This window comes from Euphorbia lathyris, chromosome 3 (genome assembly GCF_963576675.1).
Source record: "Euphorbia lathyris chromosome 3, ddEupLath1.1, whole genome shotgun sequence".
In the NCBI taxonomy this organism is placed as follows: domain Eukaryota; kingdom Viridiplantae; phylum Streptophyta; class Magnoliopsida; order Malpighiales; family Euphorbiaceae; genus Euphorbia; species Euphorbia lathyris.
Genome location: NC_088912.1, coordinates 75,652,333 through 75,717,187, shown reverse-complemented (window position 1 = coordinate 75,717,187; position 64,855 = coordinate 75,652,333). Strand labels below are relative to the sequence as shown.

The window sequence follows — 64,855 nt, the reverse complement described above, 5'->3', positions numbered from 1 at the left end:
GAGGATGTGGAGGCTCTTAGTTATTTGATGAGCCACTAAGAGACTGTTGGAGTTGATTTTTAACCCTCCCTCCTCAAATTTTAACTTAAGAGCCAATTTAAGAGGCTGTTGGAGATGCTCTTATGTCTTTAATGTTTTACTCGGACATATTAAATTTCTAATTTTTTTGTTACATTAAATCTTGCTAAATTAATTATTTGTAAATATATTTTTTTATCTTAATGGAGGGGACGAAACCCCGGAGCACAACAAAGAACAAGTTAAGTGATACTAGTCATTTTAGGAAGACAAATACCACAAATATCAGAAAATAAGATATACATGATGCCTGCAGGGAGCACCTCACACTCGTGAAAACCCAGGGGTAAAATTCTTGTGTAATTCGTCATCCAGTCCGCGGCACGGTTACCTTCGCGGAGAAGATGAATCAACCTAACCTCTTCCCAATCCTGTCTTAACAATCTTTAACACACATCAATCTGCCAAAAGAATTTATACCTATGATCCTTACCATTCTTCACCAAATATCTAATTCGCTTAAAATGATATTATTCATTTTATTTGTATTTGAAATTATATATTTTTTATTTTCTATAGTCATATTACACGTTAAACACTGATTTCAAATTAGGAAAACTACAAATTTCAAACTGTTAATTGAATTTTATGGTCAAAAACTCGCTTTTTATTATTCAATGACTTAATAAATTACAGGGATAAGGTGCCAAAATAGGCCTAAGGTTTTGGGGGAAGTGCCAATTTAGGCTCAACGTTCAAAATAGCACCAATATAGGCTTAACATTTACAACATAATATCAATTTAGGCTTAACGTTTACAATATAGCATCAATTTAGGCCTCACGTACAAAATAGCACAAATATAGGCTTAACGTTTACAAAATAATACGAATTTAAGCTTAACGTTTTACAAAATATATACAATTTAAGCTAAACGATAATTAAATTAATCATATTATATTCTTTCCCTATTAATTTTATATGTTATTTTTTTATTTAGTTTTATATTCTTATTTATTATAATACAATTAATTAGTATTCTTGCCCATTAAAATCTTATAGTTGTTTTTCATAAATGATTCCATTACTACTAAATTTCACTGCTCATGTAATATATGCAAACTAAAAGTAATTGAATATCCACAATATTTCGAACACTGACATGTATCAATCTAACAAATATAAGGTTTTAATGGACAAGAAAACTAATTAATGCCAATGAGGGTTGGTCCGAGTGGTAAGGTGTTGAACCTCTGCTAGATATGTTTGAGGTTCGATTCCCCACTTCGTCAAAATTTAGCCCTCATTGGTACTTCCCCAAAAACCTTAGACTTATTTTAGTACCTTATCCCTAAATTATATATTGGATACTCTTGTTATCTTTTAGGGGGGTCAAAGGGGCATTTGCCCCCTCCCCCCTATTAAAAAAAACAATTTTATCTCTAATGTCTAAAATGGTACAATTTTATCCCTAATGTTGGAAGCCAAGAGCAATTTTACCCCTAACGTTGATAAATTATGTCAATTTGAGAAATAATTCATCAAACTGTCTTCTCGGTCATGAATAATAGTATCTGAAATTGATCCAATTTATCAACGTTATGGGTAAAATTGGTGCAAAATAAAGAAAAAAATAATTGTATTTTATAATGGTGTCTGAAATTGATCCAATTTATCAACGTTAGGGATGAAATTTCTCTTGGCTACAAACATTAGGGGTAAAATTGCACCATTTTAGATGTTAGAGGTAAAATTGCACCTGACCCAAAACGTTAGGGATATTTGATGCGTAACAACCCGAGAATCCTGGAAATGGATGATTACGAGTCGAAAACATTATAATTTACGTTTTTTATCAAAAAAAATCATGAAAATAATGCATGACAATTGAACGATTTTGCATTTTTTGTCATAAAAAATTGAATAATTTTACATTTTTTGTCTAAAGTTTTTTTACGTAGAATTTTGCCCCCCTCCCTCGCTCAAATCTTGGATTTGCCACTGATTAGGTTAAGGTTAACATGTTAACTTAAAACTGATACGAAATAATATGAATATTTAAAATTATTATTATATTCACATGTCACATTTATTAGTAAATGTAATAAAATTACAATTATTACTTTCAAACACGGCTCGAACCTCCTATATAATTGCATGACCCTCCAACATAATATTAACGGACTTTTGAATAATTAGTGTAACATATTAATCCAAAAATGATATAAAATATTTAAAAAGAATATCATGCCATTTTATATTTTTAAAAGTCACCATTAATTTACATATATGATAAAATACATGTGACCTAAAAACACGACAGGAAACCGGCACTAATCAAATTTTTTATTTTTTATTTTAATAGAAATACCATATATCATTCCATTACATTAAAAAGTACAGATACAACATGAAAATTAATAAAACCTCCAGCTCAAACAGACAACATCCAGTACAAGATCCACAAAAGGGAACACAAGAGACTACAAAGAGCAATAAAAACAACTACAAAAAGCAATAATAACCATAAAAGGTATAAATACAACAAAAATAAAAATCATATCTTTCTTGTAAGTCGAATCCCGTTAAAAACCGTTGTAATCCACTCTACATCATTTAGCCTTTTATGGACATTCGGATATGAGTCCTTTTTTTTCTACCACGCACATATATAGATCTACGAACAAGATGAACATTTTCGCTCTTACTAAGACCAGAAAAAAGAATAAAAGAAAGAAGTATAGCTAACAGTTGTGGATTTGACGGGAAAATAAGTTCGATAAAGTGTATAGACTTCAAATCAATAAGAAAAAATAAATCCAAAACTAAAAACTAAAAATAAAACATAAATATAAGGAGGAAGAATGAATCTAGATAGATCTAATTAGAAAGCTAGAACGAAGAAAAATAAGGAAAAAGAAAAAGAAATAAGTAATAAACAACTGAATAGATCGGTAAATAAAAAGAAAAACTCAGAAAAAAAAAAGTAGAGAAGACCTTCTCGCATGGGGAATTATGAGTTAGCACGAATCCAATTAGATTAATACTAGCATGAACCCCGTGCAATGCACGAGATGTCTTATAATATTTTGGTGAAAAAAATCAAACGATGACTTAAAATTATAGTAATCAATAAATTTTAAATTTATAGAGAAAAATTTACATATTATAGTTCTGATTTTAAGTCATCGTTTGATTTTTTAAAATTTATTGATTACTATAATTTTAAGTCATCCTTTGATTTTTTTCACCAGAATATTATAAGGCATCCCGTGCATTGCATGGGGTTCATGCTAGTTATTCACTAAGAATGTGTTTGGTTACTCTTTTTCTTCTCATGTTTGCATTTTAACTTTAAAATTGAAAGTTTTAAATGTTTCAGTATGGAAGAATTCTTCTCAATGTCTTTTTAGATGTAAATTGTAATACAATAATTATTTTAATTCGAAACTTTCATTTTAAATTAATTTTTATTACTACCATTTACTCAAACTCACATCACAAATATGTAAAATTCACATAAAAACTATAGGCTTAATACATCATTAGCCCCTGAACTTGTCCAAAATGGTTGATTGGCCCCCTGAACTTTCAAAGTGTCTAGATAGCTCCCTGATCTTGCATAAAATGTTCGGTTAGCCCCCTAAACTTGCGTAAAACGCAATCAATTGATCACTCGGTTGCAAAAAAGTAAGTTAAATGCGGAAGATGTATTCCACGTGTCTTAGAATGTTATTACATAATTCAAGAATAGAGTAAAAATGAAGTTATTACTTGCTCAACTATAAACCTTGTATTCTCTAATATTACAACCGCAATACCCGATCTTGATTGTTTTGCTTTTTTTAAGACGCGTGTAATACATTTTCCGCATTTAACTTACTTTTTTGCAACCGAGTGATCAATTGATTACGTTTTACGCAAGTTCAGGGGGGCTAACTGAACATTTTATGTAAGCTTAAAGGGCTATCGAGACATTTTGAAAGTTCAGGGAGCCAATCAACCATTTTGGACAAGTTCAGGGGCTAATGATGTATTAAGCCAAAACTATAATATTTGAAATTTTGTCATTAATCTCTACTTCATAGTGAATTACTTAGAATTAGATTCAAACAAATTTTTTAAAAGAGTGGGCTTCATTCTACAATTTCACCTTTTAAAGATTGAGTTCTATATTTTCCTGGTCCTCCACTGCCCTTTTCTAACAACTGTTTGTTTTGCAATTTCTCAATAATACTTTCAAGATGTTTTATTTTTAAGTATGTATATTCCAACTTGATTTGCCGAAATTCAACAACAATAGAAGGTGTTATGATAATTATGAAATAAAATATCAGTTTACCAATAATTATTTAGATTTTAAATCACTCAAATTAAAATACTAAAATACGAAATTGAGACATGAAGAAAAAGTGATATACATATTTACATTACATTGAGGCTTTTAAGGCTATGAGAAAGTTATATACAGATTTACATTACATTGAGACATGCGAAGCTATGTGAAAAGAGTGATTCTTAAAAAAAGTTGAAGTACTAAAAAAAATTCAGCAATGTATAAAGTTCATTCCAATATCAATATGATATTGTCTTTTAAGTAGATCATTCTCCATTTACGTAGACCTCAAACCTCAAACCTCAAACTTGATTAAAACTGAAAGTATTCGGTATTAATTTTAGGAATGAGATACAAATATCTTTCATACATTAAATATTTGACATATAGCAAAAAGCACAAGGAAAAAGTCACTCTCAACTGCTCTTTCTAATATAGCAAAAGCCATAAGAGTAAACTTTGCAACAATGTAAAAACCAACTGCTCCAAGTGGTATGCTTCATGCCTAAACAAATGTGAAACCTAAGCTAAGAATTTATAATACGTTAGAAATTCTAAAATATAATCCATGATTAAGCATGGACATGTTTTCACCAAACAATTTTAGATGCATTTGTTGCTTCAATTCATTCTCCTTTACAAATGTTGATCATGTTTTAAACCACTGAAATCTGTAGCAACCTCTGTGTTGGTCCCGTGTGATTAGTTCCAAAGGGGGGTTAGGAACTAATATAACTTTTTCGTTTTAATTATGCTGACTTAATATAATTCTTTGAGTTTTACAACTCAGCTTTGGTCACCACGGCCGAGTGAGGCATAAGACAGTTTTAGTCAGATACTGACTAGAGCTGTTTTACTTGCGAGTTGGGAAATGACACTTTTGTGGTCAGCTTCCAACTCAGCACTCTGATTTACTCAGTGTCAGCTTTGAACAATTTATGTACTGAGTAAATATAACAAGCAACACATACAGATATTTGAGAGAGAGTTAGAAATTACTCAGCACGACTTATCCTGGTTCGGCCTCTCCGCCTACGTCCAGTCCCCAGAATCCCTCCGGGCTTTTTAAATCCAATACTGAGCTCTTTAAAGGTAGAGCACAAACCGTTTACAAGGCAGTTGAATATGCAAGAGTACCGTCCTCTATTCGTCTACTCAACTCCTACTAAGTGCTATAACCGAACACCTAGATTTCTCTACCACTGAGTACTTAAAACCGAGTACTCAGCACAACTCTCTCAAGTTTACAATTGATACAAAACTTGCTCTTTTTCAGACAAAGAACACCTTAGATGATTACAAAATCAATCTAGCTTTTACACAGAGATAGAAATTTGGTGTAAGATCTTTTCTTGTTTTGATGTGCTTTGTATGTATGCTCTTTTTCACTTGTATTTCGGCAAAAAATCCAAGAAGTGTACTTGTCCTTTTATAGTTGAGGTCTGAAGCAGAAATGATTTGAATCCGGAATTATCCGTTGGATTCAAACGGCTTTTTCTTGCGACATGTTCTGGTCAGCTTTAGATTTGCAGGCCAATCCTGTCGTCTGAATTCCGCAGGTGTCAGGCTTGTCTTTTTCTCACAGGTTTGTCGTCTTGTGCAGTTTTCGTCATTTAGCCAGCGGACATTTGACCCATGCATCTCGAAATTAACTTTTTGCGTAATTCCAAGGTTTCTATTATTGGTGCAGACAGTTGTCGGATCTTGTCTTTTAGTAAACGGATCATTGGTGCTGTCCTGAAATCATTCAGCATAACTTTGATAACCGTTGTCTTTGATTGTCGCCAATTCCGATACTGAGTTGCCTTTCATTCTGCAAGATATAGTTTCGAAGACTTTTCTTCTTTCATGCTGAGTCAGCTTCATTTGTAAGCTTCGGTTCTGAAGAAGACTTTCCTTCTTTCGTACTGAGTTATTCTTTACTCAGCCCGTGCTATGTTATCATGTTGACTGAATTCTGTCTTGCTTAATTCCTGTTCTTATAAATATTTTTATACTTAACATTGAACAAACGTATTAGTACAATTAAATCAAAGCACTTAAATTTAATTGTCTTAATCATGGATTAACTTAAATAATTTTGTCAAATCAAAATCATGTTGGAAAGATGTTTCAACACTCTGTTCCTCCATTAACCTTATTGTTTTCATTCATATCACTGTTAGTTTTACATTGCTGAAATTTGGAGGTGTGGAAGAAAAACGATCTGAAAACTAAAATGATTAATAGGAATCACTCTAAGAAGAAACACAAATTTGGAAACAAAAAGTTCTAGAAAAATTATTAATAGTCTATAAAAAAATTCAATTGTCTAAACCTGAAAATATAGTACCTTGCCACAATTCATTACTAATTTTGAACTAAGACTCTCTGCAGAAAGAAAACAAAGAACTAAAACCATTTGATAATGAAGAAAAGAAACAATAATGCAACAAACCACATGTCTAAGAAATTGAAAGAGAATGAACAATTAAATTAAAAAAAATGAGGAAAGGAATGGCATAAAACCTTGGAAATGGAGGTAAAAGCCACAAGCTTACAGTTTAGACTATATAAAAAAACCAGTTTCAAAATGAAGAAAAGGAAGAATAAGATCATCAGGAACCAAGGAGGTGAACATGATTTGTTCACATTTAGGAATATCAACTGAAATTAGGGCAGTTGATAGTGTCAATAAGCCTAATCCCTGGAATGCAATTCAAGTTCAAGTCAAGATGACAAGTAATTAACACTATTTACTTGAAATACTAAATTAGTACTTTCTTGTATTCTCGAAACTAATTGAAATCGTATTTATCACCCAATTTGTTAAAAGGAATTCTAATTCAACTAAAGATGAATGCAGATTAAGAAACATGCCAGTAATAGTATATATTAGACTATGCATTTAGTTATTATTTATCTGTAATTATTCTATTACCTATCTCTAGCCTAGAATATAGGTTCGGTTGTTGACTATAGTTGTTCACTACAGAGTGAAGAGTGAACTGTATTCTGTATAAATACTTCAATTGATATCAATAACAAACACAGAGAATTATACTCCTTCATAGTATCAGAGACCCTAACCCTAACCCTCCTCTTTCCTTCTTCCCTATCGTCGCCGCCGCCGCGACACCGTCTCTAACCACACGGCCACCGCCGCCGTCTTTCATTCCGGCCATCTTTCCCCTGCCGATACATCACCCAAATCGCAACCCCTTCCTTATTCTTCCTGTCGACAGTAATGAGCACCAACAGAGAAAAATCCTCTACCGGTACCCCGCCCAACACCAATTCGACCATGAACAACACAGACTCGAACCTAAATCACCATCCGTCCCTCACCGTCTCCAATATTTCTACCTTCATCAAAATAACCCTAGACGTCGAAAAAGGGCATTATCCTACTTGGGCTGCTCTGTTCAAGCTCCATGCCACAACATTTCATGTCCTGGACCATATATTTCCTCCATCACCTACAGACCCTTTCGCCAATACTCTTCAACAATCCAACCCCAATCTCTGGGCTCGTATCGATGCTGTTGTGCTTCAATGGATCTATAGCACCATCTCCCTCGACCTTCTCCATACTATTATTGAAGCTGATTCCACAGCCGCCAGGGCCTGGAATCGTCTACAGGAAATCTTTTCAGATAACAAGAATTCCCGGGCTCTCTTTCTTCAACAAGAGTTCTCCAAAACCAAACTTAGTGACTATTCTGACATTTCAACCTACTATCAGCATCTAAAATCCTTGTCTGATCAATTGTCAAATGTGGATTATCCGGTTACCAATGATCAAATGGTGTTACAGCTTATATCCGGCCTGACCGAGGCTTATGATACTGTTGGTACTCAAATTAGACATAGGGATCCACTTCCATCCTTTCAGAGAGCCAGATCCATGCTAATTCTGGAAGAAACAGCCCGTGCCCGTAAGAACCCTACTCCGTCTGAACCAGTTGCATTGACCGTGTCATCTGCTGAAGCTACGGCTGCACCGTCGCACTACTCACCGCGTCCTACGAATTATCGGGGCTCCTCCTCCTACCGCGGCGGCAGACACGGTGGTCGTTCAAATCGCGGCAGAGGCGGTCGACACCACTACCGATCGTCTCAGCCACCGTACTATCGACCTGCTGCCCTTCCTCCTTGGGGATATACCTACCCATGGGCACCACCGCAACAATGGGCGACTCCTCCATGCCCTTATCCCACTTCAGGCAGGCAGTCGTCACAATCTGGTATTTTGGCACCTCGTCCTCACATGCAGCAAGCACACCTTCATATGGAATCACCATCATATGTGCCTATAGATATTGCAGAAGCTATGCACACCATGACACTTGCTCCACCTCCTGATCAATGGCACATGGACACAGGAGCTACTTCACACATGACAGCTGACAAAGGTACACTCACTTCTTATTTCAATTCGAACCTCAATGAAAATATAATTGTTGGTAATGGTCATTGTATGCCTGTTTGTGGATCTGGTAATGCATATCTAGAGTGTAAGTGTCATCCTTTAAAGTTAACCAATGTCTTGCATGCACCTCATCTTATCAAAAATCTAATTTTTGTCCATCAATTTACTAAAGATAACCAAGTTTCTGTGGAATTTGATCCTTTGGGTTTTTCTGTGAAGGATTTACGGACGGGAAATATTATCATGAGATGTAAGAGTTCCGACGCCCTATATCCAGTCACCTCTAGCTCCCACAATTCCGCGTCATCTCATTCTGCCTTTACTGCTTTGTCTTCCGCCATTTGGCACAATAGATTAGGACATTCAGGGCTTCCTGTTCAATAAAAAGTTGATTTCTTGTAATAAAGTTAAGGATCCTTCTGTTTGTTCTTCATGTATTAATGGAAAACAGGTAAAATTACCTTTTCAGTCCTCCAACAATTTTGCTTGTATGCCTTTCGATTTAATTCACAGTGATATTTGGACTTCACCCGTTCTTAGCTCGGGTGGCCATCGATTCTATGTTCTATTTTTAGATTCATACACAAATTTTCTTTGGACTTTTCCGTTAGCCCACAAATCTCAAGTCTATTCCGCCTTTCTAATTTTTAGGTCATATGTTCGCACTCAATTTGAAAGAGAAATTAAAGTTTTTCAGTGTGACAATGGGGGTGAATTCAATAATAATTCCTTTAAACAATTTTGTCAAACAAACGGAATGCAAGTTTGGTTCTCTTGTCCGTATACTTCACCTCAAAATGGGAAATCGGAACGCATCATTCACACCATCAATAATCTGATTAGAACAGTAATGCATCATGCCTCTATCCCTCTTAAATTCTGGTAACATGCTCTCGAATTAGCAACATATCTTCTAAATATATATCCTCACAAAGTTCTAGGATACCAATCACCCACCAAAATTCTGTATAAACAGAAACCCACCTACTCCCACTTACGTGTCTTTGGATGCCTTTGCTTCCCTCTAATTCCATCCCAAACACGAAATAAGCTTGAATCTCGCTCTTCTCCATGTGTTTTCTTAGGGTATCCATCTAATCATAGAGGATATAAGTGTCTGGCCATGTCTAAAAATAAGATAATCATATCCCGTCATGTCATTTTTGACGAATCAACTCTTCCGTTCTCAAACGCGCCTTCTAATTGCGCGTCTCCCTCATAAATTTCTGCCGAGTCAGACAGTCCCTTCCTACCTGCTGTCCAATTTCGAACTCCTACTCCTCGTTCCAATTCCGTCGATCCTGAGTCTGTCGCGTCCCCCCTTTCTGTTGCGTCTGTATCGTAGTCCGCATCACCCGTCACTCCGTCCAGCCCAATCGAGTCGTCCGCGTCGTCTCACCTCCAATCCAGTCATGTCCACCAGTCCGTGTAATCTATTGTCTCGTCAAATACAAACAGGTCGTCCGATTCGTCTCCCGTCTCGTCCTCAAATAACAGTCCGTCCGCCTCCTCGTCTGCGCGCATAGTGCAAACGCAGTCCGATTCGTATGTTGTCTCGTCTTCGGTCTCCTCCCATAACACTTCACAAACTTCTTCTGATACTTCTATATCTTCCCCTCAATTACAAGTCATTAGCACTCACAAAATGGCCACGAGAGCTCAGCATGGCATCCACAAACCACGTCGAATGCTAAATTTATCTACCTTAACAAAACCTACCATATCTCCGCTTCCGAAAACACCTTCTCATGCATTAAGTGATCCAAACTGGATACAAGCCATGACTGATGAATTTGAGGCTCTTATTGCAAATAAGACGTGGGTACTTGTACCCCGTCCAAAATGTGCTAATATTATTCGTAGTTGGTGGATTTTCAGGCACAAAACAAAGTCAAATGGCTCCTTTGAGCGATATAAAGCAAGACTGGTTGGGAATGGTTCCGGACAGTTGGCAAGAGTTGATTGTGGTGAAACGTTTAGCCCTGTGGTTAAACCAGTCACTATTCATGCTGTTCTCAGCATAGCACTGTCTAAACATTGGAAAATTCGGCAATTAGATGGCAAAAATGCTTTCCTGCATGGTGATCTTATTGAAACCGTCTACATGCATCAGCCACTGGGGTTCCAGGATTCCAGGTATCCTGATCATGTTTATCTGCTACAGAAATCACTATACGGTCTCAAACAGGCACCTCGGGCCTGGTATCAGCGGTTTGCTAATTTTGTAATTCAAATCGGTTTCTCCAATAACATCTCTGACAGCTCTTTATTTATCTACAAACAAGGCTCTGGCACGGCATATATCCTTCTGTATGTCGACGATATAGTGCTAATCACCTCTTCTGACACACTTCAGGATTCAGTAATGTCAAAATTGAACTCTGAATTTGCAATGAAAGATTTGGGCCCTCTAAACTATTTTTTGGGCATATCAGTGACTCACTCTCTTGACTCTCTCTTCCTATCTCAGCGGAAATATGCTTCTGAAATAATTGCAAAGGCCGGACTCAGCTCGTGCAACCCGGCCACCACTCTTGTTGACACCAAACAAAAGCTCAGTATCTCTTCTGGTTCTGCTTATCATGACCCCACCAAATACAGAAGATTGGTTGGTGCTCTTCAATATCTCACTCTTACCCGACTCGATATCTCATACGCAGTTCAACAGATATGCTTGTTCATGCACAGCCCAAAAACTACACACATGGCTGCTCTTAAACGCATCCTCAGGTATGTTCAGGGCACTCTTGACTTTGGCCTCACACTTCTAGCATCCGCTCCCGCTCAATTGGTCTCCTACACGGATGCCGATTGGGCAGGCTGTCCCGACACTCGCCGATCAACATCAGGCTACTGTGTATTCCTAGGGGACAATCTAATCTCTTGGTCCGCCAAATGACAGCCAACACTGTCCCGATCCAGCGCAGAGGCCGAATATCGCGGCGTTGCAAACGTCGTGTCAGAAACATGCTGGATACGCAATCTGCTTTTAGAACTTGGCTGTCCGATTCAGAAATCTTCAATAGTGTACTGTGACAATATCAGCGCCGTGTATCTCACAGGCAACCCGGTTCAGCATCACCGCACTAAGCATGTAGAAATGGACATTCACTTTGTCTGAGAACGAGTTGCAAAAGGAGAAGTTCATGTCCTTCACGTGTCCTCTCGCTATCAAATCGCCGACATCTTCACCAAAGGTCTTCCGTCAACACTATTTGAAGATTTTCGCAATAGTCTCAATGTTCGCCCTCTGAACCCTTCGACTACGGGGGTGTATTAGACTATGTATTTAGTTATTATTTATCTGTAATTATTCTGTTACCTATCTCTAGCCTAGAATATAGGTTCAGTTGTTGACTATAGTTGTTCACTACAGAGTGAACTGTATTCTGTATAAATACTTCAATTGATATCAATAACAAACACAGAGAATTATACTCCTTCAGTATAATCCTGGTGATGAATTAAACATGAATCACAATGTGAAAGATGGAGAGATTGATAAGTAATTACCAGCTTGTAGATTAAAGAACAAACTATAACAGGTCGGAATCGGCCAAGAAATGAATCAACATCAACCCCTCCTGAAATACATAATCAAAGGAAAACCAAATCAGTGAAATACAGAGAGAGAGACATCAATCGGAAGCAAACTCACCAACAACGCCAGAAATCGTGAGTCCGAAATCAAAATCGAGTTAAATTGAAAGACAAACTCATCTGCTGCATGAATCGTGTATTCCCGAGAAGCATTTTCAAAACCTAAATTATCAATTAACAAGGCAGGAATAGAATAGAGGGTGGGAATCACAAAGAAATAGGAAAACCTGCATCAAACAAAAAAAATCATGGAAGAAAAACTCACCAGTGATAAATCAGTTCAAAAGGAAAATGATGAGTAGTTGTGGAAGATGGAACAGTTAAATGAATCATGAGAGTGGGAGTGAGTTTTTCCGTAAATATAGTTTGAGAGACTGGAAGCTAATCAAAGTGCGGACATTCAAAGAGTGGAGAGGGAACAGTTGAATAAATGAAATAGGTATTACGTGTAGATTGTAAAATGGTGAAGTGAAAATTAATATATATATTTTTTTTAAAAGTTACAAAATGACACATCAACCTTAAACTCTAAAATTTTGCCAAATCAGCAATCTTAGTATCCTACTTTTAATATATATATAGATAATTATGATATTAAAAATTTAAATTGAGTTAAGATTTTACTTATTATATACTAACTTAAAATTAATAGGACATGAATCCAATAATCGCAAAATACTACACGTGAACCATAATAGTAGTAAAAAGGGTTACGGTGCAAAAATGCCCCTAACGTTTTGGGTCAGGAGCAATTTTACCCCTAACGTCTAAAATGGTGCAATTTTACCCCTAACGTTGAAAGTCAAGAGCAATTTTACCCCTAACGTTCATAAATTGGGTCAATTTGAGAAATAATTCATCAAACTGTCTTCTCGGTCATAAATCTTGTTATCTACACTTCATACGTGTGTCATTTTATCAGTAACAAATCACAAACATTCGTTAGAATGTGAAAAAAAAAAAATAATAAAATAGATTGTCTTTTTGTACGGATTAGACAAAAAAATTCAAAAAATCTACCGAATTTATAAATATTAATCTCAAATTCTATTATTAAATTATAAAAAACATGAATTCTTTTTTTAGAACGAATTATTATGCAATTGCTGCAGAATAATGAACAAAAATATCTGTATTTATAATAGTGTTTGAAATCACCCAATTTATCAACGTTAGGGGTAAAATTGCTCTTGGCTTCCAACGTTAGGGGTAAAATTGCACCATTTTAGACGTTAAAGGTAAAATTATTCCTGATCCAAAACGTTAGGGGTATTTTTGCACCTTAACCTTAGTAAAAAAGAAACAGTTATGTCACTCTTTAGGTTGGATTTCAGCGGTTCTATTAAAAGTCCTCACAAATAGAATACGTAAATCTTTTGGTAATTTTTTTTTTTTTATCAAATTGGTAAATTCTTCTATTCTATTGCTTTCCGTCACCTTGAACTGAAAATACACCTTACTCCTAAATTTTTCATTAAAAAAAAAGAAAACAGAAAAATCGAAAGAAAAGACAAGAGGGACCAAAGCCAACAAACACGTGGAACCCAACTCTAAAACAACCACAAGATTTGCATAATTTAATTAATTAAGAATAAAAAGGACAAAATAGTCTTTAAAATTGGGATGAAGCGTGAATTTGGTCTAAAGCAATTTTTATCAAATTAGTCCTCAAATATAATATATTTTCAATACTTACATTTTATTATATTCACATTTTAATATCTGAAATTTATTTTTACAAAAAATTAATTTATACTAAATTGACTCTTTACATCAATTTTAAAAGCCAATTTAAATCATTCAATTAATCAAGGTGATCCTATATGAACAAAATAATATAATATTAACAAAATAATATAGCTTTACAACTTTTGATTATTTATTTATATACTAACTACACTTTTTGAAATTTATTATCATTTTCTCTTACATTCAGAAATTGCAGTCGTATTGTCTCAAAAAAAAAAAAAAAAAAGAAATTGCAGTCGTACTGTAGAGATTATATCAAAAACCTAATTAAGAGGAATAAGAAAAAAAGGGTAAATTTAAAAAAAAAAACCGTGGTTTTACTCTTTTTTTCAGAAAAAATGACTATAGTTTTATTCTTTTCAAATATAGGACTATGGTTTATTCCGTTACATTATTTATGGATTTGGTGAAAATATCGTTTATTTGTTGCCGTGGCTGAAAGACAAATATGGATTTTTAAAAAAATAAGGGTAAATTTAATAAAAAAACATGTGGTTTCACTTTTTTTCAAAAATAGGATTGTAGTTTTTTTCTTTTCAAATACAGGACTATGGTTTATTCTGTTACACTATTTACGGATTTGGTGAAAATGTTGTTTATTTGCTGGCGTGGCTGGAGGGCAAATATGGATTTTTAAAAAAATTGACCAATAAATTTTTTTATAACTATTTTGGATTTACAATATTGACCAATGGATTTTTTATAACTATTTTGTGGCTACAATATTGACTATAAAATCTCACATGAGCGCAAATCTCACATGGTTGTTCAAGGCATTTTATAGTCATGAATTGCGCTTTACTCGTGCTAAGCGGAACAATAACAAGCTAGTATACGAGTTTCTGAAATGGGGATCGACGCTCAACATTTTTCAAGTTCTACTAGAGTTCCTTTTTACCTTTTATTGTTATGGATGTTGTTGTTTAATGTTTTTTATTATTCTACTCATTGGTTATAAAAAAAATCTCTAATAATTTTACTTCTAACGTCATAACTGATAAATTTATTAATGTTGAAAAGTTTGTCAATTTACTCGTAACATTTAAAAATTAAGTCAAATTTCAGTTATTGTTAACAGAACATTACACAACCATGATCTAATTATATGCACTCTACTTATGCGTCATGTTATCAATTAGCATTACCACATAAAAAAAAATTCTGTATACACATGAAAAAAAGTAAAATAACATTATCTTGTGTTCTACGCCATATTAATGGCACATTTGCATTCAAGACATTTTTTTATGTTTGTGGTACTTATCTTTGATCTATTACTAATAAGTTATAAAATGACATACATGTGAACTCAGATTTGTATAAATGATAAAATTGGTTCAATTTTTAAACTTTAGGATATAATTATATCATTTATGACATTAGAAGTAAAATAACTTTTTTTTGAAGAGAAGAATAAAATAACTTTTAGTTATCTATATTAGATGTATTTTTAAACTTTATCACATTATACTTACGCACATTAATTCTGTAAATATCAAATTCAATTATAAGCACTTTATTTTTTCATATATTTAAAATTATATTTTATTGTAGTTAAAAAATTATTTCTACAGTCTTATTAGACATAAAATTATTTTTGAATTATTAAGGAATATTATTTTTAAATGCAACAATCTATTAATCAAGTTTTACATTCACGAGCCAATAAAATTTTTAACTTTTTCATTCAAATCCTGAGGTTTTCTTTCGTCTTTTAGCTGGAAGATAAGTCAGTACTTTTACATTGCTTTACTTTTTTTTATTGTTGAAATTTTTTTTTTATCAATCTACTATCTTGATAATTTATACTTTATTTAAAGTTTTTTTTTGTTATTTCTCTAATTTTCTCTATGTGTATGATTGTGATATATTGCTACAGTATATGAGTGTTATCGTATTTTTCTTTATAAAAAAGAAAAAAAGCTTTTTTTTTTGTATTATCACATAGGTCTAACTCATTGAAAGATCATAGATTATTTTTTAGAAGAAAAAAAATCTAAAATTGATTTTGGACGGAATGTGTTTTCCGTTGTTGTAAAAAAAAACAGTTTCAAACACTATCTACTATTACTGAATTATGATTTTTTAATTACTTATATTTCTTTTCTCAACTGAATAATTATATTCTTTTCAAAAAAATCATGTAATTTATTTAATATCTCAATAATACATATAACAATTACTCAACCCTTAAAATTAATAGGGATAAAGTGCAAAAATAGCACTTATATTTACACTTAGAAACAATTTTATCATAACGTCTAAAATGATGTAATTATAATATAATTTTAATCTTAATTTTGGCAGCCAGAGCAATTTTGCTCTTAATGTTGACAAATTAGATCAATTGGAGCGGTCACGAATCTTGATATTTACATTTCAATATGCGTCATTTTATAATTCGTTAGTAACATATCACAAATATATGATTAAACTTGAAATTTTTTAATTTTTTTTAAATATACTGTATTTTGTATGAGTTGGATAAAAAAATTCAAATATTTTACCGAATTTAAAAATATTAATCTCCAACTGTATTATTAAATCACAAAAAATATGAAATCTTTTTTTAGAATCAACTTACATGCAATTGTGCAGAATATGGAATAAAATATTTTTGCTTTGTAATAATGTCTGAAATTTACCAAACTTGTCAATGTTATGGGTAAAATTACTCTTGGCGGTCAATCGTAGGGGTTAAATTGCACCATTTTAGACAACAACAACAACTAAGCCTTAGTCCCGAAATGATTCGGGGTCGGCTAACATGAACCATCATATAAAACCGTAAAATCAAGTCGTGTCAGCGACACAAATTCTCTCCCTCCACTCTTTCCTATCCACTACCATTTTAGACATTGAAAGTAAAATTCCTCCTGTTTGTAAACGTTAGGACACTTTTACACCTTATCCCAAAGGGCTTAAAGCACTTTTTGGCCATTGATCTATCCAAAATTTATGCATTTGGCCCCTGACCTATTATTTGGTTATATTTGGCCCCTAACTTATCAAATTAGATAAAATCCAACCCCATATTGAATGAAAAATTAACTGTATTGGAAAATTAACAGCAGTAACTAATACAAAAATGACATATGACGCATACAACAACAACAACAACAAAGCCTTAGTCCCGAAATGATTCGGGGTCGGCTAACATGAACCATCATATAAAACCGTGAAAATCAAGTCGTGTCAGCGATACAGATTCGCTCCCTCCACTCCGTCCTATCCACTACCATATTTTCCTCAATTCCCAATAAACTCATATCACTCTCGATCACCCTCCTCCAAGTTTGCTTAGGTCTTCCCCTACCCCTCACCACTACATCCCTTTGCCACTCTTCGGTTCTCCTAACCGGCGGACATATGACGCATAAATAAAATTAATTTTTACTTTATCGGAACACTAGAAAAAGTTTTTAGGATTTTTTTACTGTGTAAAATAGTTACTGTTGCCATCTCTAGTTGAAAATTAATTTTATTTATGTGTCATGTGTGGTTTTTGTATTGGTGACTGCTGTTAATTTTCTAAGAAAGTTAATTTTTCATTCATTATGGGTTGAATTTTATCTAATTTGATAGGTCAGGGGCCTAATGTGACCAAATAATAGATCAGTGGCCAAATGCACAAATTTTAGATAGGTCAAGGGTCAAAAATTGCTTTAAGCCTATCCCAAAGTAATATATATCTTTTTTTTCCTTAAAAAAAGTAATATACATTTTTTTAATTTTCAGTGAAAATTAATTAAACACAATTGTGTAATTAAAAAAATTACGAGCCGAAATATATGAATGAATAAGTAAAAATTAAAGGAATCCAGAAACAGTCACAAACGAAATACAGAAAGAAAGAAGGAAGAAAGTGACAGATAAACTCATACAAAGAAAAGAGTGAGAAGAAGAAGAACGAAATGTAGTTTCTCACTTACACGCGCCCTGCTCAACAGCATAAACCTAACGGTCCTTGCGTTGAATTTCCTCTTCGATTCGTCAGTTATCCTTTTCCTATACGATTCTTCACGCTTTCTCTCAATCCAATACATTGATTCCCCTCCCATCACCTCCAATTTGCCCTAATTTTTTTTTAATTTCACATTCTTTGATTTTTTTATGAAGATGATTCAATTCCAATTTTGTTGTGAAGACAAAGAGAGAAATCTTCAGATTGGTATTATGATCTGTTGATTGTTTTCTGGTTTTTCTTTTTCGGAGAACCAGACATATTTTTTTTCTTCTTCTCGGTGAATGCCAAAATGAACTCGCTTAGGCAAGTCACTGTGCGCGACCTAGTGGAGGAAGGGAAGAAGAGGATTGTCATTTTGATTATTTGCGTTGTTGGATTGTCCTATATCATGTCGTGTAAGTATGTCAGTTTTAGTCGAATTTGTATAAAATCGTTATTATGAATTTATTTTGAAGCATTTGAGTTCAAATGAGTTCTTTCCAGCTTAAGATCTTTCTTTTCTCTATCATTGTTCTTTATGGATATTTCCGTCTGCTCATAATAAGTTCTTGATTCCTCTCGTTTGATCAAAATAAATAATAACCAAAGCCCGTTTCTCATAAGTTAGCGTTTCAGTGATCGTTTTACACTTCGGCTAAACTACAATACCTAATTAATTATGTCTTGGTTCTGATTTTTACTTGCTGTTTGAGGAATACAATTTATACATAGTTAATTGTATAGGGCAATAAGCGTGGTTACAGTTTTAGTCAGGGACATCAGGACATGACTTGCTATGTTTTGTTTTCTTAGCTATGAACTTCTTTTTAGTAATTAGTAATCGAGTTATATAGTTCATCCAGATTCAGAGTAACCTTTGTGTTTGGATGTTTGCTAGTCGCTGAGGTGTCTAGGCATAACAATTTTTTATTTATCTTATTTCAAAGTAATGTCAGTGGTTTGTAAGAGCTGCAGGTAAAGGGGCTTTGCTTGTCCACGCTTTTGCAGACTGCAGCTCCTCAATGGAAAACATATTCTGCTTGTCAGTTCTCTGAATGAACGTGGAAGTGAAATCCATTTAATCTACATAGGGCACATACTCTAGGAATTCATTTTATATAACTGTGTAATGTTGTCTCTTTCAATCATTGAGTTCTTTTGAGGCAAATGTTGTATGTGTTGGGATGTAATATCTTGGATGTGCAACTTGATTTAATGCTGCACCGACCAAGTTATTTCAGAGAACAGACATCATTAGAATCAGGGAATGTAAAAAGAGTTTTAGTGCTATGTTTATCTTTTACTTATTTTAAAAGAATATAAATTCAATCTTCCACTAAATAGCGTTTTGTGGTTAGTATTGTATCCTGTTGTTTATGAGAAGCACAAGGATCTAATATTTTAATAGTTCCACCGCATAAGCACTGCAGCTGATTTTCTTGTCTAGAAGGTTGATTTGCGAGTGCATTATTTCAGAAGTTATTATGACCTGCATTATACTTCATATATAGAGACTGAATTGAATTACATTGAGTCCTGCACCTACCTCAAATGCTTATAAATTGTGTTCTTATTTTAGCCAGTTGGCTGACTAGAAACATTTCTTCCATTGTTATCTGTGTTGTAAGTACTTCTTAGCTACTAACCCATTCTTCTATGGAAAGATGGAATAATAATTAGGTACCCTGAACAGGTGAGAGATCCTGGAAAAGGGAGAGAATCTCAACTGACCATTACTTTTCTCTTTTTTCAGTGACAAGCTCCTCAGTTTGGGTTAACTTGCCTGCTGCTGCATCCTTAATCATTCTCCTTCGCTACTTTTCCCTAGATTATGAGATGCGGAGAAAAGCTGCCACTTACAACAATAAACCTTCCTCGACAAACACAGTATCTCAAAACAACACTTCTGAAAATAATAGGGTTGTTGAAAAGTCTGACTGGAAAACGAAGGTCAATTCCCCTGTTGTTGAGGGTGCAATTGATCACTTCACTAGACATTTAGTTTCTGAGTTTGTGACAGATCTTTGGTACTCTCGCTTAACACCTGATCAACAAGGTCCAGAAGAACTGGTGCAGATAGTGAATGGTGTTCTTGGGGAAATTTCAATTCGTCTGAGAAATATAAATATTTTTGATCTTTTGATGAGGTTGTTATTCTTTCTTTGACTCCTGTTGTTTTACGTACATTTTTTTTTTCTTTCCAGGCTATTTACATGGGAAACTAATTTTCTAGGATGACAGGGATGTTATTAATCTCATTTCCACCCACTTGGAGCTTTTTCGAGCTAGTCAAGCAAAGATTGAAAAGAACCTGCCTGGATTACTTTCTATTGAACAGCGAGACAAGGAGCTGCAACGTGTCCTCGCTGCGGAGAACAGATTGCACCCAGCTTTATTTTCTACTGAATCAGAGCACAAGGTGTTTTAATTAATATTCAATTTTCAGATTAGATAAACTTGTTCAAGCTATGGGTTTAAATTCCAAGGGTTACTGGTTTATTCCTGGACGTTGTTTACTTCTTCTATTGAGATGATCTTCCAATTTTTTCCAGGTTTTGCAGCATGTGATGGATGGTCTTATTTCTTTCACGTTCAGGCCAGAAGATCTGAAGTGCTCTGTCTTCCGCTACATAGTCCGCGAACTTCTTGCTTGTGCTGTGATGAGACCAGTCTTAAATTTAGCTAGTCCAAGGTAGTTATTCCTTATGTTTGTGTCTTAGTTTCTATTTGGCTCTAATCCTAAATTAACATTTTGTTCCTCCAACATGTTGGGCAGGTTTATAAATGAAAGGATTGAAATTATTGTCATTTCTAAGACACATAAAGGAGTTGCTACAGCACAAGCGGCATCGCAATCCAAACCCAATGGATCTTCTAAGATATCATGTGATCAGTTTACTAGAATTTTAGATCCCACTGCTACTGGTGTTGAACTTGTTCAGTTGAAAGTTGATCAGTCCAAAACAGTTTCTCCTGCAACAGGTAATGAAAATGGAACTCATCTCTCAAAAGATCCATTGCTTTCAATTGATACGCGATCCTCTCGTTCATGGAGCTCATTGCCACTGAATTCGCAAAGTAAGGATGGAGGGGTTCAAAATCATCATTCAGGAGAATTTGGCGAGATGTTGGACATGCTTTCTCGAAGAAAGACTGCAGCCCTTGCACCGGAAAATTTTGACAATATGTGGGCGAAAGGTAGAAACTACAAAAATAAAGAAAGTCAAAATTGGCCTGGTAAACAAGTGTCACAGGGTTCTGTGAATAAGTCTGTTACAGTTGATCATTCAAAGAGTTCCAGGCCTGTGGAAAAGCATATTACAAAAAAAGTTGATCATGTTCTTCTTAGAAATGGCCAGACTTCGGGTTTTCATCAAGCTACCATAAAAGATTATAGTTCCGATGAAGATGATGAGCATGGCCTCATGCATGTAGATGGTGGTGAATCAGGTAGCGTGAGTCCTTATACTTCGGAAGAGGAAGACACACAGGAAGATCCAAGCAGTGTCACAGGTCTTGATGATCCTGGAACTAAAGTTTGGGATCGTAAAACAAACAGAAATCCTGTTTCTCCCATTCATCATCCTCTTGAAAATCGTGGACGCCATGGTACAAAGAAGACTGGTAGAAGCCAGGCTCGTTATGAAAGATCAGCTGGTGCTCAGCCTGGCAGGAAAAGGTCAAGAACAAGTGCTCAGAAGGGGCTTCTTTGGCAAGAGATCGAGAGGACTAGCTTTTTGTCTGGAGATGGGCAGGATATACTTAGTTCAAAAGGACTGGCTAAACCTGATGTTTCTAGTGATGATTCTGATGCTGAAAGTTTAGATAGAGTTTACAGTGGAGCAACTGCTTGTTCATCTTCACTATCTGTTTATATTCCACAAAATGATAGTTCAACTTCTCTGAAAAATTCATTGATGGTAGATTCATTTTTTAAGTTGAGATGTGAGGTACTAAACTTGAAAACCCAGTACTTATCCATTTTGGTTGATTTATTGCTTTGCTTTCGTTTAAAGGATGAAATCCTATTTTCAGGTGCTGGGTGCAAATATTGTGAAGAGTGCCTCTAGAACATTTGCTGTTTATTCTATTTCTGTTACAGATGTAAATAGTAATAGCTGGTCAATCAAACGAAGGTGCCTTGAATTTCATCAATTTTGTTTTTGTTTCTCCTTCCATTGATTGTTTTATACATTTGTTCTGTCCTTGATGTTGTAAATTTTTCTAATGAAGAATACAATAGACGATTGTAAATTTCTACTTCTTAAGTTGTACAGCTCATGTGACTGAATTCTATTGCTTACAGGTTTCGTCATTTTGAGGAGTTACACCGGCGCCTGAAAGAGTATCCAGAGTATAATCTTCATTTGCCGCCAAAACATTTTCTCTCAACAGGTTCAGACATGCCTGTTATCCAAGAACGTTGTAAATTGCTTGACAGATATCTAAAGGTTTAAGATTTTATCTTATCTGCTTTCTATCAACAGAAATGATTTAAAATTAAGTTATTATTGGGAATCTTTTTTTGTTAGTTCCCTAATCTATCAACATTAACAATTTCCAATGGTGCTTTGATTATAACTTGCATGCTAACTCAATTTGCAGCTTGAAGCTTTTTATTTTATTCTTTCTGGGAAAGACCAATCTATCGAATATAATTTTTAACAATGCTAATTTTTTACCTTCTGATGAATTGTCCTTGTAAATATTTGGTTAGTGGACAACTGGTACATGTTCTTATGCGTTTTACATTTTACTGGGTTATGTGGTCTATGATGTCCATATGTCCTATTTTTTTTATTGTTTCACAACTATTTTTATTTCTTTATTTTTCAGAACCTCCTGCAACTTCCTAGAATTTCAGGTTCTATTGAAGTCTGGGACTTTCTTAGTGTCGATTCTCAGGTTTACATTTTCTTCCTCTTCATGGTATTTTTTTTTCAATTTATTAATCGTATTAACATTTGGGTCTGAAGTGGAGGAATATTCGTCTATTTCTCCTTTTTCATGTTATTTCTCTCTTTTTATATTAATAATTTCTAATGCAGACGTATGTGTTTTCAAATTCCTTTTCCATCATCGAAACGTTGTCAGGTGAAGCATGTTACACTTCAGAATGTAATATATTCCTTTTCCCCCCTTGTTTTGATTATTACTGTCCTTGTATTTCTAGTTGTCCTTGATGACAAGCCATCGGAAAAGGGTAAAATGGTTTCAAATTTGGTTGGGCCTGTTGTTAATTACTTATCTGATAAGACGGAACAGTCAGGCACAGAACACAAGAAATCTACATTGCAGGCAAAGCATTATAATGGTGCAGATGGGGCAAGGATGAATCCAAAATTCGTATCTCATTCTCCAAAATTCACATCTCATTCTCCAAGTAAAAAGCTTGGTATGGAGTCTCGAAAGTCATTTGAGGGCTCAGGTAGTGATTCAGATACTCCAAGAAACACATCATCTTTAACAAATTCAGCAAAGACTGTGAAAGGAAGTCGGGCGGATCGTGTAGAAAAGACTGCAGAGTCATTTCATGATGCTTCCACTGATCCTACAGTTCCTACAGAAGTAAGTCCTGATCTAGTATTATCATGTAAACTGTGGATAAATATCACTGAAGATGTCATAGCTTCTAAGAATCATTGTGAAGATGAATGTTGTTGCCCGAGAAAAATTTCTAATAAAATTCTCTCACTATATGATCTATGGTAGCGGAGAAGAAATGGCTCAGATAGTTAAAACAATGGGCTAGGATTGAGTTAAGACTCAAGCTACACCCATAAAATGTTAAGAAAATTTAGAGCACTGATTATTTTAACTTTGCTTGCAGTGGGTGCCACCAAATTTAACTGCTCCTCTATTAGATTTGGTAGATGTCATTTTCCAGCTTCAGGATGGAGGATGGATCAGGTACTCTGAACTTATGTCTCTTTGGGTATTTCTCATATCTAATAAAATTAGATCCTGATTATGATAGATTGATCATAGCTGCTAAACACTTATCTTATGTGCTCTACAGGAGGAAAGCATTTTGGGTGGCCAAACAGATTCTACAATTAGGAATGGGTGATGCCTTTGATGATTGGCTGATTGAGAAAATCCAGCTTCTGCGTACAGGTTCAGTGGTTGCTTCAGGGATCAAGCGGGTTGAGCAGGTATCTATACACTAGTCCATCTTGTAACTACTAAATTTGGATGTCACGCAGTCTTGATTCTTTTTTCTTGAGGAAGTTAATCATACCTATTTTTAAATCTGGATGTCACTCACAGTCTTGATTCTTTTTTCTTGAGGAAGTTAATAATAACAATATTTTAGATTGGCAATTGTGGTGTGTGTTTCATACTCTCCACCTGTGTTCTATCCTTCTTTGCCTTTTTTTCTCTCTTTTTTTAAGGTAATATGGTACTAGGAAGGTGGTAGGAATGGAAGGTACAAATTAAGCATATTCCCATGTTTTCCATGTGTGCCTATGATCATGATAATACTATAAAAGCAGTAGTTGAATCCTTGTACATATAGTTTACATTTTCATGTACTCTTTTTCACATCAGAGATATTATTGGTTGGGTGAGGTTAAAAAGGTGATTAAATTGTTTGAGAATATATACATTTCTTTTTGGTTGTTTTACTGGGTAATTTTGACTTCCAGGTTTTAAATTAGAAACATTTGGTACAATCACATCTTCTTGACTCTTTTGCACTTAGAATGAGCCTCATCTATCATTTTCTGGAGCTTGTTGTTGGTTTCATTATTTAGAGACCGAGCTCTTATTACCAATTTGTCATGTCTGCATTCATTGCTAGCTGATACCTTCTTTAGATTTGGTCTTGTTTCTACAAGGTTTTTTAAGGAAAATAAGATGTATGTTCTCTTATTGCAACCAATATTGCTTCCTTGTGGTCTAAATATAGATACTTTGGCCCGATGGCATATTCATTACCAAACACCCAAAGAGACGACAGGCATCCGTCAACAACTCACCTAATGGCCAGCAATCTGTAGATACACCTCCACCTAAAGTGAGTTCACCTCTTGGCCGGCAACCTGCAGAAATATCTTCTCCGAGATTGAGTGATGAGCAACAACAAGAAGCAGAACGACGTGCCAAATTTGTATATGAGTTGATGATTGGTAATGTCATTTTTTCGCATGTGATGGGTGATATTCACGCAATTTTCAGCTGGCTTTTTGCAAGTAGTCAGTTTTGATTTCTAAGTATGGTTATCGATCCTATGATTTGATGCAGATAATGCACCAGCAACTATAGTAGGTGTTGTTGGTCGGAAGGAATATGAGCAATGTGCTAAAGATCTATATTTCTTTCTTCAGGTAACTCTCATAGAAGTGAATTTAGATAGTTCGTATATAAAACTGGAAAAGTAGGTGATAATTAATGATTTTGCATAAGCTTCATTGAATATTTTGGAATAGATCACTATTTGCATTCTCAATTTAAAGGTTGATCCAGTTAAGTAATAGCTTCTTTTTTTTTTTTTTTTTTTTTTTTACTATACTTTGCTGTTCAAGTAACAAAGTTGCCATGGCTGTTTTTTCGCATGTAGTCATCAGTTTTTGTGAAGCAACTGGCTTTTGACCTCCTTGAGCTGCTGCTTCTGTCGGCATTCCCAGAAATGAATTATGTCTTCAGGCAGTTGCATGAAGAAATGCATAGATTTGGTGAATTTAAGCCAAGCTAAGCGATCGCATACTAGTATCAAGTATATAGCATGGTTGAACACATTTCCACCTGGCAATTTTTCTGTCTCAGGCGTAGCAGAAAATTCAGTTGTCTTTATCTTTGCGGAATGATCTTAATTCCTACATTTACACTGATCGCATAAAGATCTTCAGTAGATACCCATAGATCTGAGTTTGGTTTTTGGTTCTCGTTTGATACTTGGAGGAAGTATGTAAATACTGAGTTTAGTGGTATAAAGAATTAATGAAAAGCTATTTTCTTCCTTTTATCATTTGTAATTTAATTGGCAAATTTTGTATTTTACCAAACAGAACTTGATAGAGAAAATATGTTTGATGTTCTGATTAACAAGTCATCCCCTAACATCACGTTTACAGCAGTTAAAATAGACAACACAATATATATTATTAGTTAAAATGAAAATATCAAACCATTAGAAGCTGCCTGGTGATCACTGTCTTCCTCGACAACCATATGTATACGATTATCAGATAATGGTGCCCTAAGACTTCAACTACAAATGCATCCCACTATCATTATCAACGAATTAACCCGGAAGAAACAGGGCTCAATAAGAATATGGATTCCATATATTTCATTTTGTCACATTAACCAAAGTAGTAAACTTGTGCCCCTTCTACGTAAACTCAGTAAATAAAAAAATTTAATGTTAGAACAATACAATACAAGTTCCCAAAGTTATCACTCAAACTCAAAACTGCAGACCAAGAAAACTAAAAATCGACTACAAAGCATCAAATGCAAAGTACATTGAGCAAATCATCTTCACTTAAAATTTGTCCAAAAAAATTTAAGCACTTGATGTCAGGAAGCCTCTTTCACAACTTAAGCAGATGCTGCCGCTGCTCCCTTCATCCTAGGTGCTGCTTGAGTGCCTATATAAAAGAGAAATCCAAAATTAAGTAAAAATTACTAGAAATACCTAGCTTTTCTAAGAAAATTGTATACAAAATAAAAAAGTAAGTTAAATTTTTACCTTCTCTGAAACCACTCTTGAACCTGCGAGGAACATGACGCATGTACCTCATTCTTCCAGTTCCAGTTGTCTTTCTTCGGATTGCTTTCACACTCCAGTTATCTGAAAGAATAAAATAGTACTGTTTACCAACTTAATGACTTAGACAAACCCATATTGCAATTGCATAAGCTAAAATGAACCCCACAGAAAAGCAAGCTGCTTTACCACACATGCATACTTAAAGGGGAAAAAGAACAAAGTCGCCAATTGAAGAAATAGAAATTGGGGTAAAATCTCTTCCATTATATGCATAAACTCTACTGTGTAGCTCAATGTTGAAAAATAACAAATCATGCCCAATATGAACATGGGTAGAGGGGAGGGAAATGCCCAATTACGGAAAAAACTCTCATTATGGAAATTTAGATGTGGTAAAAGAATTATCCCAACCTCTTGTGACACTCGAAGTGAATATTTGCGAAATGAACCTTAATTTTAGAATGACAGAACCTTTAATCCAGTGCATATGATGTGTTTTCCTAGACTAGGCTAATTGCATCTCAAGTACACGAATTAGTTCGTATGAGAGGATTAATGTCGGATCCAGTCAATTCCATGCATACAAAATCTAATATACAATATTATACCCATAGGCGAATAATACACAAATGAGCTTAAACTAAATAAAAACCTAACAATCATTGAACTGGTAGCCAATCGCATCGAATTATCGAAGAACAATAAACAAGTAATAAGATAGAGAAAATATAGAATATACATACACTTCCTGACGCGAGCAGCAGGAAAAGCACAGGCAGAACACCGGCTCTTCTGGAGGTGGAAGCTACGACGGCCGCACCTCACGCAGAGGGTATGGGTCTTGTTCCTTCTCTTACCAAAACTTCCGGTTCCCTTACCCTGCAGAATTCATTCATTTTTAAAGTAAATACAACAACAGATCTTTGAACAGAAGACGGGGAGACAATTTCATCGGATGAGATGGAGAACAAAGAAAACTAGGTTTACCATTGGAGAAGATGCGGAAGCCCTAACTCAGGTGTAATTGCTGCGTCTAAGAAAAGCAGCAGCGGCGTCGACTATCGTATTTGTATTGGGGTTAGGGTTTTTAGGGGGGTTAAGTATCAAATATGCCCCTCAAGTTACTATTCGTTCTCAATATTGTCCCTAAAAAAAATTTGAGCTTAAATTTCTAAATTAGCTCAATTTTGGCTCTGTAGTAGCTTGACCAGTTGCTTTGTTCAGTTGACTGTCAAATGAAAAATAATCGTAACAAAGTGAATCTAAATTAAAAATATATAAACATATATATATTTTAAATATTCTTTTCCTTTTCATTCCACCACTTTTGATGGAGCAACATAGAGAGCAGTTTGACATTATTCTGTCCAATAAAACTTCTCGTGAGAAAAAAAGTAGTGTGGGTTAAGAAAAAGTTGATAAGTTCCCATTAATATATATATATATATATATATATTAAAAATTATGGTTATTTTTATAAAAAAATAAAAGTTTATCTTTTCTTTAGTTCATCCGATTTCTTATTTCAAGACTCGTTAGATACGTTTGGGTGGATCTCCCCAATTAAAACTTTATAATAAGTTATGAAAATTGATTTTTTCAAAAGCTACAAATTATAATATTTTTCTGAAAATAACTTTTGAAGAAAATAATTTTACATTTATCAAATACTGCTTTTAACTAGAAAAATTAGAAAACTTGTCTGAAAAAACTTGTCCAATTTATACTTTTCAAAATATTTAAATATAATACTATAATATGCAAAAATACCTCTAATGTTTACATTTAAAAGCAATTTTACCATTAACGTTGACAGTCAATAGCAACTTTACCCCTAACGTTGACAAGTTGGGTCAATTGAAAAAATCATTCATCAAATTATATTATCGGTCATGAATCTTGTCATCTGCATTTCATATAAGTGTTATTTTACCACTCATCAGTAGCAGATCACAAACATACGATTAAACGTGAAAATTAAAAAAAAAACAAAAAATATATTGTATTTTGTACAAGTTGGATAAAAAAAATTCAAATATTTCACCAAATTTAAAAATCTTAATCTTCAATTCTATTATTAAATCACAAAAAATATGATTTTTTTAAAAAATCAACTTACGTGCAATTTGTAAAATAAGGAACAACATAGCCTTGTTTTATTAAATTGATCCAATCTGACAATATCAAGTGTAAAATTACTCCTTACTACTAATGTTAGGGGCGAAATTGCATCATTTTAGATGGTAAGGGTACTCCTACCTGTAAACGTTAAAAGTATTTTTACACTTTATCCCTTAAAAAAATAATGAAACTAAAAATTATACTATTTTTAAATTTATTATGGAGTTTAATTTTAAAATTATTAAAATTCAAAACTAAATGAATATTAAAGTAATCTTTTTATTTAAAAGTTAATAAATAATCAATATAAAGGCAAATAATATTAATCAAATTATTTTGTGGTACGAGATTGATTAGATATTATTTAATACACTCCCACTTGTGAGGAATATTCGATAATTGAGGTAATGAGACTGAACAATATCCAATCCTTTGAGCTCGGTCAACTTGCGGATGGAACGGTTCCTGTAAGATACTTCGACAATCAGATTAGTGAAAGATAAGTAGAGGAAGTACGTATCAAATGTAGAGAGAAAAAAGTATGATCCTTAGTTGATGGTTGTTCAACTGTATTTGAAGACATTGATTGTGTGCCTAATGTCTGTTATACCCTTTTCTTGTGTCTTATTAAATAGGTCGTCAAATAGGTTTATTGGCGACTAGGGAGACCCTTTGCGTGTTTTGGACCTTTTGGGCCTTTGTGAACTATCTTATTCAGAAGCTCTCATGAGCTTGGACCCAGATGCTTGATCAAAGCCCCCCTCCCAATCACTCGCCGTGAGGTACTTGGTGCAAGCTTGTTTGGGAGGCATGGGTTTGTTGGCTTTGTGGTAATCATGGTTTGGTGGATTCTAACCTTGGGGTGATGGTTGAGTATTGAGCTTCTTCCTTTTATTGTTACTTTTCAGACACATGTCTTGCTAACAATGATGTCTTTTCAAATATGTTTACTACTTTTTCAAACGTTAACCGCCTTTACGAAGAGTCATGTCTATTATTAATGATGACTATTTTATGACAGTGATAGTTGGTCTTCCACATTCTATTATATAGCCTATTTTTCTTGCTTGTGTTGATTGCTTTCTATTCAATTTGCTTTTTTCACTAAAAATGTTTCGTTTCTACGAGGGTCGTGTTATCAACAACCTTTCGGTGGAACTTCGTGACATGTTCTCATCATTCTCTTTAATAACGAAGGCGGTTCTGAGTTCTATCTACTTCTTTCTCTACTCCATTTTGCTTTTGCGCGTTATTGGTTTTTCTTTATTATATTGGGTGTTCCATCCCCCCTTTGTTTGGAATTTTCAGAGTTTGTTTTGGTTTTTTTTATGTCCACTGGGGAGTCTTGTGCGACGCTTAGCCTTCGAGTTGAGAAAGATTAGCCAGTTTAAGCTGACATAGAGCAAGCTATGATACCTTGTTAGGCTAATTCCGCAAGTGCACGGTTCCGTTTGTAGTAATAATAAAATATCGTTCCCACAGAGAATGTTGATTAACTACTATAACAGATTTAAGTTATAAATTCGTTTTCTCTTGGTTATAGAGAATAAATAATTAGATTTGTAAATAGTTTTGTTTAAAAGAATGATAATAATACTTAAATTATATTTCCTAAGTTTCTATTCCGTGTATAGCCGGGATACATACAGATTTTGATAAGTTTAAACCTGAAAACACTTTTCAAACTTGCTGCAGTTGTATCAGATAGGAGTATTCAATCCAATCTCTCGATCCGAGATTAAATACTTGAATGTTTTTAGATAGATAATCCTAATTACCCGACATATCGTAGTGAATTGGAATTAAGAATTAAAAACGTATCAAGTGGATTATGTGATACAATTATCCTTTTATGAACTGAATCTCTTCTAACTTCATAAAATGATAACTATTCTTATGTCTTGCTTAAATGAATTTCCCTAGAATATTCATAAAAGCAGTAATAGAATCTGATGATGAACATAGAATAATTTGCATTGGATTGAATTGTGATTTTGATAAACAAGTGTTAATAGTAAAAAAATACAAAGAATAAAGACTGTAACAGATGAGAGTATAGGGGTTGTGAATCCTTTTACTGTCTCTATAAGGTTGCCAGGCCTCTGGGCGTCTTCTTCTTTTGTATCTTGTATCTCGAGGAAGTGAGTCTCTTGATCTTGCTTCCTTCAATGGTGGAAGTAAAAGCTTAGGCACTATAGAATCTTGATATCCTTAGTTTATCTCTGCAGCGTATCGATCTGTATTTTATCTTCTTGCTTGTTGTATTGTATTGAATATTGTCTCCATTGAATGGAGAGAGAAGTATCCTTCTTATAGTGGATGAATGATTGTGTCTTTTCAAGATGATAACTCTTCAAGTGTTGTTATGGAGAGTCACAGCCTGTGGTGAAGAAGAAGGATGATTTAGGTTGAAAGAGATACATTTGTACTGAAGAATAATGTCTTTTTGCAGTGAAGACGTCGGTCACGAACATGATAGGAGTGTCACGTTCGTGACTTTGCTTTGCCATGCAAAGTTGGCAAAGTTGTCTGTCACGATCGCGACAGATGGCTTTCTGTCAATGTCGGTGTTTAAGGCATGTAACGTTCGGGACAGGTATGCCACGAACGTGACAAATGATTTTGCCCTAATTTGGTCTTTTCTTCTGTCTTTGGTCTGTTCCTTGCTGATATTCCTTCATATTGAGCTTTTATGTATTTCAAACCTATCTCTGTATAAATCATGAACAAACAAGTGAAATCTTTCCAAAACCTATCCTAAACTAAGCTAAATGCATTAATATAAACATGAATATGCATGCATAAATACGTAAATTAAGGACTTATAATACCTGTAATAGGTTCCAGTGTCGCTTCAACTTCAGGTGTTTTTGTAAAGGAGAAGACAACTGATAAGAAGAAAAACTCAGTGAAAGAACTGAAACCGTCATCGCCACTTCCTAGTTCCAGAGGAGGTGTTGTCTATGATAACCTTTATGTGGTGACTGTGACTCTCCTCGAGGTATGTATGAGTGCTAACCATGATTTTGCGGTAATTTATAAATATTTGTTCAAGAGGAAATGCCTATGGAAACCTGACAAATACAGTCAGTTTGTTAGTTTGAAGTTTGAGGTTTGACCCATTTGAGAGACCTTTCACGCTTAAGTCGAAAAAGGTTGAAAATGCTTATAATATTATTATAGATGGAGATTTGGGTCCCAAAATCATATAAAAAAAAACTTACAAAAATTGCACTAAAAAGATAAAAAAATTGCTTCGTGGTTGTCCCTGCACAAAATATGTTAAGTGATAATATATATACTAAAAGTATTTTGGGAAAGTTAACTTTAAAATTGTCTAATTTGGTAAGAGGTGTTGTAATGGATCTAAATATATAAACAAACATCTAGATTGGATCAGTTTTGTAATTTACCATTCTTTTTGAAGATTTACATCCCCACTCTCAACCTGATCCGGGTAATCATAGTCATGATTTGGAATATGATATTCGCAGCATCCAAACAGGCGCTTGTAAAATAATTCCCCCGTCTTTATGATAATCGCGGGAAAATTCTCTGCTGGCTCAAAACACAGTATCCGAGCAAAAACGAGAGCTCTCAATCCATGGCGATCAGAGAAATGGAGAGCGAAGAAAGTGAACCCAAATTTCCAGAATTCCCGTACAATCCGTACTCGATCCAGATGGATTTCATGAAGGCACTTTATCGCTCTTTGGATAAAGGCGGTGTCTCCATGCTTGAAAGCCCCACAGGTTCCTTAGCTCTCTCTCTATATGTAATGTGTGCTCTTGAAAATATTTGATATGATTAAGTATATAAGTTACTAAGTTCGTAGTTAATTTTTAATGCTTTTGTACTGTAATCGTAGATGAGTTTATAAAATGTTACTAAGAATGTTTGAAAGCTTGGCAGTTGCAATGTTTGAGAGGGTTTTATTATTAAAAGTTGGAAAATTCAGAATTCCTTTTCTTGATATTTTTAGGGACTGGTAAAACCCTGAGTATCATATGCAGCTCTTTGCAATGGGTTTATGATCAGAGGCGAAAGGAAGAGTCAAAAACAAAAGTTGAACCTAATCAGAACCAGAGGGATGATGGTCAAATTGGCTCAGATGACGAACCTGACTGGATGAGAAGCTTTGTTGCGAACAAAGATGTTCAAAAACAGGAGAATAAAGTAAGGAGTAAATTTGGATTAAGAAAATCCAATGAGATAAAGAATCGAAAAGATCACAAAGAAACATTTTCACGAGTTTTGGAGGAGGAAGATTGTCATGTAAATAAAGGGAAGGTTGATTTGCGGCAGAATAATGAAAGGGTTGGGGTAGATTTAAGTGAAGAGGAGTTTTTGTTGGAGGATTATGAAAGTGAAGATGAAAGTACCCTTGGCAATGCAAATTCAAAGAGGAAGGTTGCAGGACTTTCAGTTAGCTCATCGAGTGATGAAGAAGATGAAAAAGAAGGGGCTGATGAGGAGGAAGAAAAGGAGTTGAAGATTTATTTCTGCAGTCGGACACATTCACAGCTCTCACAGTTCATAAAGGAGTTAAGAAAGACCAAATTTGACAACGATATATCAGTTGTGTGTTTAGGTTCTAGAAAGAACTTCTGCATTAATGAAGGTATTACATTTCGGTAATTTGGTAGTTTGATTCATCACCCTTGTATGCCTAACTTCAGCTCTTGGGGTTTTTACCAGAGGTTCTGAAACTTGGAAATGCTACTCGCATTAATGAAAGATGCTTGGAGCTGCAAAAGAACAAGAAAAAAGAAGTCTCCAAAATCAAGGTATTGAAGGTTTATGGGTCATTTCCTAACTTCGAATTTTGGCACTTGTTTGTTCAAAAGGTTAAGCTCCACTTGCAAAAATCAAGGGGAATTTGTACATGTAAATTTTTCTATGCACTCATTTTTCTGAAACTTGTCCCGGTATCTTTATTATTATTATTATTCTTCTTCTTTTCTGAATGTAGTTTGGTGAATAATAATAGAAATCTTAGCTCCAGAAGAAGTCATACTTTAAGAAAATAAATTCCAGAGGCAGAAACTTGTGATTCTTTAGAGGCTTGAAGTCAAGTAAGATATTTCATATTGAACAACTTTTGTGGTGACATGATTCTTCCCATGAACTCTTTGAATTCTGGTTTACAGCTGATGAACTATTCAGCCAGTCATAATATTCTTTAAATTATTAAAATATATCTGTTTCATTGAATACATATGCTTAGTTCATGAAGTAGGAATTGACCTATATTCAATAAGATAATACTTACTATCAATATCTGAAATGATGATAAAGAATTCAATGTTAAATGCAATTTTGGACACCACATTGTTGCCAAATACGAGGCAATATTTAATAATGTAATCTTTTGTTTCTTATGCATCTAGCCGAAATAAATAGAAACAGGTAAGGTAACTTCTTGATTCAGGGCTTTCTCTGCACTTCTTACCTCTCTTATGATGTTTTTTCATGACCAATTTGATTGAATTGACTATCCTTAGAGCTCAGGTGCTGAGGGAAGGGTACGAAGGACCAAGGCTTCTTGTGGATGTCCAATGCTTAGAAAACAGAAGCTACAAGTACAATTCAGAAATGAGATGTCGGAACAAGGATCGCTAGATATTGAAGATCTTGTCAAGCTTGGAAGAAGTATTGGAACGTGTCCATATTATGCTTCCCGAAGCATGGTCCCAGCGGCTGATCTTGTGGTTCTTCCATATCAATCTCTTCTGTCAAAATCATCTCGTGAAATACTTGGGCTGAACTTGAAGAACAATATTGTTATAATAGATGAGGCTCATAATCTTGCTGACTCCCTGATCAACATGCATGACTCCAGAATTACATTTCTGCAGGTGTATAAATTGTGACATCTCCAATTGATTCTGATTTTATTCGTCATTCCTTTAAAGTTTAGTTGACCAGCTTTATATACAGTTGTTGCATCTGGTCTAGTTGCTCCTTTTATTGTTTATGTCATGTATGACACATTGGTTATTGTGTGACCTCAATATATGTTGAAAGGACTCTCCACTTGTATCAATCCAATTAGAATTTATGATAATAAGTATGATCACGTGATGCTGATACACAATATCTCCTACATAAATCTGTTACCAGCTACGAAATCGTTATTTTTTTTTTCTTTTTTTGGATGTTTGTTCAGTTGGATCATGTGCATTCCCACATTGAGAAGTACTTTGCAAGATTTCGCAATCTCTTGGGACCTGGCAATCGAAGATATATCCAAACACTGATGGTTATAACTCGGGCTTTGCTGCAAGCTCTAAGTAGTGAGAAGGATTTGAGCCACATCAATACTTGCCAAGTTGAAGAAACATGTGCTGAAATGAAAAGTGTGTCCGATACTTCTATGGCCATTAATGATTTTCTATTTTCACTTAATATAGACAACATTAATTTGGTTAAGCTGCTTCAGTACATAAGGGAAAGCAACATTATCCACAAGGTTAATGCTTGTTGACAATTTTCATGCCACCGAGTTTATTTACAATTACGATCCCTATCATCCCAAGTTGCTATGATTTTTTCTTGCAGATAAGTGGATATGGAGAAAAGGTAGCTAGTTTGCAGAAATCTATGGTTCTAAATGGAAGTCAGGAATGTGGTGAAGACTGGAGCAGCCTTTCCAGCTTCCGAGCATTAGTAGATATGTTGCTATCACTAACCAATACCAATGGTGATGGACGCATAATAATATCAAAATCAAGATCTACAGGCTCTGGAAGACAAGGAGGATTCTTGAAGTATGTTATGCTCACTGGGGAAAAGATTTTCTCTGAGGTTTGTCCGAGTACTTTTTTCCTGGTTCCCTTTGGATGCTACAAATTAAATTACCCAAAGGGGATATTGCATGTGCGCACACCTATATGTGTGCATACATATATACATTATCGTGAAATCATTAGAAATTGAATTTCTCTATAATGATGATGTGATGAAAGTTATGCAGAATTGGGCAATTCTGTTATTTCTATAGAAACTGAATTTCTCAATGATGATTGAAGAGAATTCAATTTAATTGAAAATTCTGCAGATTGTAGATGAAGCACGTGCAGTAATACTGGCAGGAGGGACACTGCAACCTATAGAAGAGACAAGGGAGCGACTATTTCCTTGGTTACCATTAAATCAGCTGCAATTCTTTTCATGCAGTCATATTGTGCCTCCAGAGAGTATTTTACCAATTGCAGTTTCCCGTGGCCCTTCTGGTCGATCGTTTGATTTTAGCTATGGTTCTAGAAGCTCAATAACTATGGTGAGCATGTTGCAGCCTTTCACTTATATCTAGAAATAGTATTCCGTTTGATCTTTTATTTTATAATGATACTTGGTATTATTCTTTTATTTTACATGGAAGTCTTATGATCAGTTCTTATGGTGTGAGGTTGCGTAACTTGTTATTTTTTGCTGTCTTTGCTGGAAAAGATGTAAATGTTTGATGGAAACAACATTACATTTAATATGATATTTTATTCCCCAAAATATTTTCTCTAGAAATTATGGCTCACTAAATTTTGTTAATGGGGTTGAGTCTACAGATAGAGGAGCTAGGACTCTTGCTTTGCAATCTGGTTTCTGTTGTCCCTGAGGGAATCGTTGTGTTCTTCTCCTCATTTGAATACGAAGGAAAGGTCTATAATGCATGGAAGACATCAGGCATTCTTGAAAGGATAATGAAGAAAAAACAAATCTTCAGAGAGCCAAGAAAAGCTTCTGATGTGGAACTTGTTCTCAAAGAATACAAGGAAATTATTAATAGATTGTCGACTGGATCAAAGGATGGCGTAGAGCCTCACAATGGTGCAATGCTCCTAGCCGTAGTTGGTGGAAAGATATCAGAAGGCATCAACTTCAGTGATGGAATGGGTCGATGCATTGTTATGGTTGGGCTGCCATACCCGAGCCCATCTGACATCGAGTTGATAGAGAGAATAAAATATATTGAAAGTTTGGGAGATCTGAATTCTGCTAAAACCAACCAAAATTCATCCACTGATGAATATTTCAATGGGGATGTTCAGACTGCATTCAGCATCCTAAGGAGTTGCAAGCGCAGAGGACAAGAATATTATGAAAATCTTTGCATGAAAGCTGTAAATCAATCAATTGGTGAGTAAAAGCAGCCCCATTATTATAAGCAAGTAACTCAATTGAATAATTTACAGTAATGATTTGTCGGTACTAAATATTAAATTATTTATATCTTTGCACAAAGTGCGCTTCAATTCACATTTATGCATCAGATATAACTGCATTATGCTTAGTTATCAAATTGTTAATCTGCTTCTAATTCATCATTAATTTTTTCCCCTGCATCCTTTAGGTAGAGCAATAAGGCACATAAATGATTATGCAGCGATTCTGTTGGTTGACACACGGTATTCTTCTGATTCCTTGAAAAGAAGCTTCTCTCATCCAACTAACAAGCTTCCACAATGGATTAAAGATCGCCTTATTAGTACGACCAATAGCTATGGTGAAGTCCACAAGCAGCTGCACCACTTCTTCAAATTCAACAAGAAGAGAGAGCTCCTATAGATATTTCAACCAATTGCTAAACTTGAGGAAATCATACATTCGACGGAGCTGTGATGCTGATATCTCTAAAGTACGAATTGGGGCATCACTGAGAGCTAAAATGGTTAAGTAGCCAATTTTGCTGTAATTGCTATATTATACAAGTCATATTGGTATAATCAATTTGAAGTTTGGTGCAACTTAGACAAGACTGCAGAGAAGAAAATTATGGCCGGTCGCAGTGAGTGACAGATTCAGCATTGAATAGTAAATGCCCCTGGAGAATTTGTGTTATTTATTTTAGTGACACATTTCACATGTATTATATGGAACATAACTTGCTTTGGTTATTAACTACCATAGCAGAAATGGACAGAGCAGAAACAACTGATTTCTTGCAGATGTTTTATTTTGAGTGATATATGTCGTGTATTTATGATACTTTACCTTGTTTTTCACAAATGGGGATGAGACTTCTTCATCAGAAAGGCAGTTATTGATTATATATGATACAAAATACAAGAAAATTAATAACCATGTCAAATCATGTCGTGTCATTCGGGTTGTCGCTGTAAATTAATGTTAGGCTGGTGGCAGGATTTGGACATAGCAACTGTGAGAAAGTGACTTCACCACAAAAAAATCTGAATGCATCTTATCTTCATATTAAGTAGCTGTTCCTATTAACTTACTACCCTCATAGCCCTTATGGTCCATCCATCTCTTACAAATAAATGCAAGGACCAGCAATTATTATTCTTCACCTACTGGGAATCAACTAACTAATCAAAAGAACTAGCTTAATCAGTACATTGATAATTAATGTTAGCTCAAATGGAAAAGCTTCTCAGATGAGTATTTGACACTAATGGAATCATGGGTCCATTATTTCAAATAATGGGTTATAGCAATTAAGAATTAGCTGAATTCAAGGATTATTAGAATAAAGCTATTTCCTTTAACTTTGCATCCTAATCAATACAACAACACTTTAGACAACAAGGAGTCAAAATTAATTAATCAGCCATGATGATTGGATTCCTTAAGTCCATACTCTCTTTACATTTTTGTTAAACAACTTTTACACAAATAGGGACACTTTTTTAATTTATAGCAAAGGCAGAATTTGTATTTCTGTTCACACATTCCTAGAACTTCCTTTTATTTTACTAGATAACAGAAATAAAGGGCATTCCTATGTTGATAATGGTAGGATGGAAACTTTTTTGTTTGAAAGATTACCATCCAACGGTGTTAATCGTTGACACGTGTTTCCAAAAAAAAATCACCTTCCACCAGTGTTGGATTGGAGAGGGAAAGCAAATAAAAGCAAAGGAAGGCAAAGAACAAATCTTTGCTTTAAGACAATATCCTCTTCCCTTTTGTCTGTAAGAGAAGTTGAAGAAACTTCAACTGTCTTTGTCTTTCTTGTCTGTATACATCTGGAGAAGATCAGATTAGTTAGAGTGTCTGCTAGCAAAACAGTGAGACACAAGCTGAGAAATGCAGCTAAAAGAATCAATTTCAAAGACCAAGTTTTTCTTCCACAAGTCTATCAGGAATTTTAAGTCCATCTTCTTGGTAAGGTATGAAAAGTTGCCGAAAGCTGCTTCTTGTAACCCCTTCTTGTGCGTCGGAGGCAGCATAAAGAAGCGCCAAATGGATAAGTATTATGCAGAGTTCTGCAATGAATGGGAATGTGATCTTGAGAAGGCACTGAATAATAAGAAGAAGAAGACTGTAACAGAAGAGTCGGTGCGAGGAGAAAAAGATGGATGTGACGAAAGTTCTGTGAAGCATCGAATTATGAGTCCATTAAAGAAGAAAGAAGTCGGATTGAAGGAAGAGAAGATGAAGAAAAGTAGCCATCCGAGAAAAGGAGAACAATGTTCAAAGAAACAAAGTGACGAAGGTTATGTACTGGCGAAGAAGATGAAGGAATTGGAAATGATGGATGTGGGAGATGTTGAACATGTATTAGATGTAGAAGAGGCACTCCATTATTATTCTCGTCTTAAAAGTCCGGTTTATCTCGACATGGTTGACAAGTTCTTCACTGATATGTATAAAGATTTTTCAGTTCCTCAGGCATCGGCCACCATCAACAATTCAAAGCGAAGACTGAGTTCAATTAGGTTCTAGATGAGATGCAATGCAATCATGATTGTGAGTTGTTACTTGTGCATATGCAGCAGCTATTTCCTTGTTCTTTTTTCTACATTGCATCAAGTGTGTCTTATTTTCATCATGGATTGGAGATTCAACTTTCTGTGCTTATTTCCTGAATTACTGTTTTGGATGTTGTTTAGTTAATTGAGAAATTCATACACGATTTAGAAACCGAAATTTGAATATTACCTACCTTAAAGGGAAGCGTTATGTTTGCTAGAAGATCTTCTCATGAATACTCTTCTTAAATGTATGCAATAAATGGAGTCACAAGATCAATGCTATTACATTCATAAGGGTATTTGATATCTTCTCTGCAGATGATCATTACAATTCCAAATGTGTATGCCGGCCGTATAGGTGTAGGAATATATCCCATATGCTCATTAAAAGGCTAATGAAATGAATATAAGATCATCAATCATCTAAAAAAACAATAAAGGGAAAACAGTTTCATTTTAGTATTTGTTGAACAAGCTTTGACAGTGTGCTTTTAATCCGAATACTCAATTTACAAAAAGTAAGAATAGAAATCTTTGGAGGTTCTTACAAATTTATATTCTCAGGCAAAAAATACCTCAACCAGGGCAGAATAAGCTGAATAAGCAATTCTTGTTTTGTGCTTTATGCTAATTTCGAACAATTGACCCGGACCTGACCTGCTAAACCTGTCAAGACATTGAGATTTGAGAGCTTCATCATTGCCATAGCAAAATCTCTACGGAACAAGTTGACATTTGAAGTATATGCTTTGACCCAGATCCCGGTGTCTTCCCCTGCCATTAGCTGCTGATCAGAAAAGAGGATGCCTCTGCCCTGAAGAAGCCGGCGGTAATACAGTGTACCAAAATCTACTCCCGGTCCCTCATATGCCATATTGATTCCTGGGTCCTCAGGTGAATTTTCAGAGGCAACTGATGGTGCTCCAGATGATATTGGACCTCCGAAGGGTGCTAATAATGTTGTTTCTGATGACATTGAACTATAAGGAACTGCAGCTACTGAAGCTGGTGAATGTGGGCTGCCAGAGGAAGTTGATGCCTCCGGGCTGGCATCAATGGTTGACATTGAGGGTGATAGCGAGTCTTGAAAAGAAGGTGATGCTGCTGGAGTAAAAGACGAGTGATTACCATTGCAGCTTGACCTCAATTCATTCAGGAATTTAGGATCCAGAGAAGGATCAGGCTTATTAGTTCCACTAAAGTTGTAGATGCGGTTTCGGATGAATTTGCAGTGTACCATTCCAATGCTGTGAGCACCTACAAGAAAGAAACATAAATTTTAGTTACAGAACAAAACAAAAATAGCAGTTTTAACAAAACTCGATCACGATTAGAAGCTGAAGATTCTTTAGAAGTTGAGACTATAGTCAAACACACAGAATCTGTGGATTCATAGGTCACAAATGGAAATAGCAGAGCAAAATTTGGATTCAAACATTAGCAACAAGAGGTCAGTTCTCTGTTAAAGCAAGCAAAACCACTCATGACTCAACTAAGTGGAGAATAATAAAAATGAGCATAGATCAAGTGTAGAAAGCTCCATTAAGAGAAGACATTCCCCTGACAAGGAATGTAGAATACTACCTAATACACTGACAGTTTCTCTTTCATCAAAACCTCTAGAGGCAAAAGATGCAAGGGTTTCAGATAGATCAGCTTGAGGAGAAGGAAGCTCAGATGATGCTGTATCTGGAAATGATTGAGTACTATCTCTTCTACCAGTGAACAGTGGATAGAATGGACCACCAGCCTGAAATCAACAAGTACAATGAGAACCCAAAGAGAGATAGAGGGAAGAGGAGGGAGGAGGGAGGAGGGAGAAGGGCGATATATACCTGCATAATACCCTCTCTGGCCGATAAAACAACTGTATCTGCACAAGAAACAACTCCAGGGCATGTTTCTTCAATCCGTGACTTGATTATGTCAATTATACGAAATCCCTTCAAACTTTGATTAGGGAAAGCATCTTTCTCAGATTTAATGCCTTCGGAGTTATCCAGTAAAATAGATGCATCACATCCCTACACAATTTTAAGTACATGAATCGGATCAAAATTCACTACAGAGAAGAATTTCGCAGTAACCTTGAGCAAGATCACATAAAAAGTAACAAAAATTATTCAATCGCTAGGTATTATATTGATAATATTACTATTAACAGAAATAGCACAAAGAATAATGAATAGAAAACAAACGCACTTCAAGATCAACTAGAAATCAGAAGATCTTAGCACAAGCACCAATCATGAAAAGATGCATCAAAGATTCTCAGAAAGAACGCCATAATGAACAATCGCGAAAGGTGAAGTTATCAAAAATCTAGATCAATTCGATAAAGAAACGGGAAAGACATACCAGAACAAGAAGAAGAAAGAAAGATCATGACCTCAATAAAACAATCATGGAAAGCAAGTCGCAGAAGAGCAGGAGCAACACTAGGCTGTGCATTGTACATCTCCTGAACCATTTCTCGAATAATTTTCTCAGCTTGTGGGCAGGAATCGCGATAAAAATCATACTCCAGTGAACGGAGATGTTGAGCGCCTTCTTCTCCGTCCTCCGTGGACATGAATATGGAAGGATGTAAATCCCATGAAGAAGCGACTGACGACGATCCTTCTTCGGTCTCTGTATCTTTGTCCTTGAAACTGAACAAAACACAGAGAATGACTAGGAGAAGACTCATTCTCCTGATTATCGATGCTTCAAAGATTGAAGTCGCCATGTCTCTTTAGATTGAGAAATTTATTTCGTTTTTCCCTCTCTCGTCTTTCCGTTCTTTTGAGTCTGTGATTTCAGGTGAATAACGCAGCCTGGCATAGAGTAGAGTGCAGTACTGAAGTGTTGCACTTGCACAGGGTCTTAACGGAATATAGGGAAATTGGCGGGAAGACTGATAATAAAAAGACTTATATGCCACTGTAACTGACAGTTTGTTGAAGGGGGGTTTCATGGGTATGGCTGCTGATGGTACGAAAATACCCTTGCATGAGCATTTGCAACTCAATTTACACTGTCTTGATTAAACTTTTTTTTTTCCTGAAAAAATTATAAAATTAGACATTTGGAAAACTCATTTACATATATTTAGACTCATTTCATTATATGCTATCTAATTAGACTCTTCTATTATATATTTTCTAAAAATACCTTTAGTATATATATAACAAACATTTACAAGCATCAATCACTCTCAAGCATTTATCTCCCATCGCGGACGGGTGTTTTCCTATATATATATATCTATGATGATGATATGATAAACGAAATATAATGTAAACGTTATGATCATCACGTAGAGATACACACCTTGAGAATATCAAACACTTGATCAAAAGTTGGGACTTTGTTAGTCTTCCATCTAACCACACGGGGTGGATCAAAGTCGGTTTTCTTCACGTAGAACGTCTCCAACATTTTCCAAAACTCAAATAGCCAAACCTATACAAGGCAAACAAACAAAAATGTGAACGTTAATTTTTAAAATTCCTGTTCAACAATATTTGCAATACTTACTTGGACTATATGAGAAAATCCAATCAGTTGGCATTTAGTTGGAAAGGTCTTTTCTTTGTCGCTAATTGCTCCCTTTCATTTCACAATAGCTCACGGTGATATTTTTTTTGAGTGTGGTCGAACACTGATTGGAGTACAATGAATGTTGATGAAGTTGTAAGTATGACGATGTTGTATTTTGTGCATCGTTGTCCATTTACAATTGAAAGATCAAGGTTGGTGAATCTGGATTGGATAGTCCTTACTAATTATCCCATGTTATTTGATGCATTCCTGTGGGGTGAGGTGACTTGGTCATAAACGTACAAGACGATGTCAAGAGGTATTGCGAAATGAAAGGGAGCAATTACCGACAAAGAAAAGGCTTTTCCAGCTAAATACCAACTCATTGGATTTTCTCATGTAGTGTGACGTATAAACATCACGCCTCACCACAGGTGAGGGTGTGATAGCCGTGCGCCTCACCACAGGCAACGGCGTGATGTTCATACGCTGTCACCTGTGGTGAGACGTGATAGCATCACGCCTCACTCGTGTGAGGGCGTGATGCCCATACGCCCGTGTGGCGAAATCCGATTTATTTTTTTTAGTTAATTTAATTTAGTTAAATTTGTGTTATTTTTATTTTATTATATGAACTCTCTCCAGGGTCAACTCAACAACCTATCAGCTGTGAACTCAATGTATGCAACCTCTGCTGAGGTTCATCAACTTTTTGCCCAGCTACATACTGAGCAAACAAGAACTCGTGAGTTAATCTCCTCTTCTTCCCAGTGTTCCATTGAGCAAATAAGTGAGGCAGTTCGCCTACTCAACTTGAGTAAGGAAGAAATGGAAACTGACCAACTCAAGACGAATGAACTTTTGCAATACTCCCGAGCCACCTTCAAACATGTGCGCCACACGAATGCTCAACGTCAATTCTATGATTCGGCTTTGCTCAAGATGTATCATCAAGCTTATGCGATGCTGACTGACACTATCACCTGGGTCGGCAAATCCCAAGAATATATTTTGAGTATGCTCAGTGCCTCTCTCAGGATTCCCGGTTCTGTCTTGGACGATGGTGTTCCTGTTTTCGATGGTCTAAGTGAAAGCACGAAAAGGCTTAAGGCGTATTCTGTGAGGTTAACTCGTGCTCCTCTTAACGACACTTTCGTTCCTCCTCCGCCCGATGCTGGCAAAACGTGGGAGAAAGAACAAGCTGATAGAACTCAGCACCACTCAAGGGAAACAGGAGGAGCATCGAGTAGTCAACAGCAACAACAACAAAAGGGAAAGACAAAGTTAATCCTGCCCAAGTCAATAGGAAGAAATAGTTTGGCTAGATTTGCTAGTTTTCATTCTTGACTTGTAATTTTTTTATCTGGCGTATTTTGTCTTGCTGACTATCTATAAACTTATGCATCTCTTATTCAAATTGACTAATCTTATGTGATGCTTACTTACGTATAATGCTGATCTGTCTTAAATTAAACAAACAAAGAAGGAAAATACTCAGTACACATAAGCTTTGATACATTTTCTCCATAATTCTGATACCTAAACTGACCATGTATCAAATTAAGTAAAACATGTACTGAACTCTTCTGAAAGCTGACCTAGGCTCATCTGAATTAGATCTTGGAAGGTCTAGAATTGAACTAAGTCTGTATAAGCATATCTTAATTTTACTCAATTAAATCTTAGAAGGTTTAGAGTTAAGTTAAGTCAATAGATGCAACCCTTACAAGGGAGTAATTTCAGAAGCATAAAAAGAATTTCAATCATGGGGAATCTCATACTGAGTTCCATTAATTAAATATTTTGCCAACATCAAAATAGGGGAGTTTGTTAAAACACCTTTCCACATGATTTTGATTTGACAAAATTATTTAAGTTAATCCATGATTAAGGAACAATTAAATTTAAGTGCTTTGATTTAATTGTACTAATATGTTTGTTCAATGTTGAGTGTAAATATAAATGCAAATGGAAATAAAAAATAAGACAGTACGAAGTCAGCATGAGAAAACAGCACAAGCTGAGTGGAGTATAACTCAGCATGATAGAAGATCTTCAGAACAGAAGCTTAAAGATCAAACAAATCAACGAAGCTGAGTGGAACGCAACCCAGTATCAAAAGTAGAGAGCTCTTCTTTACAACTATACGAAGCTGACCATGGAAGCTGAGTAAAAGAGAACTCAGTATTTGAATTAGCAACAATCGAAGACAACGGCTATCAAAGTCAAGCTGAGTGATCTTCAGGACAATGCAAATGACCCGTTTGCTAAAAGACAAGATCCGACAACTGTCTGCACCAATGATAGAAACCTTGGAATTACGCAAAAACCAATTTCGAGATGCATGGGTCAACTGTTCTATTGCTAAAAGACAAACTAGCACAAAAAGATGAAACCTGCGAGAAGAAGACAAACCTGACGCCTGCGGAATTCAGACGACGGGATTGGCCTGCAAATCTGAAGTTGACCAGAACCTTGTCGTAAAAAGGAGCCGTTTGGATTCAACGGACAAATCCAGAATTTAAATGAACAAGTCTTCAGAATACAACTATAAAAGGACAAGTATACTTCTTGGATCCTTAGCCGATTGACGAAAATACAAGAGAACAAAAAGCACACATACAAAAGCACACCAAAACAAGAAAAAGATCTTACACCAAAACTTCCATATCTGTGTAAATGCTGTTGGTCCCTTGTAAGGTTGCAAGTATAGTTCCAAGGGGGGGTTAGGAACTATTTAAACTTTTTCGCAATTAGGGCAGACTTCTTTTTCTAAGGAAAAAGGTTTTAACAACGGCGCTAAGTAAACAGCAAGATACTGGCTTAGTCAACTGGTGACTAGGTCAGTTTCTTAGCTTGAGTCAGGAGATAGCACTTAGAGTCTATTCCTGAGCTCAGACGTTTAACGCGCACAACTCAGCTTGACCTCTTTACTTGGTCAGTTTTTGGTTATTTTAAGCAAGCAATATAAATAAGGAGTTAAAGGTAAGAAATACTTTACTCAGCAGATTTATCCAGGTTCGGCTTCTTCTAAGCCTACGTCCTGTCCCCGGAACACGTTCCGAGATTTCGAATCCTCTACTGAGCTCTTTAAAGGTAGAGCCTCAAACCTTTTACAATCTTAGCAACTGAGTATAACAAGAGTACCTTCCTCTATACCTCTACTCAATCCTAATCTCTCGCTGAGTACTATAACCGAGTACTCAGCCTCTCCTTTCTATCTTCTAGAAATGATAAGTGTTTTGTCCTATACAAATATTTGCTAAGACACTTTAGACGATTGAAATAATCACTCTAGACTTTTACACAGATATAAGAATTGTAGTGTAAGATTTGCTTTGCTTCTTTGCTTGCAGAACTTGTGTAGAAATTTGGTCAGCGTAATGGCTTGATCAAGTTCTGTGTTGAATGAAGCTTCTGATGGCACTATTTATAGAGACGTCTGGGCATCGGTCATTTCAAATTTCGAAATAACCGTTGGAGGGAAACGGCTACCTGTCGTTGTCATCCTAACTTGCTCAGAGCTCTCGGCCAATCAGAATTGTGTATCTGCTGTCCTCGGTCAGCTCAGCAGACTGTCTCTCCTTTTATGGTAAAGTCAACTGGACAGCATACTGTGTCGTCTGAACTTTACCCAAAGTAGAAATACTTTGTCTGGAAGTTTTCATTAGCCAGCTGCTGTCTTGTACGCTTTGTCGAGACTACTTAGCAGCTTCATCTTGAAGTTGTTGTCGAAGGTCTTCTAGATCCTTCTCTTGCTGAGTTGCGTTTTGTCCAAAACGGCAACGTTTTGACAAACGCGGGCCGAGTTGTACTGAGTTGTTTGACTTGGGTTTTAACACTTGTATTGGGCTTGGGCCTTTTAATTCTTGTGTCTTATAAACAATTTAACTCAACATTGAATAAACACATTAGTATAATAAATCAAAGCATTTAAACTTAGTGTGTTTAGAATATGTATTTCAATTATACTTAAACAATTTTGTCAAATCAAAATTATGTGGAAAGGTGTTTCAACAAACTCCCCCATTTTGATGTTGGCAAAACTATTCAGCGAAGAACTCAGTATTGAGCTCCCCCATGATAGTTGACCTATTTCAACTTAGCAAACTCCCCCGTAAGGGTTGAGCTACTGACTTAGTTTTACTCTAAACATTTAAAGGTTTAATTCGAGTAAGTCTAAGGTCAGTTTTTCAGATATAGGTCAGCTTATTAAACATATTCTATTTACTCAGTATTAAGCGGAAGGTATAATCATATAGAGTGCACTGAGTAATTTGTTGTTCAATGAGTTCTTAACAGACAATGTTTTATAAGCACATAAGTCAATGTCAAACATGTTATCAGCATTTGATTCAGTCAATAAGATTTATACGTATAAAACATAGCTGATTTAATTGAAGATACATAATGACTCAGTACACAGTAACATATATTAACATATATCATAACTCAGGAATGGGAATAAAAGATGCAGATATGATATATTGATAGTAGTCAGTGGTTACACAACAAAACTTATAGATAAGGCATATTACATCTGACTTAGTCTATACTGAGCTAGCCTGTCTATTTCTTTTTCTTGTGTTGAGACTGACTTCGCTCATGCTGAGCTCTAGCTGCTTGTTCTTTCTCCCCCGTTTTGTCAGCATCAGGAGGAGGAAGTCTGAAAGCATCAGTTAAGACAGCTCGAGTCAGTTCTTTAGACAGCTCCTTAAGTTTCTCAGCGCTTTCGTTGACGCCGTCAAAAATTGCAACTCCATCAGCTGATACCTCTTCGGGTACTTTGAGTTTAGCAGCACTGAGCATATTGATGCTAAACGCTTGAGCTTTGCCTTGCCAGATGAGAGCTTCAGTAAGACCAGCAAAGATTTGGTGAAAGGTCTTTAAAAGGGCTGTGTCGTAGTACTGACGTTGAATATTGTTATGACGAATGTGGTTGAAGGTTTGTTGTATGATAGACTGCATCTCATTCTGTTTCATTGCGTCAGTATCCATCTCTTGCTTATTCAGATTTAGTAAGCGAATAGCCTCACCAATTTGCTCTACTGAGCACTGATTGTAAGAAACCATTTGCTCGTTAGTCTTGAGTTGCTCAGTGTGAAGCTGAGCAAAGAGCATCTTGACTTCAGATGAAGTGGCATGGTCGGGGTTCACAGCTGACAAGTTCTGGATTTGTTGTTGTAAGGAGGTCAAGTACTGCACGGTTGTCAGCTGGATCTCAGCCAGCTTGGCGATTGAGTCCTGCTTAGCTTACTGTGCTTGGAAGGTAATGATTACATTCAGCAAGTCCTTGAGTCCCTTAACCTCGTTGAGAAGTTGAGTGACCTGGGAAAGCTGAGTATTCTCAAAAATTGAAGACCTAGTAGCAGGAGGAGTGGACTGTTGAAGGTCTCTGATCAATGCTTGCACTGAGTCAATGATCTTTTTACCGGACTCAGTGGCATTCAAATAGCTTTGAGAGCCTTCAGGGACATCAGTGTGACCGAAAGGAAGAGGAGTGAAAGGAGTGACCTGGTCAGTGACTGGAATAGCATTTTCAATCTGCACTTGAGTTTTAGGTATAGTTGATTGATCGGCAGAGAGTTGAGTTGGAGAAGTGGTAATCCGAATACTGTCTGTGCTAACGGGGGCAGAAGTGGTTGGAGTCAGCACCATGCTTGAAGAAATAGCATTCACAGTAATCGGCTCAACCTGACTGGTTGAGGTGGCGGAAGCATTTTGGTTGGCATGTTCCTGTTGAGAAGAAACAGAGGCTTGCTTTTCTAAGGACGCTGAAGCAGTAGAGGGTTGTTGGCGTTTGAAAAATGTCAGCTTGACTGTAGAGGGGTCCTTATTTGTCTTTGAGATGACAAAGTCAGGAAGAGTTGGTGGTGGCATAAAATCTTCACTGACAGGCTTCTCACTGGCCTTAACCAACTTTCTTCTTCTACGAGGTGGAGTGACAGTTTGATTAGGATCTCGTGAGTGAGAAGGAGAAGATTCGTGTTGCTCATCATGAGGCTGGTCAGCTTGTTCTTGGACTGGATCAACATTGTGTTGATCAAGTACTTGCTCATCTTCAGCAGCAAACCCAGCATTGGCCTGCTCAGTCTCATGTTCACTGGCTGTCTCTTCAGAGTCCTCAGCATCATCCTGACCGCTGGCCTCTTCTTCTTCTTCTTCTTCGGTACTGTCACCATCAAGTTCTTCCTCAACATGGGAGATGAAATGATCATCCAGTTGTACCTCATGTTCTTCGGACTCAGCTATTGTACCTTGACACTGGGTGAAGTGAGAGTCACCCGGTACTACAAAGTCTGTAGGTATTGTTGGAAATAGGGCTAAGGTATAGCAGCGGAAATATAAAAATTTTTTAGCCTACTTCCTTTTAACCATAGGATCCGTTAATCGTTATTTCATATAAGGAGGGATAAGAAGATATACCTTTCGATGATCAATCTACCGTTGCAAACGAAGTGCCCACAACTTCAAAGGAGACGTAAACTGTTTACCAATCTTCCCCTATTCGAAACAGACCTTCCAGACCTCCGAACGACAATCCCTTCGGTGGAAACGTAGAAGAATATGTCTAGAAGCTACTGTCCAAAAATCGCGACGATCCGACGGTTCAATATCCGGGAATCCTCGAAATAGTGAACTGACCTGATGTAGGTGAAGAAAAACGAATTTCTCCCTTTTGATTGTTTTTCTTCTTTCATGAACACGGTGAGGTTAAATTAGAATCAACCCTTATGAGATGTAACCAAAATAGATTACCTCTAATTAACCAACACAAGATCAAGGAGAAAGAGGGATGAATTAGATTAATCAATCGATGGAATGCCGAATGAATTCTTGTCCACGAACTTGGGGATGGGAATTCTTTTCTCTCTCTAACTAAGCAATTTCGAAGGGGGGAGGAATTAGTGTGTCGAAATTCATTAGGGTAGGGGTATATATATTAGGTTGTATCTAAACCTAGTTAGATAGGAATAGGTCACTTAATAGGAATCCAATTCAGAATAGGATTTTTAATTATTATCTTACTATATGTCTAATATAATTAGGATAATAATAAGTAACCTAGTTAGATAATAATAGGAGCATATTAATCTAATTAAAACTCCTACTTTAATTATCTCTTAATTAATTTAATTCATAATCCTAATCAAATTAGGATTAGTGGAATAAATTAATTCCTTCCCTAATCATATATATAAATTTCGACCCCCTATCCATGTGGGCCTTACTGGGCTCAATTGGGCTTTCATCTATTAATCAGATCCATCTCTCTTTTGTTTCCAAGTCTTATGTGTGATCCATTAGGTCCTTACTACTTCTGGCCGTATGCAACTATTAAATTAATTTCTTCAAGAATTATATTTAATCCTTGCATAACGGAATGATGAACAGAGCATGTTATCGGCATGTCCGTAATCATTCCCCCAGAGTCCGTTAAGAAGACAGGTTGATTCTGCCGTTAACCCTTCCGTATTAGTTACGGTATAATACGATCCTTTATCAACTACATCCTTGAACTGAATCTTATGACTATGGGTAATGTCAAGTCACATATAGCGAGACGTTCATTTTACTTGTTATTGGCCGAGTCAACTCAAAAGATAGGTTAAGTGAAATCCGAATTTCTACTCTTAAGCTATCACCTTGCAAGGGTTTAGAGTCGAGTCTTCCACAAGCGATCCTTGGATGTATCTCCCATTCATCGGGAGTGATAAATGCTCAATCCAATGTATAACTACCCTGACATTACCTCCTGTGACACCCAACCTTTGCAGTTCACACCCCAGAGTCATCTCTGTTAAGGATCGTGGGACCACGCGATCAAAGTCTCACATTCAGTAATTCAGGATGACCAATTAACATTCCTTTGAGTCTGAGGATTAGTTATACCTATTAATACCAATGAGATGAACAGGTGACAAGGATGAATCTACCCATCCTGTTATCTCAAGTCGGATCCCCAATCCTAATGAACAACGTTTCACCGGATCTATGTAACTGTCCAGATATCTATATATGTGAAGCTTGTGAGATCAGCTTTCTGTCGGACAGAAGACATTGTTACATACAAGTCTCAACTGTGATATATCAATCCTAAATATATCACTTGACTTGGGGTGGTTTTAAGTTTATTAGTTTATTATAAAGTTTTGTCTCACTTCATGCTTGTATGAACACTTTATAATCACTTTAAACAAACTTACGGATTTCCTTTTATTAGACTTTATTTAGTGCTTAAAAGGGATTGCCTTTATATAGTTATAAAACATATATCTCATTAAAACAAATGATATAAAGAACAATTCATTTACAATAAGTTTGTATCCTGCAACAATTGACTATAGGACACAAAACCCCAACATACTCCCACTTGGACTAAAGCCAATTGTTTCTAAAACTTATCCCAGTAGAAGTTAAATGACGATCATGTACTTTCTGGGTTAAAGGCTTTGTCAACGGATCTGTAACGTTGTCCTCTGTAGGTACTCTTTCTATTCTCACATCTCCTCTAGCCACAATCTCTCTAATGATGTGGTATCGCTTTAGGTAGTGTTTGGATGCATTATGAGACCGTGGTTCCTTTGCTTGCGCAATGGCTCCATTGTTATCACAGTACAGAGTAATGGGATTGACAATGTCAGGCACCACTCCTAGTTCTGTAATGAACTTTCTAATCCAAACCGCTTCCTTTGCCGCTTCCGCAGCAGCGATGTACTCTGACTCGGTCGTAGAGAAAGCCACGCTTCCCTGCTTGGAACTCTTCCAACTGACCGCGCCCCCATTCAAGATAAACAGGTATCCTGATTGGGATTTAAAATCATTCTCATCTGTGAGATGACTAGCGTCTGAAAATCCTTCAATTTTCAGATCTCCTTCTCCGTACACTAGGAACATATCTTTAGTCCTTCTCAAGTACTTAAGAATGTTCTTGACGGCAATCCAATGCTCGTCTCCCGGATTCCCTTGGTAACGACTCGTTACTGATAACGCGAATGCTACGTCAGGTCTAGTGCATAACATAGCATACATAATCGAACCGATCGCGTTGGCATACGGGACTACAGCCATGCGTCGTTTGTCATCATCAGTTTTAGGACATTGATGATTGTTTAACTTCACTCCATGCACCATGGGTAAGTTACCTCGTTTCGATTCAAGCATGCTAAACCGATTTAGCACCTTTTCAATGTATGTAGCCTGTGAAAGACCAAGCAGTCTACGCGATCTATCTCTATAGATCTTTATACCAAGTATATAGGCTGCTTCACCAAGGTCTTTCATTGAGAAGTTACCGGATAACCAAACTTTCACCGATTGTAATAGAGCAATGTCATTTCCCATTAACAGTATATCGTCCACATATAGTATGAGAAATGCTATAGAGCTCCCACTTGCTTTCTTGTAAATGCAAGCTTCCTCGCAATTTTGTTCGAAACCAAATTGTTTTATGGTTTCGTCAAAACGCTTATTCCAGCTTCTAGATGCTTGCTTGAGTCCATAAATGAATCTCTAAAGTTTGCAAACTTTATTTGCATCCTTTGATATGAAACCTTCAGGTTGCATCATGTATACATCCTCAAGCAGGTTTCCGTTTAGGAAAGCTGTTTTCACATCCATTTGCCAAATCTCATAATCAAAATGAGCGGCAATTGCAAGCATGATTCTAATTGATTTGGACATAGCAACGGGAGAGAAGGTTTCATCATAATCAACGCCTTGTTTTTGACGATATCCTTTCGCTACCAACCTAGCTTTGTAGGTGCTAACCTTTCCATCCATGTCAGTCTTCCTTTTGAAGATCCACCTGCACCCAATGGGTTTTATCCCCTCGGGTGGATCAACCAAAGTCCACACTTGGTTAGTATACATGGAATCCATTTTAGAATCCATGGCCTCAAGCCATGCTTTAGAATCTGGACTAGTAAGAGCCTCTTCGTAGTTTTCGGGTTCGTCGTCTAACACGGGAACCTCGTCATCATCTCCCACTAGAAAACCATATCTAACTGGGAGTTCACGAACTCTTCGTGATCTACGAATAGGTGCCACTGGAGTCTCATCTAATGGGACTTCTTCGGGTACTTCAACCGCTTCCGTTGTTTCAGCCGGCGTCTCTTCCTCTTGAACTTCATCGAGTTCAATCACGCTTCACTTTTGTGTTTCTTCGAGAAACTCTTTCTCTAAGAAGGTTGCGTATCTGGATACTATTACTTTCTGATCATCTGGATGATAGAAGTAATACCCTACGGTCTCTTTGGGATATCCAATGAAGAAACATTTATTAGATTTAGAATTTAATTTGTCGGACGCAATGCGTTTGACATATGCCGAACAACCCCATACTCTCATAAATGAGAACACAGGTTTCCTACCAACGAACAATTCATACGGTGTGGAACTAGCGGATTTAGTTGGTACTCGATTTAGGGTGAAGAGGGCAGTTTCTAAGGCATAGCCCCAGAACATCTTTGGAAGTAAGGCCATGCTCATCATGGACCGTACCATATCTAATAGGGTACGGTTTCTCCTCTCGGATACACCATTGTGTTGTGGTGTATAGGGAGGTGTCCATTGCGAGCATATCCCACATTCAGTTAGATAATTCAGAAAATTATCAGAAAGATATTCGCCACCTCGATCGGATCGAAGCGTCTTTATTTTCTTTCCTAATTGATTTTCTACTTCATTCTTGAAGCATTTGAACTTGTCAAAGGCTTCTGATTTGTGCCTCATCAAGTAGATATAACCATAGCGAGTATGGTCATCTATGAAGCTAATGAGGTATCTGAATCCTCCTCTTGCTTGGACTGACATAGGACCATATACATCTGAATGAATGAGTCCTAGAGTGTCTGATACAGGCTCACCTTTATTGCTAAAGGGTGTCTTTGTCATTTTACCTTTTAAACATGATTCGCATGTTTCCAATGATTCAGAATCGATTGGATCTATAAGCCCATCTGAATGTAGCTTTAGCATGCGTCTCTTGTTTATATGGCCTAAACGACAATGCCACAAATAAGTTGAATTATCTAGCTTATGTCTTTTGGTATCAATTGCAAAAACAGGAGTTTTATCATCTAACACATAAATCCCATTTTGTGATATTCCTGAGAAATAAAAGATCGAATCTTTATAAAAATTGCAACTATTGTTCTTAATTGAAATATGAAAACCGTCGTCAACGAGACGGCTAATAGAAATAATGTTACGAGACATCTCAGGAACGTATAAACAATTCCTTAATTCTATTACAAGTCTAGAGGGCAAAAGTAAAACATAATCTCCAATTGCGAGGGCGGCAACTCTTGCTCCATTTCCCACTCGCAAGTTTATGCTTCCTTTCTTTAGTTCCTTAGTCTGTTTTAGCTCCTGTATATTTGTACAAATATGAGATCCACATCTGGTATCAAGTACCCAAGATTCAGACAAAGAAATCGTATTGATTTCAATATAGAACATACCAGACGCTGAAGCACCGTCATTTGCCTTCTTGTGGAAGGTTAGGTACTCCAGACAGTTTCTCCTCCAATGCCCGAAATCACCACAATAGTGACACTTTCCTTTGGGCTTCTTTGGTTCCTTTCCCTTTGTTTCGGTGAGCACAGCCCCCATGCATTTATCAGGATGGTTTGGATCGGGAGTGACCCCTTTCCTTTTTCTCGATCCTTCAATAGCAAAGGCCAACATTTCCTCGTTTTCTTTTATACTAGGCTCGACTGACTCGAGCATATGTGCAAGCTCTACAAGAGAGGTTTGCAAGCCACTCATATGATAGTTCATGATGAACTGTGAGTAGCTCTCAGGGAGGGACTGTAGAAGTAAGTTTTCACTTAGTTCATGGTCCATCGCATCTCCAATACTAGAAAACTTGGTTATGAGGCTGATCATCTTGGCACAATGTACCATCACAGATGTGCCCTCCTGCATCTTGCTTTTATATAACTCTTTGGTTATTTCGAAGCGCTCGCACCGAGTTTCTATCACAAATAGCTCTTTAAGGTGCTTAACCATGGAAGAGGCATCCATATCTGAATGCAGTTGCCTTTTGACTTCCGGTGTCAATGATGCAAGTATGATGTTCCCCACTTGATAATCATCAGCTTTATGCTTCAAGTAAGCATAAACCTCTTGGTAGGGAGCATCATCCATTGGGTAAGGGGGTATCGGTGTATCAAGTACATACCCTTTCCCTTCGAACTTCAAAACAATTTTGAGGTTACGAAACCAGTCGGTGAAGTTTGAACCATTCAATTTGTTATCGGTAAGGATGTTTTGCAGATTGGTTTTAGTCATGATTTTAAAGAGCGTGAGTGTTTAAACAAAACCTGAGAGTGAGAAAGAGTAAACGTATGTTATTCATTTGTTTTAAAGTGTAACAATCTAAAATTATAGGCCTTTTAATTTATTTCAGATTGCTCCCACTATTTTGCCAAATTAATAACCCTCCATATTAATTCGAAGAATTTCACAAATCCTTTAGTGAGCTAGGATCCTAACTCCTGAGATTTCGCCTTAACTTTAGCCAACAAACTAGTCTCATTCGTTAGGTAGATTCATTCAGTCAATCACATCTCGAATGTGACTCCTAGGTTATTGGGTTACTAACCACATTAGTAACTAATATGTCATTCATATTAATCCCAACCATTTTGCCCATTAGTGTATGAACAACATGACTTTTGCCAACCAATTGTCATACTCTAATTTAAGTATTACCCCATATTCATGAAATAACTATTTTCGATAATCCAGGTGTTACCATAAGACCCCGAGCTTGACTTTTGCCAACAACCCAAAGGCCCCCAGTACTGCCGGCTGAATTATAATATTAGGGAGGGGCAACCGATTTTAATAACTTATTTATTTACTTAACTTTTTAATGAGGGATTTTTATTTAAGTCTCATAATCTAACTTAGTCTTGATTTGCTTTAGCATACATCAGACATACATTCACATATACATTGGCGTTATGGACATATCATCTAAATTATTCCGTCGAGCCAGAGACGGAATAAAAAGGGCAAACCTAAGGAAATACTAACTATTACATATTTCTCTTTAGGTCCTCCGTCTTCTCCATGGCGCCTTGAAATTACATATTAATTTCTATACTACAAAAAGAAAACTTCAATTGAATTGAAGGGAATCAGATGAGAGGAGAAATTACAATAGATAGTAGAAAGGCAGGACGCGCAGGCCCTATTTCAAAAATACCAAAAGACTAAAAGAGGGTCCAAATATGTCCATAACTCCAAACATGCAAAGACTCAATTAAATAAATTTAATTGGTTGATTACATAACTGTCTTATGTAATATTTAAGTTAATCACATTAACTTATCAAATTAACTTTCATCCAATTTTACTTCTAATCGTTTTATATCTTTATATTAATTCTTAGATTAATATAACCATACAAAACGTTGATTATGCATGTCCCAATTATTTTGATTTCAATTCATTTAACGCTTTGATTTACAACTTGGTAAAAACAAACTTTTAAACGAATTTTCATTCGATAATCAAAACAGAAAACTATTAATTTCCGAAACATGTATATATATTTTATATTCAAAACTAATTTTAAACACATATATATCAGTTTTTCAAAACGGTTGAAAAGCGATTTTCAGAAATAGGAAAAACTACAATAGATTTCTGTTTTATCTTTAGAATCAATAAAACTAATTTTATTAATCTAACCATAAAACTAATAGATTTTGTTATAATGATTATCAACCGAAATAATTAGGAACATAAGCATAATCAGTTTTAATTAACAATTAATCAAAACTTTATTTATCTTTAGAATTAATCAATCAATACTATTTGTCAATTAATCCTAATCATAAATATTTATTCAATCCTATTGAAAACTTCTATATTTTCATATATGAAATAACGAATTTAACGATGGCTCTGATACCACTGTTGGAAATAGGGCTAAAGTATAGCAGCGGAAATATAAAAAAATTTTAGCCTACTTCCTTTTAACCATAGGATCCGTTAATCGTTATTTCATATAAGGAGGGATAAGAAGATATACCTTTCGATGATCAATCTACCGTTGCAAACGAAGTGCCCACAACTTCAAAGGAGATGTAAACTGTTTACCAATCTGCCCCTATTCGAAACAGACCTTCCAGACCTCCGAACGACAATCCCTTCGGTGGAAACGTAGAAGAATATGTCTAGAAGCTACTGTCCAAAACTCGCGACGATCCGACGGTTCAATCTCCGGGAATCCTCGAAATAGTGAATTGACCTGATGTAGGTGAAGAAAAACGAATTTCTCCCTTTTGATTGTTTTTCTTCTTTCGTGAACACGGTGAGGTTAAATTAGAATCAACCCTTATGAGATGTAACCAAAATAGATTACCTCTAATTAACCAACACAAGATCAAGGAGAAAGAGGGATGAATTAGATTAATCAATCGATGGAATGCCGAATGAATTCTTGTCCACGAACTTGGGGATGGGAATTCTTTTCTCTCTCTAACTAAGCAATTTCGAAGGGGGGAGGAATTAGTGTGTCGAAATTCATTAGGGTAGGGGTATATATATTAGGTTGTATCTAAACCTAGTTAGATAGGAATAGGTCACTTAATAGGAATCCAATTCAGAATAGGATTTCTAATTATTATCTTACTATATGTCTAATATAATTAGGATAATAATAAGTAACCTAGTTAGATAATAATAGGAGCATATTAATCTAATTAAAACTCCTACTTTAATTATCTCTTAATTAATTTAATTCATAATCCTAATCAAATTAGGATTAGTGGAATAAATTAATTCCTTCCCTAATCATATATATAAATTTCGACCCCCCTATCCATGTGGGCCTTACTGGGCTCAATTGGGCTTCCATCTATTAATCAGATCCATCTCTCTTTTGTTTCCAAGTCTTATGTGTGATCCATTAGGTCCTTACTACTTCTGGCCGTATGCAACTATTAAATTAATTTCTTCAAGAATTATATTTAATCCTTGCATAACGGAATGATGAACAGAGCATGTTATCGGCATGTCCGTAATCATTCCCCCAGAGTTCGTTAAGAAGACAGGTTGATTCTGCCGTTAACCCTTCCGTATTAGTTACGGTATAATACGATCCTTTATCAACTACATCCTTGAACTGAATCTTATGACTATGGGTAATGTCAAGTCACATATAGCGAGACGTTCATTTTACTTGTTATTGGCCGAGTCGACTCAAAAGATAGGTTAAGTGAAATCCGAATTTCTACTCTTAAGCTATCACCTTGCAAGGGTTTAGAGTCGAGTCTTCCACAAGCGATCCTTGGATGTATCTCCCATTCATCGGGAGTGATAAATGCTCAATCCAATGTATAACTACCCTGACATTACCTCCTGTGACACCCAACCTTTGTAGTTTACACCCCAGAGTCATCTCTGTTAAGGATCGTGGGACCACGCGATCAAAGTCTCACATTCAGTAATTCAGGATGACCAATTAACATTCCTTTGAGTCTGAGGATTAGTTATACCTATTAATACCAATGAGATGAACAGGTGACAAGGATGAATCTACCCATCCTGTTATCTCAAGTCGGATCCCCAATCCTAATGAACAACGTTTCACCGGATCTATGTAACTGTCCAGATATCTATATATGTGAAGCTTGTGAGATCAGCTTTCTGTCGGACAGAAGACATTGTTACATACAAGTCTCAACTGTGATATATCAATCCTAAATATATCACTTGACTTGGGGTGGTTTTAAGTTTATTAGTTTATTATAAAGTTTTGTCTCACTTCATGCTTGTATGAACACTTTATAATCACTTTAAACAAACTTACGGATTTCCTTTTATTAGACTTTATTTAGTGCTTAAAAGGGATTGCCTTTATATAGTTATAAAACATATATCTCATTAAAACAAATGATATAAAGAACAATTCATTTACAATAAGTTTGTATCCTGCAACAATTGACTATAGGACACAAAACCCCAACAGGTATGGCATTGAGGGGAGTCAGTGTAGAAGGCTTCTGCTTTTTCTGAGGTTGCTCAGCAGTTTCCTCAGTTCCAGGCTCACCTTGACTGCTTCATTTCTCAGCTGACTTACTAGCTGACTTCTGTCTTTTTGCTGGAGACTCAACATTTTTGGAAGGAGTCTCAGCAGTTTTTCTTTTACGGGAAGCTGGGGACTTAGTCCTTCGCCCTTTCTTTGGCTCAGCAGTTCCCTCAGCTTGTCCAGCAGCAGCAGCAGCAGCTTTACCTTTCTTCAAAGGTTGTCCAAATTTTAGTGCTCTCAGCGAGGCCGCTGTGATCTCAAATCCTCGAGTCTTGTCCTCACCTTCGAGATCAACTTTATGGTCGATGAGGATTCTTGTAATGATTGATCCTAGCCTCAGTGTACCAGTGCTACGTAGGAAGCCAGCGATAAGAAAGACTGGCATATTGATTGGAGTGTACGTCAGCATATGCCATATAAAGCATTGCTCAAAGTTTGTTGCTGATGTAGTGCAGTTGATCTTCGGGTAGATAAAGTAGGTCAGCAAGTAATGAGCCATCTTCTGGTGCTGACCCATCGATGAAGCTGAGACTTCTCCTGAGTGGACCTCAGGTTTGCAGAAGTTGTGTGCATACCCAGTGCCATCCTGATCTCCAGATCTTCTCAGCCTTGCTCCCTTAGTTTTCAACTTGAGCAGATTTCCTAAGTAGAGAGGTTTGATGAAGATGGTTTTCTTTTTCACCACTGTGCACAGGTAGTCAGTGTTGTCATTTGCAACTCAGAGGTTGTGGTAAAATTCCCTTACCAGGTCAGGGCAGGTGTCATCCCTAATCGAAAACAGCTCCGTCCAGCCATTTTGTGAAATCCACTCGCAGAAGGGTTGTTCGTTTTGTACGAAGTTTTCTGATACCCATCTTGAGGGCTCAACTTTCCATTTGCGGACGTTCTCAAAAACCTTGGAGTAGGTCCTGACTTTTACAGGCTTTCCCTGACCAGAGGTTTGGCCAGCTTGTCCTTTGCTCGGCGAGGTTACTTTGGTAGGTTCCGGCACAGAGGTTTGCCTGGAAGTGTCATCGGAGCTGGGCTTAGAATGGCTAGCACCGGAGATGTTGTAGGTAACCTTAGTCATTATTGAGGATGGGAAAGCTTAGAGGTATTTTTAGAGAGAAATAATTTCTTTGCCAGAGTATTCGATAAGCGTAAAGAATAAAAATGGGGAATTACCCATTATTTATAGAGGTGAGAAATGGATCTTATCGAATCCATGTGTCAGTTTTGCCTCGGGATTGTGAACCAACAATAATCCTGGCATTTATGACACATTCGGCGCGTACGTCATCCTAGGTGGCTATATGCGTGCTTTTGCAATGATTCTAATGGATATAACACTCAGCGTTTAGAATACTAATCGTTTGATATTCTGAGTGGTCAGTATTGCATAATGGGATGATTTCTAAGTTTAAGTTTATACTAACTTACTCAGTGTGCAAGTTTACTCAGTATTTGCTGTTTAATTAATTTCAATGAGTACACAGCAAAAACAATCATTCGGCATAATAATTCACTCAGCATGCATATTCATTTAGTACAGGAATTTACTAAAGAGGATTAAACATACCGATAGCTTCTCTCAGTATGCTGAACTGCTCACGAGCCAGTGGCTTCGTGAAGATATCCGCAAGCTGTTCGTCCGTTGGGACAAAGGTCAGCTTGATCTCACCTTTGAGTACATGGTCTCTAATGAAGTGATGTCTGATGCTGACATACTTCATTCTGCTGTGTTGAATTGGGTTCTTTGAAAGATCAATTGCACTTTTGTTGTCACATTTGACTTCAATTGTCTTTGTTTGAACACCATAGTCTTCAAGCTGTTGCTTAATCCATAGGACTTGAGCAACACAATGACCAGCAGCAATATACTCAGCTTCAGTGGTAGACAAGGCTACTGACGCCTGCTTTTTGCTGAACCAGGATACCAGACAGCTTCCTAAGAAGTGACATCCTCCAGAGGTGCTTTTACGTTCCAGCTTATCCCATCCATAGTCAGCGTCAGTGTATCCAATAAGTGTGAAATCGTGAGTATTGGGATACCATAAACCTGCGTTCACTGAGCTTTGCAAATATCTAAGGATTCTTTTTACAGCAATGTAATGAGATTCCTTAGGGTTAGATTGATATCTAGCACAGTAGCATACTGAAAACTGAATGTCCGGTCTACTGGCTATTAAGTAAAGTAGAGAGCCTATCATACCTCGATATAATTTGCTGTCTACTGACTTACCATTCTCGTCAGCGCAGAGGACAGTGTCAGTGCCCATAGGAGTGGATGTGGATATAGGCTTGCAATTCTCCAAGTCATATTTCTTTAATATCTCCTTGGCATATTTGGCTTGACTGATGAAGATGCCATTCTTTCCTTGTTTAATTTGAAGACCGAGGAAGAAGTTGAGTTCTCCCATCATGGACATTTCAAACTCAGTCTGCATTTGTTTGCTAAACTCATTGCACATTGATTCGTTAGTTGCACCAAATATTATATCATCAACATAAATTTGGGCCAGCAGGGTATCTTTACCCTTTCTCTTAATGAATAAGGTTGTATCAGCTTTGCCCCTGACGTAATTTCTAGTCAGCAGGAAACTGGTCAGCCTCTCATACCAAGCACGTGGTGCTTGCTTGAGGCCATACAGAGCCTTTTTGAGTTTATAAACGTGGTTAGGGAATTTATGGTCCTCAAAACATGGAGGTTGATTAACATAAACCTCCTCGTTTATAACTCCATTAAGAAATGCACTTTTGACATCCATTTGGAATAATTTAAAATTCATGTAAGATGCATATGCACATAGAATTCTAATTGCCTCTAGCCTTGCCACTGGGGCAAAGGTCTCACCGTAGTCAATACCTTCTTGCTGACTGTAGCCCTGAGCTACAAGCATTGCTTTGTTCCTGACTACATTCCCTTGTTCATCCATCTTGTTCCTGAAGACCTATCTTGTTCCAATGGTCTTTTGACTCTTTGGATGAGGCACTAGCTCCCATACATCGTTTCTTCTGAATTGATCGAGCTCCTCTTGCATTGCGTTCATCCAGAATTCATCGTACTCAGCTTCAGCGAAATTCTTCGGTTCTTGAACTGAGACGAAAGCAACATTGCTGAGGTACTTCCCAGCAGAATCAAGGATCGCACTCTCTGAGTGCCCTCTTGGGATCCTTATCTCTTTAGGTAGATTCATGTCTTGTGTTGTCTGTGTTTCAACAATCTCTGCAGAAGTAGATGGGTCAGCAAAAGTAATCTTAGGTTCACTCTTACTCTTGGTCAGCCTTTTCGTGAATGACTCAGTAGCTGGTTCTTGGTCAGCGGTGGTTACTGAGTGTGGATCATCTTCGGTCAGCGGCTGGTATCTACCTGCAGGGTTAGTTTCGTCGAACTCTACATGTACTGACTCTTCTAAAACTTGAGTTCGCTTATTAAAAACTCTGTATGCTTTGTTGTTTGTTGAGTAGCCCAAAAAGATAGCCTCATCAGCTTTTGAATCAAACTTTGCTAAGCTATCTTTGGTATTTAAGATAAAACATCTACAGCCAAAGGCACGAAAGTATCCAATATTGGGCTTTCGTCTTTTCCAAAGTTCATAGGGAGTTTTATTTAATATAGGTCTAACTAGAGCCCTATTAAGAATATAGCATGCTGTGTTAACAGCCTCTCCCCAAAAATACTTTGGAAGCCTATGCTCATCCAGCATTGTCCTGGCTATTTCAACCAGAGTTCTGTTTTTCCTTTCTACAACCCCATTTTGCTGAGGTGTTCTAGGAGCAGAAAAATTATGGTCAATGCCGCTGGCTTCACAGAATTCAACAAACTTTTGGTTTTTGAATTCTCCACCATTATCACTACGGATGTGAGCTAATTTTAGGTCTTTTTCATTTTCAATTTTTCTAACCAAATTTGAAAATGTCTCAAAGGTTTCATCCTTGCTGGTCAGCAAGATGACCCACGTATACCGAGAGAAGTCATCTACAATGACCAAGGAAAATCTTCTTCCACCCAGACTCAGCGGCTGGACTGGACCGAAGAGATCCAAGTGTAGTAACTCTAACGGACGCTTAGTTGAGACAATATTTTTGCTATGAAAAGATTGTTTGGTTTGTTTTTCAGCTTGACAAGCGTGGCATAATTGATCTTTTTCAAATTTAAGTTCAGGCAGTCCCTCAACCAATTGCTTTCTTGCTAGTTTGGCCAGGAGGTCCATGCTTACATGACCAAGTCTCTTGTGCCATAGCCAGGAATTCTCTTCCTTTGATACTAAGCACACAGTTTTTGAAAACTTTTTCTCTAAGTCTAGCATAAAGACATTATCTATGCGAGGGGCAGTTAAGATTAACTCATTTGTTTTACCCTCGTATATTTTACATCCAGTAGCATCAAATATAACTTTTCTCCCATTGTCACATAGCTGAGCTACGCTGAGTAAGTTATATTTGAGTCCGCTGACTAGGGAGACAGATTCAATAGTAGGATTACCTCCGATGGTTCCTGACCCTACTATCTTACCTTTCTTGTTGTCTCCAAAACTTACGCTCCCTCCTCGTTTACGCTCAAACGTGATGAACTGAGTTTCATCACCCGTCATATGCCTTGAGCATGCGATGTCAATATACCACATCTTTGACTTCTCGGCACATCTCAGGCTTACCTGCATTGTAACTAGTTACTTTTAGGTACCCAACTCTTTTTGGGTCCTTGCTTGTTAGGTGCAATAGGTAAAGCATCATATTTCATTTTATGGCGACATACATGAACAGTATGGCCATTCTTTCCACAGAAGTCACAGCTGACCTTCTGTTTAGGATGTTTCACTGACTTGTCAGCACCCCAGTACTGAGCGTGCTAGCACACCTTAGTGGTGTGTCCTAACTTCCCACAAAAGTCACACTGGACTTTTTGCTGGGGATTCCATCTCTACTGAGTACCTTGGTACTGAGTTCTCAGAGGACTGTTTCTTTTATTTGGAACCTTTAGTTGGTTTTGGATAGTTGTGACGTCCTTTCTCAGTTTCTTTGAAACTGACTGGACTTCAGAGACAGACTCATGTATGATCTTCATGTTATCATGCAGAGTTGTATTGTCCTGAAGAAGGAATCTGAGGTCACTCAGTTTGACCTCGTCCACTTCATCACAACGCCTGCTGAGTGCTCTAACTTTCTTATTACACTTCTTGACAAGTGTGTAGAGATCACTCAGAGCATTAACCATATCGTTTCTGAGCTGGGGAAGAGAAATTATCTCATTTGATTGCTCCTCGTCATCTGATGCGACGGATAGGTCAGCATGCTCAGAGACGCATGGCTCAGCAAGTTCGTCAGCCATGAAGCATATCTTCGCTGACTCGGTGGCCTCAGTTTCTGTGGATGAAGACTCATCACTGTCACTCCATGTAGCCACCATTGCCTTTTTGCCACTCTTCTTGTCTTTCCTCAGTGTGGGGCAGCTTGACTTAATATGGCCGGTTTGATGGCACTCAAAGCATGTAATGGGCTTTGAGCTGTCCTTTTTGTATTTGCTGTCGCTTGAGTCAGCTTTATACTTATCAAACTTTCTGTAAGGCTTCTTAGAGTATTTGTCATTTTTCCTGAATAGCCTTTTCATCTTCCTTGTGAACATATAGCCATCTCCTCATCATCAGTTGAGCTCCCGTCAGTGGAGTCAGCTTTCATGACAAGGGA

The 64,855-nt window shown here is 36.4% G+C and overlaps 5 protein-coding genes across 6 annotated transcripts; 3 read left to right on the top strand and 2 right to left on the bottom strand.

The window, feature by feature from the left end:
• Positions 1-17,947: 17,947 nt before the first annotated feature.
• LOC136222331 (uncharacterized) lies at positions 17,948-26,029 on the top strand. The gene is made up of 15 exons (XM_066009976.1): positions 17,948-18,476; positions 19,814-20,207; positions 20,302-20,479; positions 20,613-20,752; positions 20,837-22,010; positions 22,096-22,196; positions 22,367-22,511; positions 22,897-22,965; positions 23,109-23,154; positions 23,234-23,628; positions 23,891-23,970; positions 24,080-24,215; positions 24,974-25,193; positions 25,309-25,391; positions 25,625-26,029. The coding sequence occupies exons 1-15, from the start codon at positions 18,371-18,373 to the stop codon at positions 25,757-25,759; spliced, it is 3,402 nt and encodes a 1,133-aa protein (XP_065866048.1). The 5' UTR covers positions 17,948-18,370; the 3' UTR covers positions 25,760-26,029.
• Positions 26,030-26,329: 300 nt separating this feature from the next.
• On the bottom strand, positions 26,330-27,923 carry LOC136222332 (large ribosomal subunit protein eL37x). The gene is made up of 4 exons (XM_066009978.1): positions 27,767-27,923; positions 27,523-27,658; positions 26,759-26,860; positions 26,330-26,657 (listed from the first exon to the last, which is right to left on the bottom strand). The coding sequence occupies exons 1-4, from the start codon at positions 27,767-27,769 to the stop codon at positions 26,608-26,610; spliced, it is 291 nt and encodes a 96-aa protein (XP_065866050.1). The 5' UTR covers positions 27,770-27,923; the 3' UTR covers positions 26,330-26,607.
• A 4,497-nt stretch (positions 27,924-32,420) lies between these two features.
• LOC136224449 (uncharacterized) lies at positions 32,421-37,936 on the top strand. Of its 2 annotated transcripts, XM_066012789.1 has the most exons (9): positions 32,421-32,652; positions 32,883-33,521; positions 33,599-33,687; positions 34,405-34,758; positions 35,070-35,372; positions 35,462-35,707; positions 35,961-36,182; positions 36,466-37,036; positions 37,251-37,936. In XM_066012789.1, the coding sequence occupies exons 1-9, from the start codon at positions 32,505-32,507 to the stop codon at positions 37,463-37,465; spliced, it is 2,787 nt and encodes a 928-aa protein (XP_065868861.1). In that variant the 5' UTR covers positions 32,421-32,504; the 3' UTR covers positions 37,466-37,936. The 2 variants fall into 2 exon arrangements, with proteins under 2 accessions (XP_065868861.1, XP_065868862.1); XM_066012790.1 differs by lacking the exon at positions 32,421-32,652 and having other exon boundaries at positions 33,381-33,521; positions 34,412-34,758.
• Positions 37,937-38,542: 606 nt separating this feature from the next.
• LOC136224450 (transcription repressor OFP17) lies at positions 38,543-39,874 on the top strand. The gene has a single exon (XM_066012791.1). It carries the CDS (start codon positions 38,948-38,950, stop codon positions 39,584-39,586), a length of 639 nt encoding a protein of 212 aa, XP_065868863.1. The 5' UTR covers positions 38,543-38,947; the 3' UTR covers positions 39,587-39,874.
• A 362-nt stretch (positions 39,875-40,236) lies between these two features.
• LOC136221620 (putative Peroxidase 48) lies at positions 40,237-42,406 on the bottom strand. The gene is made up of 4 exons (XM_066009012.1): positions 42,005-42,406; positions 41,451-41,639; positions 41,200-41,365; positions 40,237-40,872 (listed from the first exon to the last, which is right to left on the bottom strand). Exons 1-4 carry the CDS (start codon positions 42,341-42,343, stop codon positions 40,238-40,240), a joined length of 1,329 nt encoding a protein of 442 aa, XP_065865084.1. The 5' UTR covers positions 42,344-42,406; the 3' UTR covers position 40,237.
• Between the last annotated feature and the right edge of the window lie 22,449 nt (positions 42,407-64,855).

Excerpts from the sequence above, each read along its gene's own strand:
- LOC136224449 (XM_066012789.1), top strand. The coding sequence starts at position 32,505 with ATGGCGATCAGAGAAATGGAGAGCGAAGAAAGTGAACCCAAATTTCCA. Across the intron at positions 33,688-34,404 it reads AAGAAGTCTCCAAAATCAAG|AGCTCAGGTGCTGAGGGAAG; the intron begins GTATTGAAGGTT and ends GACTATCCTTAG. Across the intron at positions 36,183-36,465 it reads CTAGAAGCTCAATAACTATG|ATAGAGGAGCTAGGACTCTT; the intron begins GTGAGCATGTTG and ends TTGAGTCTACAG.
- LOC136222332 (XM_066009978.1), bottom strand. Across the intron at positions 26,861-27,522 it reads TGCTGCTCGCGTCAGGAAGT|ATAACTGGAGTGTGAAAGCA; the intron begins GTATGTATATTC and ends TTATTCTTTCAG. Across the intron at positions 26,658-26,758 it reads CAAGAGTGGTTTCAGAGAAG|GCACTCAAGCAGCACCTAGG; the intron begins GTAAAAATTTAA and ends TCTTTTATATAG.
- LOC136222331 (XM_066009976.1), top strand. The coding sequence starts at position 18,371 with ATGAACTCGCTTAGGCAAGTCACTGTGCGCGACCTAGTGGAGGAAGGG. Across the intron at positions 20,208-20,301 it reads ATTTTTGATCTTTTGATGAG|GGATGTTATTAATCTCATTT; the intron begins GTTGTTATTCTT and ends CTAGGATGACAG. Across the intron at positions 22,011-22,095 it reads TTTTTAAGTTGAGATGTGAG|GTGCTGGGTGCAAATATTGT; the intron begins GTACTAAACTTG and ends TCCTATTTTCAG.
- LOC136224450 (XM_066012791.1), top strand. The coding sequence starts at position 38,948 with ATGCAGCTAAAAGAATCAATTTCAAAGACCAAGTTTTTCTTCCACAAG.
- LOC136221620 (XM_066009012.1), bottom strand. The coding sequence starts at position 42,343 with ATGGCGACTTCAATCTTTGAAGCATCGATAATCAGGAGAATGAGTCTT. Across the intron at positions 41,640-42,004 it reads TCCATGATTGTTTTATTGAG|GGATGTGATGCATCTATTTT; the intron begins GTCATGATCTTT and ends AAAATTGTGTAG. Across the intron at positions 40,873-41,199 it reads AGAAACTGTCAGTGTATTAG|GTGCTCACAGCATTGGAATG; the intron begins GTAGTATTCTAC and ends TCTTTCTTGTAG.